The following is a 72,089-nucleotide window of genomic DNA, read 5'->3' on the forward strand; positions in this document are numbered from 1 at the left end:
GTTAGTCTGAGCCTTGGTTCTCAAAGTGTGGTCCAAGGACTAGCAGTACAGGCATCACCAGAGAACTTGTTAGAAACGTGAATTCTTGGGACCTACCATAGAATTTCTGAACCAGAAACTGTGGGAGTGGGACCAAGTCATCTGTATTTCAGTAAGCCCTCTGAACGATTCTGATGCACACCCAACTGTTCCACCACATTACAATCACCTGGAAGTTAGAAACAAGCAAAAGCAGGGCACGGGTCCCACCTCAGAGAATCTAAAGGCATCCACGGAGATTACCATGTGCAGTCAGCTTTGAGAACAGCTGGGCTAGAGCAGAAAGCCAATCCTACTCATGAAGTTGATTTAAGTGTAAAGCATCTCGGTAAATCACTACAGGCTGGTTGTAGAATCTGGACAATGTGCAGCCTGGGGCTTTGCGGCGGTGAGTCTGAGAGGACTAATCATATAGAACAAAGTCCTGGCTCTTCACCCTCACGCTGGGGCCCAGGTTTCTTGCTCTCTGCCACCCCACACACATCCCAGATTGCCACCACACATTGTCCTGGTTATCCTGTCACTCTCCCTATCCTCACGATGTGTGGGGGCGGAAATGTCTCCCTGCTATAGTGTCATCAGTCAAAAGTTTCACCCGTCCTTAAAGGCCAATATCAAACTCCGGTCTTCCCAAAATCCCTTGCAAAACTCCCTAGCCATTAAACTTATCTGTCCTTAGAATTTCATGGCATGCTACATGCAATTCATGAAGGTTACTTCTTGACTCTTTCCCTCTACTTGATCATAAACTCTTGGATACCAAGAACCACCTAATACCCAACTCTGCATTTCTCGTTTTGGTGTAAATGCTTCAAACCTAGCAGGCATTTAGTAAGTAAATATTTCTTGACTCTGGGGTCAGAACACCTGAATTTGAGATCCGCCTTTGCAATTGGTGGCTTTGTGACCTAGGTTATTAGATTTCTCTAAGCTTCCAATCAGCTTCTCTGCAAAATTAGAATGTGAACTGGATGGTCTTCATGGCCTCTTCCAAATCTCAGATTCTTCTCTTCTATCCAGCTTATTCATATCCATGGAAAAATAAGTCTAAACATGAATTCTATTGATACTGGGTGTAGTGGATTAGAGATGGTCACAAATTATTTGATCATTGTCCCCTAGAGATGTGGGGTTTATTTCCCCTCCGCATGATTCTGGGTTACACTGGGACTTGCTTTGACCAATAATAACTGCAGAAGAAGTGACGATGTACCAGCTGTGGGTGCAGTAAATTGGTGTGTGAGAGGCTCTGTGGAGAGGCCTTGAGTCTACATGGAGAGAGGGACCCATGGACTCCAGCCTCACAGTCATCCCAGCCAATATGTCAGGTGTGCAAGTCAAGCAGTTTTGGGCCCTCCAGATCCGCCTCACCACTAGTTGAATACCAGTAAGTGACCTCAACATGCATCACTCTGGGGCAGGAGAATCACCCAGCCCAGCCCTGCCCTAATTCCTGATCTACAAAATCATGATACATAATAAAATAGTTGCTGTTTGGCTGGGCACAGTGGCTCACACCTGTAATCCCAGCACTTTGGAAGGCCGAGGCGGGTGGATCACGAGGTCAAGAGATCAAGACCATCCTGGCCAACACGGTGAAACCCCGTCTCTACTAAAAATACAAAAATTAGCTGGGCATGGTGGTGCACGCCTGCAGTCCCAGCTACTCGGAAGGCTGAGGCAGGAGAATTGCTTGAACTAGGGAGGCAGAGGTTGCAGTGAGCCGAGATTATGCCACTGCACTTCAGCCTGGCAACAGATCAAGACTCTGTCACATACACACACACACACACACACACACACACACACACACACTGCTGTTTAAGCCACTAAGTTTGAGGTAGTTTGCTATGTAGCAATAGATAACCAGCACATTATGTTAGTGGCATTATGCTTGTCTGTGAAATTCTATGCAGTTTAGCATGCAAATATTGATAGATGTTGGAGAAAATATATGCAAATACACTCATACATAATATGGGCTTGTGGAGGTGCATGCCATGCTGTGCTATTCCCACTAACTTTGATTTCTCAAGTCAACTAAATGGCCTGTGGATACATTTCCACAGCAAAATGTACAACAGCTAAAAACAAGAACCTCCTTGTGAATTGTACCGAGGTCTGTGATGTGGCAACGAGTTCTGTGTTGGGACTTGCGGGGCAGATGGAGGAGAGGCCAGTGAATTGTGCTGAAGGCTTGAGAAGGTGGGGTCCTTACACAATGAGGGCTTTGTCTGCTCAGGAACACAGTGTGGCCATTTTCTAAGGTAGAATTTTTAGTTTGGAAGAGATTTGCATTTTGAAAAAGACGGATTTTATTTCCTGCTCTCTCCAACTAATTTAAACCTCCCTCATCCCAAGGGAGATTTTTAGTGCAGTATAATAAGGACACGTTCAGAATCACAGCCTCTTTTTCTGAATGTGTTTCTTATGTAAATGCTGCATCAGAGAAATTTCCCTCAGCTTTACACTTTAATTCTGCTTTTAAAACCTGCAAAATAGAAACAGAGAAAAAGACACCTTGAAAATACTTTGAGTTTCGTCTATTTTCCATTTTTACCTCAGGCTCCCACATTTTATTTTTCATCCTATTCTTCAAGTCAAGTATATTTTAAAATCATCCTCTGCTGAACTGGAAAGGCAAAGAAAAATTATGATTCCTATACATTAAGCTGTCCACATATGCCAAGAAATCCAAGCACTTTATAATGATCTAATAATCTCGGGATGCCGCAGTGAAGTCAGATGACCTGCAGGAGGGGAGTCAAGAGACATTTTAAGAGGTCCCATCTGAAGCCACTGTGTCCCCTCCCCCACGCCGCAGTACTTCTAGAGGGGATGGGAGAGGCCTGGTTCCATAGTTCTCTTACCTCCTGTCCTTAGGATGAACTGGCTATGTATTTAGTGTTTACGGCCTACCCATAGTACCCCAAACAGCTTCTAGCCTACAGCACCTCACTACAGTGATTTGCTGACATGCCCATTTGGCCCCTTGGGAACATAAGCAGTGAAGGGGAGAAGAGCTATATCTCGTCTGCATGGCTGCAGATAGCCAAATCGTAATTAAAGACTGAAAAATATGCTTGCTCGGACATGGTAGCTCACACCTGTAATTCCAGCAATTTGGGAGGCTGAGGTTGGAGGAGTGCTTGAGACTGGGAGTTCAAGACCAGCCTGAGCAGTATAGCGAGACTCCATCTCTAAAAAGAAAAAAATTAAGTGGGCCTGGTGGCACATGCCCGTAGTCCCAGCTAAAAAGGAAGGGGAGGCAGGAGGATTGTTTGAGCCCAGGAAGTCAAAACTACAGTGAGCTGTCACTGTGCCATTGCATTCCAGCCTGGGAAGCAGAGCAAGACACCATCTCTAAAACAAATTTTGAGAAGAAAAAAAAATTTTTTTAATATGCTTACTGAGTAACTGATTGAAAGAATGGGTTTGAATATCAATTTAGGCACTTACTAGCTGTGTTTCCTCGGGCAAGTTATTGAATCTTTAAGCAGGCACTGGTTTCCCCCTCTGTGAGACAGGGAGAAGTTGCAACCAGCTCGTGGACAGTTCCGAGGAATAAAAGGGATACCGTATGTGAAGTGTGTGGGAGTATGCGCCAGGCACCCAGTAGGTTCTCAACTAAGGGCCCATCACACCTCCACCCCAGACTCATCTGCTGAAGCTTACAGAAGGACTGGGCCTTGCTTATGGGGTCGGGGAGCACCTGCAGGGCTTATGGCACCTACAAGGCTGCTCCACTCTCTTGGCCCTTGCTTGATTCAATATCCTTAAGAACTTCTTCTAACTGGAGGCTTAAAGGCAACTCTTTGGGGGTGGGAGATCCTTTAAACTGCTATCGGTCACTGAAACCTCGGTGTGAACCAGTTCCAGATCCTCTTCACAGAGCATTTTACAATGCAGAAGTGGAGCTGGAGAGGGCGCCTGAGGCTGGGCTGGGGATGAGGTATGGGAGAGAGGGTGGAGGGAAAACTGGGAATGCTGGGCCTCCAAGGGAAGGAATCAGGAGCGGCACTGTGTAAGGATGGGCTCCCTGGAAGGCAGGAAAACACTGCAAAGTCAGATCCAGGGTCAAAAGTGAGTCCTTCTTACTGCTGGCAGTGTCACTGTGAGCAAGTGACGTCGGGGGTGACTGGGGATTCAGTGAGGCGACACAAAGCGTTGGGTAGACGGTTGGCGGAGTAGAGGAGGGGGGAGGTCCAGTACCCCGCTGGCTCCTCTTCTCAGCATTTGGTCAAGCAAGGTTTCATCTGTGGCCCATCTAGGCTGTGTTTATTACTTCCTTTCCTCACCTCAATTTCTCAGTCTGTGCTGTTTGCCTGGGGCCAGCTGTGGCCGCAGTGACAGCCACCTACATTAATTACGAGAGAATGCATCTTTTGTATCTTCAAATCCCAAACCAGAGACAGAAGCGAGAGGACAGCAATAATATTTCACTCTAGCTGGGACAGTCGGCCTCAACCACAGCTCCAGGAAGGAAATAGCGAAAGCCATTCCACCCTTCAGCTGAAAGCGGGGAGAAAATATGAGCGCGTGGAAGGCAGTTCGGCGGGCGGGTAGGGGCCCTCGGGGCTGCGCGGCGGGGACGCGGATTGCGCCGCCGGCAGGAGGCGCTGCGGGGCCATCTCCGCACGCGCTTGGGGCGCAAGTGGGAGCCCTTCCTCCACCCCGGGCGTGGTTAAAACGCGGAGGGGCGCGGCGGCCGCTGTCCCTCGCCCCTTCCCGGTCCCCTGGCGAGGTGCTCCTGCCCTTTCGTTCTCCCCTGTGCCCCCCTTCCTTCTCTTCCCCCGCATCTCCGCAGGCGGCTCTGCCCGCTGCTCCTGCGCCCCCTCTGCAGGTGCCCCGACCCGCCGCAGAGCGGAGGGCGACCCGTGGCGCGGCCTGCGCCGCCTTCTCCCCTCACCCTCCTCACCGCTCATCTTGCCCCCTTTCCGCCCACCTCCTCTTCCTTCTCTCCTCGCCCACGACAGCCTGCCTCTTTCTGATCCCAGCACCCCTCTGGCCTTTTGCTTCTCGGGGAGAAGGGGCAGGAAAGGCGGTCAGCGCGTGCCCTGGCTGGCCTGCTGCGTCCTGGCGGGGAGACCCCGAGCCCGCGCCCTTGGGGCATTCCACAGCCCGAGCACCGCCCTGCGCCGCGCGGGGCTCCCCAGGCCGGACCCCACCCACAGGTGGACTCGGCGGTCCCCAGACACCACCTCTGAGAGCAGCAGGCTGGGGCAAACCCGGAATGTGACAAAGCAGACGCTTTTCCCTCTCCTGCTCGGCTCTAGTGCGCACACGCTGCCGCAGGGCTCCGGTGTTCCTCCGGCCCAGGGGGCTGCGGGGGTGGCATGGAGGAGCGAGACCCGGGCTCGGACACGAACGCTGCAAGGCCGGCCAGACGCAGGGCGAGTCTTATCTGAGTTCACCTCGCGCTCTGCAAGCCTTTGACATTTTCAACTCTGCGGGAATGGGCTTCGCAATAGGTCACATTGCTCTAGGAGAGGAAAGGAATCGTGATCTGAATTGTTGTACCAGAAAGTGTTTACTTAGAATCTTATTAAGGTTTATTTTTAGAGCCTAGGTCTGCTGGTTTTATCACAAGAGACCAATTCCAGAGGGGTCTCTCGGCTCTGCTGACCTTTAAGAAAAGAATTCAGAGATATTAGAGCAGGGAGAGGCAGGATGTCCTGGGAGGCTGGGTTTCTTTCGTGGCTGCCGTCCTCACCTGCCTTGACAGGAAGGCAGCTCAGGGCTGGGTCCACCAGGCAGCCTGCATGTACTCTGCAATGCCAGGTCACTGGGAATCCTTTCCTGGGAGGGAAAGAATTGCCCCTCGCTTCTTCCCCAATCCAGCAGACCGAGGGAAAAGGGCAGCTTGACCAGCGAGATACTCTCATCATAGCAAACAATTTTTGAGTGCTTACAAGCCAAATACTGTTAAGTGCTTTACACAGAGGAACTCACTTCTCACCACAGCCCTGTGAGTACATACGGTTACTATTCCCATTTTGCAATTTGAAAAACCGAGGCACAGAGAACTTAAGCAATTTGTCCAGGGTCATAGAACCTTCTGGTTGTTTTCCCCATCATAAGAAAGTCCCCACCTTGAGGCACCCTGCCTCAGCCCTTCTGGCCAAAGAGCAGCATTGAGGGCCAGTCACACACTGGGGAGACCTGAGCAGGGGCAGGGGTTGCTGAAGATGGGAGCCTGTGGCCTCAGGAGGACTGCTGCTGCAGAGGGAGTGGCACTGCGTCAGGCCTCTTAGAGCTGGTGCCAAGAGCTGCTTCTCCATGCCAGGCTGCAGAAAACGTCTCCCAGACCTGCCTCTTTTAATGTGCCATTTCTCTCCTAAGAGCCCACCAGCAGCTTAGAATCTTTTCCTTTAAACCCTGAACATTCACAAGTTTCATGGCCCCTGTAGTCCCCAGGTCTCCCAGCTTTGCAGGACAATGTGGAAGCTATGAGTGAAATCCCCAGAAACCTAGAGGAGAGGCTCTCCGCATGCCAGAGAGTGATGCTGCTTTCCCCTGGGAACCGGTCTAAGGCAGAACGACTAGACAGGGAGGGCCCCCAACCATGAGCTGTGCCCGCCTAGGGTGGAGGCAGAAGGAGGTGGTGGTGTGGGTTGCAGAAATTCATGGATACAGGCTTGCCATGGCTCCAGGGACTTCTGGGCACTGCATTTTCATTGGTTCAAAAACTGCCTCCAAATGGAATAGTTGCCAGCTCCCTTCCAATGTGGCCAGGGAGAAGTCAGCAAGGCTTGGGGTGGTGCAAGAGAGGTGAACAGAAACCAATGGTAGGCAAGGGAAAGCAGACAGGAGCTGCACCCTGCAGGAACAAAGGCAGGCCGACAGAGCGCCAAACTGCCAGTCTCCGCAAGGCAGGGCCCGTGTTACATTGGAACATGCCAGGGATCCTAGGGCAGCAAAAGAGGAAAATGCCAAGGCAGCTGTAAGCCACAGCTGGGTGGAGAACCATTAGGAGGCTGTATCCACATGCACGCACATGGCTACACAGCTGCATACCGCAGCCTACCCCCTTTCATATGAGCTCTGACATGTCGTGTGCTCATATGAGTATACACCCGTATCTAGACGTGAGTCCTCCCATGCACACACGCTAGTGGACAAAAGCAAAGACACAACATGACAATACAGTGAGGTTCGCCGTGGGGAGATACACATTTGTCCATTTACACCCACACACAGTCCCACGCCCAGAGACGCCCAGTGACAGAGTCCAGCACGTGTGGACTGCGTGCTCCAGGGGAGGTCCCCATGGCCCACTGCTGGCCATGCCCAGAGACCTGGCCCGGAACCAGGTGTTTTGCAGTGGATCGCCCACAGCTTAGCTGCTCAAATCAAAGCTGGTTCTGGGAATCCCAGGAGTTGCTTTGGAGGTGCTGGAATTCCTATAGGGATTTCAGACACTCACGCCGTGGGAGGGATTTGTTCAAGAAGCGGCTGGGTGGCTGGGCAGATCCACAGTGCTCCCTGTCTCCAGCATCTCCACCTCTGGGTGCCAAGTATCACAGTGCCCACATAGAAAAAGCACCAAACCTGAAGGCTGAATAGCCAGGATTAGAAGCCCAAGTTATGGAGCCAGACTGCCTAGTTGGTTTAACTGTGTACCCTGCCACTTACTAGCTGTGTGACCCTGAGCAAATTACTTAACTAAGCCTCAGGTTCCTCAACTGTAAAATGAAAACAGTAAGATACCTAACTTATAGGACTAAGTAAGAATTAAATGAGGAAATTGCCCTCAGAGGAAATGGGTGGACAGTGAGGGGGCCTGAGGCCCAGGGCTGGAGGCAGAGGAAGTGATGATGGCGGGGAGGGGGAAGCGGGGGACAGGAAAATGATCTGGAGGTGACTGCAGGCCTGTGTCTCTGTGCTGTCAACTTTGATATTCTGGAGGGACGATAAATAAGACATAATTCCTGTAACCATATTTCCTCACAGAGCACAGTGTACTCGGCCAGAAAGCCACAGCAGGCAGGAACATTTTCTCATTATTATATAATAATATCAAAGATAATGTCCTCCTCCTCAAAGAAGCCCAGAGCACTTAGTGATTGCATATTCAGTGCCCAACTCACAGGGGCCGCAGGCTGGGTGGCCGAGGCTGCCAGCTGTCTGTGCCAGGCTGCTTTGCGGTGGAGAAGGCAGAACCTGAGCCAAGGGTGTGACTGATGGGAGCCGCCACACTGAGTGAAGGGCTGCATCCTTCGTCCACGCAGAGAGGTTGCCCACCCAGGCGGCCACCAACACAGAAGCCTTGGAGGGGCTTCACAGAAGGAGGGAAGTTGTTTCTGCTCACTGCACTGCAACAGAAGACATTGGTGGGGGTTTCACAGACTCGTCTGTTCCAAACTGCTGCTTGCTCTCCTGCCTCTTTTGTAGGCTCTATGTGGGAGGCAGTGCCCAGAGCTGGGGCAGAGCGAGCAGAGGGAGAACCCACAGGAAAGAGTAGGAAGTAATTCCTCTTCTGTCCTACACAAGCCCTCACCGAATTATGGACTCTGTTTCCAGGGTGACTTCTGCTCTGGGATTGGACTTCATGTTCAGGGAGGGAGGTGTTTTCCTTCATGTGAAGACGGAGAGACCCACTTAAGGACTGCATGGGCCCTAAGACATTTCAGAGAGTTGATGACTTGTTGGGGCCATTGAGGCAAAAAAAAAAAAAAAAAAAAAAAAAAAAAATTGTTACCCGGGTTGTAGTATGAGTCTAGTGCAAAGATGACATGAAACTTTTCTCCACTGTTAAGCCATGTTTGACATTTTCCTTATAGGACAAAGAAAGAAGCACGTGGCTCCTGACTGAAGGGAGTCCTTCATGCCCTGGTTCTGCAGTGCCTGCCTTCCTGGGCTTTCAGATGCAAATGTCTGCTCTAAGGCTGACTCCTAAGCATGACTGCCTCCTGAACACGGTGGGAGCTGGCATCAGGGAACTCCATAGTCAGAACACTTTTTGCCTGTATTCCTGCAAGGTCTAGGTCTGTCACAGATGTCATTAGACATACAGTAAGATCACTGTATTCCTAGTGCCAATGGAGAGACAGGCACATAGTAGGTGCTCGCAGCTTTTTAATGCCTTCCTGCTGCTTATAGCATAGTAAGAGCACGGACAGCCATAGTCACGAGCATTTGCTGAGGCCAGTGACGGGCTGGCACCCTTCTGTATGCATTGTACATCTTATTCATTCAATGTTCTCGGCATCTCTGTGAGACGAACCCTAACCACATGTGACAGATAAGGAAATCGGGGTGCAGAAAGGTTAAATACTTTGCTTAAGGCCACACAGCTACTAAGGGTGGGGTCGGCATTTGAACCTGGGTAAAGTCCAAGCATCTGGTTGTGAGGCGCAAAGTCTTTTCGCAGCAGCCTCTGCTTCCTCCCCAGCCTCCGTTCTTGACATGCCCTATCGTGTGGTCCACTAACAGCTCTGCACCTCTCCCCATCTCCCTCCACTGTCTTTTCCACCTCACCATCCTCCCTCAGCTTCACTTCATCCTTCTCCTGCCTGATACTTCCTTCTCTTCCCAGATTCATTTGACCTGTCACCTCCTCTTGGAAGGCTCCCCCGATCTGCATGCTCTAAATCCCCAAGGCTGAGTTAGGTGCCCCTCTTTTATGCTTCTGTGGCAACATATGTAGAACCCAATCACTGCATACATTGCATGTGCTATTATAGGGCATTTATGTTCTCCTGCACATGACTATGGTTTCCTAAGGACTATGATGATGTCTTATCAATCACACCATCACCAGCATGTGGTAGTTAGGTAGGCACGTGGTCATTGTTTGTTGAGTTGTGAACTTTTTCTGTGAGGAACCGGAGAATATTTTAGACTTTGCAGACAGCATGCAAAGTTTTCCTCTCCTTCTCCTCCTCCTACTCTTCCCAATCCTTTAAAAATGAGCAACAACAAAAAACAGTCTTAGCTTGAGAGTCATAAAAAACCAGCTCTGCACCAAATTCTGCTTGCAGTTCGTAGTTTGCTGTCATTGGGTAAAATGTTTCTAAACAAAAAAATTCCTAGTCTAACTAATTCAGTGATTCTCAGAATGAGGGGTATGCAGATGCATGTGTGTTTTTGGTCGTCACAATGGCTGTGGTGGAGACTAGCAACACTTAGTCCCCAGGGACCAGGGATGTTGTGCCCCAAGGGAGCACAGGTAGCAGGGTGTAGTGTGGTCCCCCAAAACTGCCACAGGAACTCACGGAGCAGCATGGGCTGGCTGCTTGCTGCTTTTCTTTTGCTACTTTCTGGTAGCAATAAAACTGCTTTGGGAATTCACTGAAAGAAGAGACATTAGAGAACCAATTCCTTCATCGATCCAATTGTTTAGGCAGCAAGGATAAAAAGAAATGAGAATGCATCCCTGGACTTTCAAGGTAAGACCCCCTTAGGTTCTTGCCTGAGTCCCTGGCATGGTGCCCAACACACAGACACCTCCACGTCCCTGGATCTGCCCACCAGTGCTGCTGAGGATTGGCAGAAAAGTATAGTGCCTCAAGACCTGCTATAGCTTATTGTCTTCTGAGTTCTTGGTAGGGCTGCCAGAGTGGGAGGAACTGGAAGATCACCTGAGGGCTTGGAACTCAAGCTAAGACTGTTTTCTGTTGTTGCTTTTTTTTTTTAACAACAACAAAAAAAACATTTTTAAAGGGTTGGGAAGAGTAGGAGGAGGAGAAGGGGAAGAGATTGCATGAGGTCTGCAAAGTCTAAAATATTCTCTGGTCCTTACAGAAAAATTTCTCAACTCAACAATTTTGATCCCTTAAAATGGATCAAAATCATTCTTGGGTAGGCCAGAGCCCTCTGAAAGTCCTGTCCCGTGCTGAATGTTGAAAGGCACAAAGCTCTGTGTCGGCAGGCTTCATACATGACCAAACAGCAGGAATGGTGCAATGGAAAGGCTTGGTTAGCACTGCCTTAGTTCATTTGGCTCACTATAACACAATAATATAGACTGGGTAGTTTACAAACAATAGAAATTTATTGCTGACAGTTCTGGAGGCTGGGAAGTCCAAGATCAAGACACCAGCAGGTTCAGTGTGTGGTGAGGGTCCTCAGAGATGGTGCCTGGTTACTGCGTCCTCACATAGTGGAAGGGGCACAACAGCTTCACTTCTTTGATAAGGACACGATCCCATTTAGAAGGGTGGGAGCCTCCATGACATCATCACTCCCCTCCTCTGGATACTATTACGTTGGGTGTTCAGTCCCAACATATTAATTTGGAGGGAGACACCAACATTCAGATCTTAGCAGCATTCTACGTGATAAGAGCAGCCCTGCAGAAGAGACCACTTGACTCTCTTTCTCCTTCAGTTCAACCCCGTTATACATCGGGAGTTTATTCACACGTCAGTACTTCAAGAACTTTGGTGAAACTTTATATACTCTCATCATAAAAACTAATCAAATGTTCTTCTAAACCCTTACTCAAGGGCTTGTAGCCACTTTATATGTAGTAAAACAGAAAAATATGCCCATAGGTAGAAAAGGGTTCAATCATACTTTGGAATAGCTTTAACTTTAGTTCCTAAGCCAAAGCGACCTTTGTTAAAACTGGACATAGAAGACTGAATGTGAGGCTACTCCTAGCCTTTATTAGCTGTGAGGTTGGAGTGCATTGGCGTGATCTTGGTTCACTGCAACCTTTGCCTCCCAGGCTCATGCAATCCTCCCACCTCAACCTCCTGAGTAGTTGGGACCACAGGTAAATGCCCGTATGCCTGGCTGATTTTTTGTATTTTTGGTAGGGACACAGTTTCATCATGTTGCCCAGCCTGGTTCCGAACTCCTGAACTCAAGCAACCCACACACCTCAGCCTCCCAAAGTGCTGGGATTACAGGTGTGAGCTACCGCACCTGGCCTTGTGGATGAGTTCTTTGCGCTTTTGACGTCTCTATTCCCCCATTTGTAAAACTAAGGTGATTGATCTCTTTTCAGCTTTTTTTCTGGGGATGATTTTGGTAATCCAAAAGAGATGAGGCAAGTTAGTCTCTTATAAGCTATAAAGCACCATAAAATTATAAAATCCCTTAGGAAGTCTTGTTTTTACATAAGTCAGAATCTGTTTTGTCACAAAGCTTCCGTCTGCTTTAGAATTATTTCTCTTTAGAATAGATTAGTTACTTGCACAAGAAAACAGGTCATATCGACCTTTCATTTTGGGGCCAGTCACTAAGGTACCAAGATTAGTTCTGATTTCATAGCATTGTTTGGAAGTTCCATGGTAAGATTTCACAAAGCATTGGGTTGATTTATTCTGTTGTTGATTTATTCATGTAGACCATATCGATATCAAGGGATCTACATTTGCCCAGTTGCAGCTGACACTCTTAAATTGCTATCTTTCCCATGTCATGGCAACCCCATGAGGTAGGTATTATTATTTCTGTTTTCCAAATTAAAAAACAAAAAACAAAAAAACCCAAAAACTGAGACTTTGAGAGTTCAAGTAACTTGTCCAAGAAAATGTAATGAGAAAGTAACCATTAAAAAATCTTTTTTTCTATAAAGTTAAATCTAGTTATAGTGTTCTATAAATCTTTCCTAAAAGACTTAAAACGTATTTCTTTCTTGTTAAGTCACCAATATATACACTAATCCTTCTTCACTAAAAACCAAATTATGCAAATGCAAGAAAAATGACAAAAAAGGGTAAGTTCCAAAAATTTCGGAAGCATTGCTTTTAGTCAGTTCTTCCCAGGTGCTGAAAGCAAATCCTATAAGTCAGTTTTTGAAGAAAAATGGGGAAGAAGGTAAAATATGACCAAAAAATATCAGGAAGGATGAAAAAGACTTGGCTACAAGGACTTCTGGCTTGTCAATTTTTACTTTCCCCAGAATTCTTTCTTGTTGGTTGATATCATGTGTCTCAAAGTGATGGGAGCTATTTTTACCTCTTATTTCCCACTCTGTTCCCTTATGCAATGAGCCAGTGCCTTCAGAGATGAAGCAAATACTTCCTCTTCCTCCCCTCGCCACTCCACTCTTTTTGGCCTCAGTGACCCCAACATTCCTCTTGCTTCTGAAGGCCAGAAAGGCCAAAATTCTAAAGTTAATATTATTTACTTTCACAAAGTGGCAGCGTGCTCCAGGTTCTGCCAATGAGTTGCTTTATTGTCTTGCATCCTTGAGTTACAGATTCTTAGCTCTATTCTTGACAAGGCAGAAGGACAAACTCTATCTCTGAAACTGCAGGATGTGTGGGAAGTAGAATGCTCTTTCAATATTAGCTTTATTTTTGTCCCCTTTCCCAACGTCACCTCTGCTGGTCCAGAAAGCAATGAAAAATATCTATTTCTCTAAAGGCTTTAAGAGCGGCTTTCACTTTTGAGACAGCTCAGTCTAGTGAGTCTGATTAATTCACTCCCAAGATGTGTGTAATTGAGCAGGCCAAGTGTGCCAAGCAGCAGTAGGCTTGCCTGGGCACTGGGAGGGAAAGGTGCCCAAAGGGCAGGAGCTACTGCCACTTTCAGACAAAGCTCCCACTAACTAGAAAGGGCCCTTCCCTAAAACTTTCATTATAGAAATACTACCTATTTTAAAGTTCTGCCTCACACCTTTGACCTTGAACACCTCTGCTGGAAAAGACCCCTCTTACAGAGCCGCTGTGCACCATGACCCACGCAGCAGCATGTGTCACCAACCAGTATACACCCCACTTCTTTTTATGGATATCTTGGTTACCTTCCTGGACTGCCAACTCCTCAAAGGCTGGAACTAAAACTCATGCAGCCTTATACCCTAAACAGCACTTAGCCTAGGGGTTTGCAGACAGAAGGTGCTTGATAAATGATTTAGTTTATAAAATAATGACTTCATTAGATTTCTGCAACTTTCCTGGGTTTAACGGTTTTAAAAGCACATGTGGGGAAATCATAAAACACTGAGTCAAAACACTATTATTAAATAACTTTTTGATCAGACAGAAAGTCGTAAGGGAAACTAGAAAATATTTTGAACTGAATGTAAATGAACTTATAACGTATTAAAATGTATGGGATGTGCCTAAAGCAGTTCTTAGAGGGATATTTATAGAAATAGATTCTTATTTTAGGAAAAAAAGAAAGGTGCTTAATCAATCATTTTAGCTTCCATCTTATAAGACTAGAACAAGCAGAGCAAATTTCACTCAAGGCAAAAGGAAAGAAATAACAGAATAAGTGTATATATCAATGAAATTTTAAAAAGACAAACAATGGAGAAAATCAATAAAACCAAAAAAATTGTTCTTTGAAAAGATTAATAAAATTGGTAAACATCTAGTTAGAAAAGAAGATATGAATTACCAGTATCAGAAATGAAAGAAGGGGTATTACTACAGACCCTACAGATGGTTTAAAAAAGAAAGAGTATTACAAAAAATTCTACACTCACAAATCCTACAAGTTAGATAAAACGCACCAAGTTCTTGAAAATTTCAATCTACTAGAATCTAGCCATCATGAAATAGAGAATATAAATAGTATTATAATTATTAAAGACATTGAATTCATAGTTAAAAATCCTTTGAAAAAGAAATCTCTAGGTTCAGATGGTCTCACTGATGAATTCTGGAAAAGGTTTCAACAAGAAATAACAACTATCCTCCCAGAAAAAAGGAAGGAATGTTTATCAACCATTTTATGAAACCAGGATTATCCTGATACTAGAGAAAGACAGTACAAAAAAAGCAAACTTTAAAACAATATCCCTCAAGGGAACTAGGAAGATGCTATTTAATGAGTATAAAGTTTTAGTTACACAGGATGAATAAATTCTAGAGCTCTGGTGTACAACATCGTGCCTGTAGTTAACAATACTGTATTATATGCTTAAAATTTGTCAAGAGGGTAGACCACATATTAAATGTTGTTAACACACACACCCACACAGCAAACTGAATCAAGCAATAGAAAATATATATAATAATAATATATAAAATATTAATACACCATGAATAAATGTTCTTCAATGAATGACTAGGTGACAAAACTCCTTTTTATTGTGCTGATGATTATGCAAATTTATACATGTATTACTTTTCATAAAATTGTTCACATACAAACCAATCAGTTTTACTCTATCTTAATTTTTACTATAAAGTTGAAAAAAGTATACGCTTTTGTGTGTGTTATCTCTGTGATGACAGTAACCAGCACTTGTAGTACACTTTCAATACAATGTGCTTTCAAATACATTTCACATATTTCACTCAAACACAACCATACGAGGTATGTATCATTAGTCCCATTTTTACAGATGGGAAAACTGCCTTAGAGAAGTGAGATGGCTTCATATGTACTAATGAGCAGAGCCCTGCGACAGGACCAGGCTTTCAGTGGAAGGCCCCTCCCTGCCAGCAGAGGTTCCCACTGGCTCTCCCTGACTCTGCTCTTAAATCCCCAGATGGTGACAGGGTGAAATTCTCTGTTCCCTGAATAGAAAGCGAGCCCAGGAGCAATTTCACCCGAGGACAGCAGCTCCAGGCCTCACTGGAGAAGGTTTCCAGTGGGAGCAGGAACTCATAGCTCTGCAGCTCCAGCTCCAGTTAACCTTCATAAAATAGAGAGTTCAGCTCACCCACGCAAAAGAAGGCTTCACCACTTGCTCAATACCGGCTCTCCAGATGCTTCTTTTCCTTTTGTGATTATCTCTCTTACTATGAGTCTGAGCTATTCCACCACGTTTGAAGTAAGTGGTGGGAGGTGGGAGTAGAGGAGCAAGGGGACTCTCAGGCAAGAATGAAAGCTGCCAGAGTGTTCCATTCTATTCTCTCCAATTCCCTGCAACTTCATTAAAACATTTGTCTGATATCAGCACCATAGGAAAGGTTAAGAAAACACATTTATCTCAGAGACCCCTACTCCTCTCAGTCGTACCCATTAAAAAAAATCATGTGTGTTAAGGAAGGAAGAGAGACCAAGAAACTGGGAAACATACGCACTGCGGTTCTGGTTAATTGAGGTGGTCAGGAGGAGTGAGGGGTGAGGGGTGATATGTAGGAACACTTGAGTGAGGAACGTGCTGATGAAAGTTTGCTTATATTTGACTAACTCCCCCTTCTTTAATTCAGTGGGCGCTCATCAAACATCTAAAGGGTTATCTGTCCAAGAAACTGCATATATGCTATCTTTGTCAGAGAAGCAGATTTCGATGGCCAAGAGCCATTTTCAGTTGTCTTCATTGTAGAAGGAACAACAGATCAAGATGCTGTAACGAACTTTTGCCAAAACTCTGGAGCCCATCGGACACTTTGGACAAGCAAAGGGCAAATTTATTTCCTAGTGGTCACCAGCATAGTCCTTACCCTATTGAAAGCACATGATGCTGGAGTGAAAATGTGTTTCTAGAGGCTTAATTCAGGCTGAAACATCTGGAGGCTAAGTCATTTGCTACCAATCTAATCTTGTGGGAATCTGTCTCACACTGGGAGTACAGGGATGAGTGAATTCTAGAAGGCCACAGAAGATGTAAAGCTGAGTCTGAGACAGTATTGGAATAGGGCAGCGGGCTAAGGGAGATTTTGCAGGGTCTTTGCAATGTGTGTTTGGTGAGCAGAAGGTATGGGTAAGCCACATTTCACACACTGGCACTGGCAAATCATAGCCCAGGGCAAGAGATGACTTCATCTTATGCTATATTTTCCGGGAGCAGGAGGCAACAGGGCATGCTTTTTAGGGAAGGCAATTGTATGTCTCCTGTGCTTGAAGCAACAAATTCTAATGGTTAGAAGGAGTGCAACTCTGAGAGAACATTTTTTAGGGGAGAGCAAGAAAGAATCCAGTTGCTTCTCAGGCAACCTGGGGTGATCTTGAGACCCCAGGATTCCTTAAGAATTGATAAAAAGAGATTTGAAAATAATACTTTAAAATATTCCTATATCCAAAGGGTTTCTGCTTTTGCAAGCAGATAGTCTATTTTCGTGTCCTCCAAAGCCAGTACAAGTACCTAGGATATTCCTGAATCAATTTTATGATTTTGGGGTGCTAAACTTGTCACATACAGTCTCACTTAGTTTTCCAAATCTGTAAGGCAGGTTTTACGACCCCCATTTTACAGATGAGGACATTACAATTCAGAGAGATTCAGGAACTTGTCAAAACCTCTCAACCCTGACGTGGCAGGGCAGGGACTAAATCCCAGATCTGCGCATTGCCCTTCCGCTGTCCCATGTTGCCTCTCCTACCTCGGGCGAGGTTCTCACACTGAAAGCCACCTCTAGGATTGCAAAGTTGATAAACTTTGACAAATGCAAAATGAGAATTTCCTTTGGTTTCTTGATTTAATAAAACATTAATAGGTGCTTCACTGCTGACCTGGCATATTTGTTTAAATGCTTTTCAAATCCTTCTTTTTCTGGCTTGCTTCCCTCTCTCCATCTCTTCCTTCCTTCCTTTCTTCTTCCCTTTTTTCCACAAATGCTTTCTGAAGAGGTATTACCCGGATGGGGCGATGTCAGGCACTGTGGAAGTGACAAAGATAAATGAGACTCAGATTCTTCCCTCAGAAGGTGTGCAAGGTAGTATTTGACTGCAAACAGGCGTGTTACAAGTAGACTGTAATAAAGGCCGACCACTCCAAGAGCGCCTCCACCACCCTTACTAGGATCTACCCTTTATTCGTTGTTTGCTTTTGCTCTCTCACCCACCAACAGCAAGCTCCCTGTGAGTAGGGAACACATCCCTCCTATTTGCTATTGAATTCCTAAGGCCTGGAATAGAACCTGGCACATAGTTGGTGCTCAATACATATTTGTTAGCTGAATAAATAAATAAGAAATTGGTCCTTAGTGTGTTCTCCTGGGAACTTTCAAGGTAAAAGTATCATTTGAACTGGGCCTTGATGAAGAGGTCGAGTTTTTATAGGCAGGTATGGGAGCTGTGCGTATTCCAGACAGAATGTGAACAGCATGGAGGCAGATGAGAAAAGCTGGCCCGTGTGTGAAGTTCTCTAAGCTTGGCTGAAGTATGGGGAATGGGTGCGGGAGGGAAGTTACGCTGGGGCTATATCGTGGAGACCCCAAATGGCAATTGCTTACTCTGCTGGCAAAAGAAAACCAAGTTTCTGTAGCAGGGGAGAGGCGGGCCAGAGCTGTGGCTGAGTGCAGCGATCTGGTAGTGATACTTTGTATGTGTCAGGGTGGGAGGAGAAAGGAGAGGAGGTGGGTGGGCATGCTGGGGGTGGTGGCAAGAGCCCATGTGAAATGGGCAGAAGTTGTAGGACTATGAAGAGGAGGGCTCTTCGCAGATATTCAGGTCTCAGGAAGTTAGGGAATGTGGCAACTGTTGGATAGCGAGACATTAAAGATGATATTGATGTTCCCAACTCAATGCCTGGAGGAGAGAAAGGGAAGTCAGAGGAGTCAGGCTGAGAGGAGGAGAGGAAAAGGGAGGTGATGGGCTTAATTTGTGCATCTTGAGTGAGTGTCCAGTGGGATGCCTAGTGAAAATGTCCAGCCAGTTGTCAGAATGTCAGAGGTATGGGTGTGGCCCGAAGAGGCCTTCTAATCACTGAGCCAAAAACAGTTAATGGAACAGAGCTAGGAGCCTTTTAAGGCAGCCTGCAGGATTATGGGCTGCAGAGCATTAGCCTTTGAAGAGAACCTGGAGCTCACTCCCCAGCCTCTGCACAGAAGGGGAATTTGAGGCCTAAAGAAGTTAGGTGGCTTGTCCAGTTCACATAGCCAATTTGACCTCCTAAATTATTATAGGAGGTCAGTTAACTTTTAGGTGATTGAAATATTAAAATAGAAAAACGCTCCTCACTTGCACCTCTCAAAGGGCAAGGCTGACTAAAGTACTGTGCCAATGAAATTTTCGAAATCCTCTCTGTCGGTAAACTTGACAGCCACTCAGATGACAGCAGGGGCCTAAGGAATCAGGTGAAGAGTGGGTGAGGGCTTGGATTTTATTCGTGCTTTGGTTTTGATACGTTTTTGTCTCCTGGGGTCTTCTGTAGGTAGCACTCCATGAAGGCCACAGCTACGGAAGATTAATTTGTTTTCAGTTTTCAATTCATAACCTCTCACTGAGAAAATGTTTCTAAACTCCTGGGAGATGGAGGGCAGAAAGAAAACCAAGCCTTTTACTGGACCCTAAATTATTTTCTTCTTCACCTAAAGGACATGTGTCCAATTACAAACTACAGGACTTTTAAGAAAAGCAAACAAAACCCCAACTACACAGCAAAGGTCATCTGGCCTGTGGAGTGAATGATTAACTTTTGTGAAAGTGATTTTTGAGGGTTTTTTAGAGTGTTCGAAGGTACAACTGGAAAATGTTAGCCTAGGGCAATTCTAAGCCTTTCTCCGTCACACTACCAGCTCCACCCATTCCACCTTCAGGGAAGGACCTTGACCCATGTCCATGTTGGGGAATGTCCTCTATGTCAAGGGCAGGGAACAGCACCCACAGAGGGCGCCTCCGGGTCCCTGTCTGCTAAACTCCCTCTCTCGGCTCCTGCCAGGTTCATTGGGCTGCACGGCCCAGCAGAAGGACTGAGTTTTCCTCTTGGACTCCCTGGTCATCTGTCTTCATGCCTCTCCTGTCACCTGCACTGTAAGGAATTCATTATGACAAATGCACAAGGAATATGGCTCTGTCCACTCCAGCCCATGACCTTGGGCAAGTTCTGTTCTCTCTGTGAGCTTCCAAGTGCTTATTGGCAAAATGGGTTTATGATGCCCACCTGCTTCAAAGGCGTGCTGAGGGGATTAAATAAGATAAAACCCCTAAAATATGTGTCGGGCACACAGGCAGTATCTGCAAATCTTGGCGTCCTGTCCTTTCCTTTCCTGGAGCTTTCTGACCCACCCACCGTCTTTATGACCTTCCCACCACGCCGCCTGTCCGGGGGTGATCCAGCGCTTCCCTTCCCTTTCCTCTCCTTTCTTTCCTGGTAGGCGTTAGTCTAAGGAAAGGGAGTCCACAAGAGCACGGCGTCTTTCTTCCGTCCTCCCCAGCCCCGCTAGCCTTGCAGGGGAGGAGGCCGAGCGCCCCGCGGCAGCACAGATATGCCCAGATGAGCCAGTGTCTATACGGGGTGGCTGTCCACCGTGCCCCGACCCCGGTCCTAGGCAGTGCAGACTCCCCGCTGAAAAGAGCACCTGGAGCCGGGTGCAGCCCGCAGATCCGAGGCCCCTCGCTGGGCGCTGGGTGGGCCGAGGGTCACACCCAGGCTGCAGAGCGCGGGGTGGGGGGCCGTCGGCGCGTCCTCCGCCTCCCAGGGCCCGCGCGGGCGGAGGGGCGGGACTGCGGCGCTCGGGGCCCGCAGTGTCCCGGCCTGCTCGGCCTCCGGCCGGCGGAATTTCCCCAGCCAGTCCCGGCTCGGCGCCTCGGGGAGCCGCGGGCGCCCCCTGCCGCTTCCGAGCGGGCGCGCAAGGCGGCCGCCCCGCAGAGCCTCGCCCCCGGGCGTCTCCCCCAGCCTCCCCCGCACCAGAGGCAGCGCCTGCTCCCCGCTCTCTTGCTCCTCCCCGCTCCTTCCAGAGCCTGCGTCCTGGTACAGACAGCACAAGTCACACGTGGCGGGCCCCCGGACTGAGGGTCAAGGACACGGAGGCTTCTGGACGCCCCTCACATGTCACTGGGCAAAGGAGAACATCCCGGGAAGAGGCAGGAGGAAGGAGGAGAGAGGGCCCGGGGCCCCGATGGAGGGTCTGTGACCGCAGGAGAGGACGGAGCCCAGGCTCTGCTCCCTTTGTACCCCCGGCCACCAACGGACCCAGACTGCCTGTTCCTGCACCGGTGCAGCCTTCCTTGCTCACCCGGTCCCTCAGGCCTAAACCATACTTTGGGGTACTCAGTAGTAAGCACCCCAGGGTGTCGAGTGCTCAAACTAATGAGGGAGGTTCCATGTTTCTTTAGAAGCGAGAGTTCTGCTTAGGCGGTGAAGGTGGTGTTTTCATTTGCAGTAACATTCTCTCTCACAGGGAGCACGGCTCACTCCAGCCTTTGTATTCGAGCATTGGTGGGTCGGTCCTGACAGGAGATTCATAGGCTACAAAGCCTGAGAACAGGAGATATACGCTCCCCAAAGAAAGTCACACCGCCAAAAATAAAGCAGGTTGAATGAGAGGAAATGAATGGTCTAGACTCAGAGACAAAGAGAACCAAGATCGCTGCTGTTTGTCTCCGCGCTTGACAGGAAGGGAGGGTGAAAGCCTGAACTCTCTTCTGATGTGCTTTGTTTAAATGCAGTGTGTGTGTGTGTGTGTGTGTGTGTGTGTGTGTTGCTCACACAGTCTACACGTTGCACGTTGGAGTCCAGTTCAGCTACACTTGTCCAGCAAACACCTGCTACAAAGTATGCACCAGTGCCCCCAGTTGTCAGCAGCTGCATGGTGGCCTGCCAGGCCGGCCCCTCTGCAGCATGAGTGTGCATTCTCAAGCTCTACTGCATCAAGCTGTGCTCTGCACAGGGAGGAGAGCCAGGCCCTTCTGGGAAAACAGGCTTCTGGAGCCAGAGGCAATTTTTCTTTCTCTAAAACTAAAGATGTGGGATTCTTCAAACTCTCAAAATGTTATTTTGTAGAGGAAAGAGCCTGGCCTGAGAATTAGAAGACGTGGGTTCAAATCTAAGCCTTGCCACAAAGCAGATACATGTTATGGAGCAAATTCATTTATTCATCCATTCCTTCATGCCATTATCTATTTAACAACTGTTCATTGAGCTCCTAGCTACTCCAAGTACAGGAGATAAAATGCAACAGTGAAGAAGACAAGCTCTCTCTCCCTGCATCGAGTTTATGTTCTAATAGGGAAACAGGCAAACCACTATGGGGAGAGTGAAGTGTGGTGCAGGGCAGCCGCCTGGGGGGCTAGCTGTGTTAGGCTGTCGGGGAGGGTTGGGACATGTCAGCATATGGGGCATGGGATTTCTGAGCAAAGGGGCAAACAGGTGGAGAGGCCTTGGGCAGGATGGAGCTTGGGTGTTTGGAAGCAAGGAAGCCACTGTGGTGTGGTTGGAACAGGGTGAAGGAGCGTGGTAGTTGGCACAGAGACAGAGAATGGCCCAAGTCGGATCACATAGGTGGGCCTTGGTAGGGAGTTTCACATTTTTTTTTCTAAGAGTGATGAGAAACTATTGGGAGAATGACAGCAGGGAAAATAAGCATGATTGGGTTTGTAGGTTGAAGGGGCCACCCTTGCTGTCATGTGGGGAGGATTGGGGTGGGGTGTGGTGGCAAGAGTAGGTCTGCAGCAGTCTGGAAGGGAGAGGCATGACCTGGCCTGGGGTGGGCTGGCCTGCAGGATATGAGGATGCCTACCTGGACTACATTGAGAAAGGAGAGCCAAGGGATGTGCCGATGGGTTGGACGTGGTGGGTGGTGGGCTCAAGGCTAACTCTTGGGCCTCTGGATGGGGCATGTGGCCGAAGTGACACTGTCTACTGAGGCAGTGGGAACTTTGAGAGGGAAGGTCAAGAGTTTAGCCTGGACATAATGCATTTGCTTTGAGCAGATCATTTTTCCTCCTCTCTTTGGACCTCTGCGTTCGCATCTGTAAAATGAATGGGTTGGCCCAGTTGATAACCAGCACCTCTTCTGTGGTGATTACGGCTAGTTTTTTTCTAATTTTTCTGTGTTCTTTCAAATCTACCAATATATTCTGAATTCAGAGAATAGAAATGAGGGGACTCTTTTAATTCTTTTTGGGAACGAGGAGAAGAGAAAAAAAAAAGCCCGCATGTCCCATGAGGGGTCCCCCGGAGGCTGATGTCCTGACAACCATGAGGGAGAGAGCATGGGCGGAGGGCGAGGCAAGCCAGCCAGGGCAGAGGACACAGTGGGGAAGGACGTCCTACATGTGTCACTGGCCACAGTCCGAGTTAAACTTCATTTCTGATATTTCCTAGGTTTGCATTTTAGAAGATTCAAGGGCTTCTGAAAGGAAAACTATTTCAGACTTTCAATTACAAACTACCGCAGTTTGTGGTTTAGTGGAAAAAGGACTGGCCTGGGAGTCATCACTAACTGTAAAGGCCAAGACAGCCACTCAGTCAGTCTGTATGGGCCTCACCAAATCCACTCTAAATTAAAAAAAAAAATTTTAACACATATATTGTATCTTTAAGATATCTTTAAGATAGAGAATTCTGTGATTCTATTGCTTAAAGAAAGAAACTAATAACGAAAAGTCTAAGAAACTGGAGATCTAAAATGATAGTTTTTGAAGGAGTCTTGGAAACATTTTTATTCAACACATATTAATTGTGTACTTACTAACGTGCCAAGCTCTGTCCTAGGCTCTAAAGATACCACCCTGAAAATGCAGATAAAGCCCCTTCTTGTAGAGCTTTCACCGTGGTGGGAGACAGATGGTCTTTTTTGCGACTGTAGCATAAATGAGGCGGGAAGTGATTGCAGGATTGCAAGCAGATGAGTAACATGATCTGAAGAACTAAAGGAAGACTCAAATTCCAAATGCTATGTGGAGGCAAAAGCTGGACAGCTGAAGTCCAGGTGGTGCTAAATAATAAACTAGAATAAACTAGAGGATGGAGTAGAGCTTATCAAGACCGAGGTGGAGGGGGATGGGGCCAGGGATACTGTTCGACATGGGGAACTTAGGGAAGGTATCCAGAGGGAGGGAGCAGCGAGCACCTAAGTCTTGAGGTGGGGCCACATTTGGGGTATTCTGAGAGGAGTGAGAAAGCCACTGTGACTAGGGATGTGTGTGAGAAACAGGGAAAGGAGAGGATGGGCTAGGAGAGGTCGGGGCCCCAGGTCATCCAGGGCTTTGGGACTGTACTATTATGAATGAGGCAGGAAGTAATTGCAGGATTGCAGGCAGATGCGTAACATGAGCTGAAAAACTGAAGGAAAACCCAAATTCCAAATAATATATGGGGGCAAAATAATTCCCGGGATATCAGACACCATGTCAAGATACGTGACGCTCTAAATCGATTGGGGAAATTTGTTTCAGCGAATGCTTAAAACAAAAGTGTTGGCTCTTGGTGTGCAGCTGGCTGGAAGTTTCATCTGTTTATTTATTGAAGGGTTGTTGGTTGCCTGTTGTGTGCTACACATTGGGAATTCAGTGAGATGAAAGACATTATCTCTACCTGTTCTACAGACAAGGACATGGAGGTCTTGTCAAATTGAGTGAGTTATTGGCTAGCAAGTGGCAGAGTTAGAATCCCAACCCAGGGTGGTCTGACTCTAGATGGGGCGACCAACATTTGCAATCCTGCAGGCTATCCAGATGAGGAAAAGCATTTTGAGAAATGAAGACACTTGCCCAAGACCGCCACACTTTAAAGGGCAGAGCTGGATTTTAAAGGGATGCCTATAGACTGTCTGTCCACGGTGCCATAAGTTGAAACCCCTGGAAGGCAGCTTGGTGATAAAGATGCGTAGCCAAATGTTCAGTAGGAAGTGCCCTGAACATCAACACCCGTGAAGGCAGGGGAAGGAAGCAGGGTGGAGTTGAGGAGACAGCTGAGCTGTGACGCAAGCCCAACACAGGCCTCGGCCAACCCTTAGGAAGCTCTACAGCTGAGAACAGGCCTTCGGAGTTGTCCTGAGTTGGGGTGAGGGGCCTGGGCCCTTATACACCACGTTGATCAATCTTTGGGTCTGGCTGCTCCTAGAAGGGGAGTGATTTGGGGTGAGGCAGTTTTCTTCAGTGAGGTCATCCTCCAAGAAGAATGACACTGGGATCACACTGGGAAATAAACCCATCACTCCATTCAGAGGGACCTGAGCAGCACATCCCAGAGTCCACACACATTCTCTTCGCATCCTCACAGTGACTCTCAGTGACGTCCCTGGCCTTTTTCAGGTTACAAAAATACCATAGACCCACTTATTATATTTGACCTTTTAAAAATTTTTTCTTGGATGGGCGTGGTGGCTCACGCCTGTAATCCCAGCACTTTGGGAGGCCGAGGTGGGTGGATCACGAGGTCAAGAGATCGAGACCATCTTGGCCAACACGGTGAAACCCTGTCTCTACTAAAAATACAAAAATTAGCTGTGTGTGGCGGTACACACCTGTAGTCCCAGCTATTTGGGAGGCTGAGGCAAGAGAATTGCTTGAACCCAGGAGCGGAGATTGCAGTGAGCTGAGATTGCACCACTGCACTCCAGCCTGGTGCCTGGCGACAGAGCAAGACTCTGTCTTAAAAAAAAAAAAAAAAAAAAAAAAAAAAAAAAAAATTTCTTTAAGGAGGCAGCAGTGGGTGAAAACAAATTTTCTTTAGGCTATGCTTACCATCATATTTTATATTTTATGTAAAAAAGGCATTAAGAAATGGCTTTTAGTCTCCCTTTCATTTTATTCCTACCCCACATTTGGCCAGTCTATCTCTTTCCTTTCTGTCTTCACTCTTCGGAGGTGTTGGATAGTGGAGAAGGTTGTACTCAGGTATTCCAATAAAAGAGCTTCCTTTGTACAATTAGGGGGAAAAGATAGAAATGCTGCCTTTAAAGCTACTGATGGCCTGGAGAGCATCAGCTTGAGGAATTTTCTTAACTGCATGACTTTGCCAGAGCAAAGTGAGGGGTGCTCACCCTTGGGAGTCAAGTAGCCCTTTGTTTTGTTGGAACTGCTTATGAAGCATCAGGCTGCAGCTTTTCATAGGAACCACCTGCAGTGCACAGGAGGGCAGGACTGGCGCTCTGTACGTGAGCATCTGTGGAGTGGGATAGTACAGGTATTGATCGACTTACGACCTATGCAACTTACGACCATTCGACTTTACGACCACAATCGCTAGCCACGACTGCTCCGCGTCTGGCAGCGCAAACGTTGCCCAGCTGGGCGTACGACAGTGCGGACCAGCTTCCAGCAGCACTACCATCTCCGCGTGCACCATTTCAACTGTACATATAGCCTACTCAACTTACAACCAAATCGTGTTATGACCGGTCTGCCGGTCCCAATCGTGGTCATAAGTTGAGCACTAGCTGTACTGGAAACCACAGCAGTGGCTAAAATTGCTAGGCTGAGTGCATAGAGTCTGAAAAGAAGAGGGCCCAGGACCAAGCCCTTGGGGGTATGGTAAGATTTAGGGAGAGCAGAGAAGGAGTCATAAGAGACTCAGAGGAGCTGAAGGAGAAGCAGGGAGTGGTGTCACAGGGACTGAGGAAACAGGGATGCAGGGAGGAGGGGTTGACTGCTAATGCTATGAGAAGTTGTATAAAATGAGAAGCAAGAAGTAGCACTTGATATTGCATATAGGGTAGGAAGAGTTTATGTTTGAATGGAGTTTCTAGCTGGCTTGAGGTTTTGTTTGAATGAAATGTCCTGTGTACCCAGCACTGTAGCAGATTAGGCACTCTGGATGATCTCCCAACTGAAAGAGCTAAAATGTTGTTAAAGATATGAACTCTAACACCTTTATAAATGTATTTCTGAGGTAGAAGGAAAGTAAGAAATGCACAGACTACACAAATGAAATAAAACTAAGAACCCTAGGTGAGCAAAGAGCAAAACCAGGTTTTTCTCTGATGGGTTTGCTGATCCTAGAAATCTGGACCTTTTCATGGGCAGCCATACTAGACTAGGGAACAGATGAGAATATCTATATTCTGCAAAGTGTAGGGAATTGACTAAGATTCCCTTGCCTAAATTTGGCTCAAATGGCCAAGCTCTCTGAATAAGGGTGAATGAGAAATAAACCTGCCATAAAGAAGGCATCTTGCTTACTTTGACCTTAGCACTGGAAGGAGGGGAAAAAAAATCCCCTAAGGATTTTTAACCATAAGATAGCCTCAAATGTTTTGTATCTGGATTCATCTACCTCTTGGCCTAAAAAACCACAAACATCAAGTTTAATTTAAATGGCCTCGAGGTGATATTCTCTTGGGTAACTGGCAGAATTAAAAGCAAATCCTTTTAGATACCTCAATTTCAAGCAAACATCAAACAAATTTCTACTGGTAAAGTTTTAAGAGAAATGAACAGAATTTTCAGATATGAAATGTAAAACAATTATGTTTACTATGTTTAAACAAAAGAGAAGCTTACAAACATGAGCAGAAACAAGAGACCTTAAAGAACAAATAGGCAAGTTTAAGAAATAACCAGACTTCCTAAAAATAAGAACTGAAACATTAGAAATTTAACATTCAGTGGACAGATTAAGTAATAGATTGATGCAGCTGAAGAGAGAATTAGTCAATTGGAAGATATATCCAAAGAAATTATTGAGGATGCAAATCTGAGAGATAAAAAAGATGCCAATTCTAAAAAGAGAAGGTAAAAGAGAGGGTAGAATGGTAGAATGTGTTATACATGTAAATTGATCTTCCTTCTACAATGGGATACTGAGAGAATGGGGAAGAAACAATAATTAAAGTTAAGGGCTGATAATTCCCCAGAATTACTGGAAATAGTTCCCCAGATTCAGGAGGCCTAATAAATCCAAGAAAAAGAGAAAGAGAGACAGAGACAGAGAGTAAAAGAGTATTATAAGAGCCCAGATAGAATAAGGCAGGTAGTCTGCAAAGAAACAACACAGCCTAATGACTGACTTGTAAAAAGCAACAATAGAAGCCAGAAACAGTGAAAAAAATTTTCAATATGCTGAAAAAATTGTTTTTCAACATAAAATTGAAACTATCTTTCAAGAATAAAAGTAAGAACAGTTTCAGACAAATAAAAACTGTTTACTCTTGCATACTCTTATTATAGAAAATGCTATGGCATCTACTCCAGGCAGAAGGAAGATTATTCCTAATAGAAAATCCAAGATGCAAGAAAGAGTAGTGAGTACACATAGTGGCTAGTATATGCATAAAATGTGTATGTGTGTAGGGGAGCAGCAAATAGGCTAGAACCAAAGCCCAGGATGACAACAGCAGACAATGTGGTAGGGAGAGTGATAGCAGCCAAAGCCTCGGAGCCCTTGTCAGATAGGAGAATGAAGCTATTGATTAACTTTAGACTTTAATCTACAGAATTTAGTCTATATATGTAAATAGTCTTGGTAACCATTAAAAGGACAGAGATAGGGTATGGACTTTCCAAACCAATCAGAAGAAAAACAAATTTAAAAAGATGAAACAAATCTCTTAATTTTAAAAAGGCAAAAAGGTAGGGGCAGAAGATTTATAAAATAGGTCAAATAGAAAGTAAATAATAAGAGAATAGAAATGAATCCATATGTATTGTCAATTAGAATAAATATAAATAGACTAAACATAGAGTCAAAAGACCTCAACCATCAGATGGAATTTTTTAAAAATCAGCCACTTATAAAAAATGCAGTTATCAACAACATAAAGATACAGACAGATTGAAAGTTTAAGTATGAAAAAATATATACCAGGCAACTACTAGCCAAAATAAAGTGATATTATTGTATTAATGGCTCACAAAAATCAGGCCAAATGTTTACAAGAGTTTAAAAAGGTCACTTTGTAGTGAAAAAGCCTCAATTAACTAGGAAAATATAATAATTTTAAACCAGTACATCCCTAGTAATATAGCCTCAGTGTACATTAAACACAAGTTTGACAAACTATAAACAGAAATTGAAAAGCCCATTATCCTAATGAGAGATTTAAAAACAACTCTCTCAGTAAATGTTAGGAAATGCAGCCCTCAAAAAAATCCATAAAATATAGAAAATTTGAGCACTGTATGATCTAACTGACATTTATTAGACATTACATCTAAACTCATATATCTTCTTTGTATGTACATGGAACAATGAAGGAGTGCTAGGCTAAAAAGCTGGCCTCAATATCAAGGAATTGGGGTCATTCAGATCACTTTCTGTTATTACAGTGCAATTTAGTGACAAATCAATAACAAACATGTAACTAGAAAACCCAACAGGTTTGGATATAATTTTTTTAAAAAATTACTGTAGAAGCTAGAAAATAAATAGTACTTAAATACAATAAAAAGTACATTATACCAAAACCTGTGAAATTGCACTAAAAAGGCATTTAAAATTTTCTATACTTAGAAACGAAGAAAGTGTAGGAATTTCTCTTTTTAAATTTTACTTATTTGTTTATTAATATAGATATGGGATCACACTATGTTGCCCAAGCTGATCTCAAACTCCTGATCTCAAGTGATCCTCCCACCTGAGCCTCCCATAGAGTTGGGATTCCACGCGTGAGCCACTACACCTGGCCAAGGCTGAGAATTTCTAAGCTAAGCTTCTAATTTAGGAAGTCATTTAAAAGAATATCAGAATAAACCTAAAGAAATTAGAGGGAAAAAAATGAAGATATGAATATAAATTAATGAAATAGAAAATAAACATAAAATATGCAAAAATTTAAAACCCAATTATTCTTTGATAAATTTCTATAGTTATCAAAACAATGAGAATAAACGCATCAAAATGTAGATAATAAAATATTGTGAACAAATTTATGTTACTAAATTTGAAAATTTAAATGAAAAAATTCCTACCAAAATGCCAATTAACAACACTTACTCAAGAAGGAATGGAAAAACCTAGATTTCCTTTATCCTTAAAAGAAAACGATTGACCGGGCGTGGTGGCTCCCAGCACTTTGGGAGGCTGAGGCAGGTGGATCACTTGAGGCCAGGAGTTTGAGACCAGCCTGGCCAACATGGCGAAACTCCATCTCTACTAAAAACACAAAAAATAGCCAGGCATGGTGGCTGCATGCCACTGCACTCCAGCCTGGGAGACAGAGCGAGACTCCATCTCAAAAAAAAAAAAAAAAAAGATTAATAGTTAATAGTTAAAATATCTCCTGACAAAGAAAACTGAAGGTCCAGCTAGTTCTTCATATGAGTTATACCAAACTTTCAAGCAAACAGATTATGCCAATATGATTGGAATCGAATAGGAAAAATAAGGAAAAGTTGCTTCTCACAAAAAGCATAACGACAAAATTCTAGAGAACAATGTAGAAGCACTCCCATGACGCGAAAAAGGGGAAGGATTCCTTAAGGTGCAAAATGTGCTCCATTGTAATGGAGAAAGTCGCTGAAAATCTACCGACCGTAAAATGGAGAATTTAGATTGGTGTAATCACTTTGGAAATATTTTGACATTATTTAGCAAATTTAAACATTAATGTATTATGTGAACCTAAATTTTATTCTTATGTATATACCCTTAAAAGACTTGCGTGTATATGAAGATCTATAAGAATGAGCATTAAAACATCATTCAAATTACGAAAGCTAGAAACAACTCAAATGTTCAATTACAGTAACAAGAATATATAAAGTGTAGCAGCAGATTCCCACAGTGGAATGTTATTCATCAGTGAAAAGGAATAAACGACTGCTACATGAAGACGCATGGAAGTCTCAAAAGCATAAAAACAATCTCAAAAGACTGTTTCTCTGCGGCCATGAGAACCAATCACAGAAGACTTTGTGATTTCACGTTTGGAAAGCCTTTAGGTAGATGAAACAGTCAAAACTAAAAACACAGTTTGGGATGCATGCAGATGATATGTTGTTGATTCTAAGCCATGTCTCCTTTTTTGACATTTCAATCATTTCAAAATTGAGATTCATTTTGTAACCAAAGTTTTGTCAACAAACCATTCATTTTGTAAGTAGCTTTCGTAGACTTGAAATCATGACGCATCTTACAATGTTGGGAGCTTAAGTTCAATGAAATATGGTAGGAAGTGGAACTATAAAGAAAAGCATGAGAAGATCAACATAAAATTTGGGACACCTATGATTACCTACGCCTGGGAGGGAGGAGGTTGCAAGAAGGAAGGGGAAGCAAGCAGAATTCTATTTACTGACAATGTGCTATTTTTCACCTAGGTGCAGTATATTGGTGTTTGTTTTCTTCCTCCTCTTCTTCCTCCTCCTCCTCCTCTTCCTTCTCCTCCTCTTCCTCTCCTTCTCTTTCTCCTTCTTCTTCTTCTTCTTTTTTTTTGAGGCAGGGTCTCACTCTGTTGCCCAGGCTGGAGTGTAGTGGCACAATCTTGGCTCACTGCAACTTCCACCTCCCAGGTTCAAGCTATTCTCCCACCTCAGCCTCCTGAGTAGCTGGGACTACAGGCATGCATCACCACGGCCTGGCTAATTTTTTGTATTTTTGGTAGAGACGGCCTTCGTGTTGGACAGGCTGATCTCACACTGTTGGCCTCACATGATCCTCCCACCACACACCTGTAATCCCAGCACTTTGGCTGAGATTACAGCCTCCCAAAGTGCTGGGATTACAAGCGTGAGCCACAGTGCCTGGCTTGTTTTATTATTATTCTTTAAAAAGGTTAGATTTTCACATGTATAAATATCTTTCACAATTAAAAAAAAAAGAGTGAATGAGGCGAGTAGGTGGAGACACACATGTAGTAGCTCAGGAAGCTGGACGGTAAAGGGGAGAAGAGAGTGAGGTGGGCCAGGCGCGGTGGCTCAAGCCTGTAATCCCAGCACTTTGGGAGGCCCAGGCGGGTGGATCACGAGGTCAAGAGATCAAGACCATCCTGGTCAACATGGTGAAACCCCGTCTCTACTAAAAATACAAAACATTAGCTGGGCATGGTGGCGCGTGCCTGTAATCCCAGCTACTCAGGAGGCTGAGGCAGGAGAATTGCCTGAACCCAGGAGGCGGAGGTTGCGGTGAGCAGAGATCGCGCCATTGCACTCCAGCCTGGGTAACATGAGTGAAACTCCGTCTCAAAAAAAAAAAAAAAAAAAAAAAAAAAGAGTGAGGTGGCCATTGTGGGAGAATGTGGAGGAAACTCCAGGAAATAAACAGAAAGACTGAAGAGCTGGGAGGTGTCTGAGCTGACACATATGGAGAAACTGGCCTTTCAGGGAGACACCTCCTCTATTTTAGCAAGAGGGGCAAAGGGGAGAATGGGCTTACAGAATTGACAGTGGAATTTTCTCTTTTCCCCTTGATGGTTTCTAGTTTCTTTACAAAGAATTTATATATGGTCTGGTACAGTTATCAGGAATGAGATGGGCAAATGGCATGAGGGGTGGGCATCTAAAATGAAAACGATTGTTCAGCAGTTATCCCACGCTGGGTACTCAACCAAGAGCCTTTGACATCCATCATTCCATGTATTGTTCTCATTAACACTACGCGGTATACATTCTCTCATGATGCCTGTAATAGTTTCCTAGGGCCACAGGAAAATAATAAAATACCACAGATGAGGTGACTTAGGTAACAGGAATTCACTTTCTCCCTGTTCTGCAGGCTGGCGGTCCATGAGCAAGGCGTGGACTGGGTTGGTTTCCCCTGAGGCCTTTCTCCTTGGCCTGCGGATGGCTGCCCTTTGTGCGTGCTCAGCCCTGCCATCTCTCCGTGTGCTTCACCTCCTCTCCTGTAAGGACACCCATCAGACTGAATCAGCTAAAGTCCTCATTTTCACTTAATCACTTCTTTAAATACGGTCACATTCTGAGGTGCTGGGGGGTTGGGGCTTGAACTTATGAATTGCGGGAGACACAATTCAGGCCATCACAATTCCCATTTCTCAGAGAAGGAACTGGAGACACAGAAAGGTCAAACAGCTTGCCAAGGTCATGCAGCTCCTCAGCATCAGAACTGGGATGTGGACGCAAGCAGGTCATCTGCAGTGGCTGAACACCAACCATTCCTCTACACGTCTAGTCCTGGGCCTGGAAGAGTGAAGAAGGATGGAAAGGTCTTTTGGAGAATGTTTTTAAAAAACAGAACAGAATAAAGGAGCAATATTCTCAGACTTTTCTGAGGTGTCCCAGCAAACAGAATGGAGGTGAATGCTCCAGAAGCCAGGATGGACGATCCTCTTACAGCCTCCCTGTTAAAATCTGGGCTTTAAGGAGTAACATGAAAATCTAGGCTAAAACGGCAGGAAAGGTCAACAACTTAAGCATGAGCTGAAATCCACTCCTCCTTGCTCTCGAGGGGCCAGGTGTAAGTTAGGGACTGAGAAGGGTGACACCTGCTGGGCTCCGATGATCAGAATGGGTGGGACCTGGCTCCTTTCATATGTGGTCCCTTGCTACCCTCTGCTGGCCAGGACTGGGAATACGCAGGAAGCTGCTGGTAGCCCCACTTCCTCCGAAATTCAACAGATCTGGGAAAGACGGGAAGAATCTACTGGAATCACACAGCGTGGCGCATGTCAGTTCCTCTCCACACATATATACGCATATTGAACCAATGTTACAGTCAGTTTTCACCTTTTACAATTCTATTACTGTATAGCCGTTTTAAACGTTGCTTATGACTTTCGTTTTTGTTTTTTTCTGTTTTGTTTTTGTTTTGAGATGGAGTCTCTCTGTCACCCAGGCTGGAGTGCAGTGACACAATCTCGGCTCACTGCAACCCCCGCCTCCCAGGTTCAAACGATTCTCCTACCTCAGCCTCCCCAGTAGCTTGGATTACAGGCCCATGCCACCATGCCCGGCTAATTTTTGCATTTTCAGTAGAGACAGGGTTTCACCATGTCGGCCAGGCTGGTCTGGAACTCTTGACTTCAGATGATCCGCCCACCTTGGCCTCCCAAAGTGCTGGTATTACAGGCGCGAGCCACCCCGCCCGGCCAAGATTCCATTTAAAAATGTTACTCTCCATTGACCTTATGTGAGAAAAAAGAAAAAAAATATGTGTTACATTTGCCACCTTTTCAAAAATGATGTTTCCTAAGATAGAAGAATATGAGAATTTGAATACAAGTGTTGATGGTTTATCAAAATGCTAGTTTGTTCATCATTTCATATATTCTTTTTTAAAATATTTTTTTAGAGACAGGGACTCCCTCTGGGTGATTCCTCTGTCACCCAGGCTTGGAGTGCAGTGGTGTGATCAAAGCTCGCTGCAGCCTCAAGCTCCTGGTCTCAGGGGATCCTCTCACCTTAGCCTCTTGAACACCACACCTGGCTAATTTTTCAATTTTTTGCAGAGATGGGGTGTCAGTGTCTGGCTATGTTGCCCAGGCTGGTCTTCAGCGCCTGGTCTCAAGTGACCCTCCTGTCTCAGCCTCCCAAAGTGCTGGGATTACAGGCATGAGCCACTGCACCAGGCCTTCATGTTTTCAAAAATTGTAAACTCACTGTAGGTTTGGAAATCCTTTTTTTCAGTATTTAAAAATCATTATCTGTTATGTGATAGCCTTGGGACCCCACTATTTGGTTACAGTACGTTTGAAAAATAATTCTTTTTATTTTCAAATGTTAATTTTCATCAAAACAAAATCAGTAGTTCCCGCTTTAGAAATGGATCTTTGGCATAGACATGTGGGCAAAAATCTTCAAAAGTAATAAAGGAGCCCCTTGAGTTGAGAAGTATTAAGTAAACACCAGAAAAAAAAAAAAAAGAAAAAAACATTGATCTCACCGAGAACTTCTACTCCTAGAATTCCTGATTAGTTGTGCCACACAGAGTATGTTACTTTGTGGGCCTCCATCAAATTCCAGATGGGTGGCTGGAGAGCACCCAGTGTCCCGGCTCTTGTGTGAGTCCCCAGACCTGCTTCATGCAGTTACCAGAACAATCGTTTAAAATGCAGTCAGATCGTGATACCCCTCTGCATCTGGAGAGGTCAAATGTCACACCTTTGATCTTAGAATAAAATACTGATTCTTTCCTGGCTTTACAAGGCCAGCTGCTCTGACTCATGCCAGCCCTCCCAGGCTTGCCTTTAGTCACTTTTCCTTCCCCTTCAGCTATTTGCATTTTCATCTTTTGGGGACCTTTCTGTGGACTCTACTTCAACATTCTGTTTATGTCCTTCGGAGCACTTGCTTCCGATCGTAATAACTGTGCGTGTTTATCTGTCATTCATTTCTTGTCTCCACCATTAGGCGGCATCCCCAGGGGGAGGTCCTCATCCACCTTGCTCTTTCCTGTGTTCCCAGTGCCTAATGAGCATTATTTGTCGATGAGTGAGTGAATGAGGAGAGCAAAGGAACACGCTGAGTGGTGACAGACACCAAGGTCACTCCACGCAGACCACATACTAGGTTATTTACATACATATAAGGAAGTCCCATCCATGACCCATGGCATGGGAAGCAAAGAGAGGGCTGTGGTTGGGATCAGGCCAAGAGCTGTACTTTTATCTTTGACTTATGCTTGTCATCAAAACCAGTCCCTCCCTGCTTAGAGAATACCAGCGAAGCAAACAGAACCTCAGGACCCACATGGAAGGAAGCTGGAGGGCAGCAAGGAAGCAGAGGCTTGCTAACCCATCAGGTGCAATTTTGCATCACTGCTATGGGTACCGATCCAGGATGCAAACATCAGCTGCTCAACCAACCAGTAACACTTTGTGTTGATCCAGTGCCTTCCCCTTGAAAAGGCACCAGCACAGCGTCATAGGCACCCAGCCTTGCTCAGAGGTAGGTACATTAACATTCCCATTTTACACATGGCAGGAGAATGCGCCCATGATCGGTGGGCTGGTTACACAATTGGCCAGCAGACTCGTGTGTGGCCTTCCAGGGGTTCTGCCTCCATCTTCACTGTGAGACGATCAGAGTCTGGACAAAGGAAACTAAGTTCAAAACTGTCACCAATTCCGAATCCAAGCCTGAGGAAGCCTGATGAGAGGCGTCCCCGGGAGAGGTAGCTGGGGCAGAAACACTTGCTGGGCTCCAGGGAGGCCTGGGCCAGACATCCTGAGGCATAGTTCCTCCACCTGCAAAGTGTTACTGGTTTGATGTAATTTCTGCTGCTGTTTGTGGCCTTTTTCCTAGGCAGGATCCTGGCACCTGACTAAGGAACCATAAAGAGAACAAGCCAGAATAAAATTAGTCCATCAGGGTGGGCTAATCTGGGGGTTCTTCAGGAAAGTGGACACCTTTTGGGCCACAGCGTCCAGCTCGATGGGGTTGGTGCACTGAAAGAGGTTGCTGTTTCGGACGAAATAATGTTTCAGGAAGTGCTGGCTCGCACACTTGTGCAATTTCCTCACCAGGCGTAGGAACGCTTTGCTGAAGACCTGCCAGTCTTTAAAGTGGGGATATTTCTCGCAGGTCCAAAAGAGCACGGTCTGTGGAAGGAAGAAGTGCTGTCAGACGTGGTTTCAGGCAATTGAGGAGGATATCTTGGGAACAATTAATGAGCATATGTGCCCTTGGAAAGAGGGAGAAAAGAGTTGCCCAGGGCAGACTGAATCTGCCATGAATTCACAATCCCCAGCTTCAGATGGGCTACCGTTTACCAGCGACCCCGCACCTCTTCCGAATCTATTCCCTCACCCTCCTCCAACATCTCCCATGGTCTCCACTCCAGGCGATGCCTTTGCCTTCTGCTCCACAGGGAAAAGGGAACCCCTCATCCTCCCAAACTAGACAGATCTTGCCCACTGAAGCACCCTCCTCTCTTCCTCCCTGCTCTGCCTCTCCTGCCTGTGGGGCTGACCCCTCCACGGGGCTCAGGATCCCACCACATGACCGATTACTGTCTTCCTCAACTGCTTTCGCCAGCTGAAAGCCCTCCTGCCACCCCGACCCCTCAGCCACCCCACCCTCACTCTTCCCTCTGCAAATCCAGGCTGTTCCGAAGAGTCGGCTCTATTATTTGTCATCATTTCCACTCCTCCCATTTCTCGCCTCAATCCGCTCCAACACGGACTCTTCTCTCATTAATCCTCAAAGGCTCTTCTCATCAAGGCCCAATGAGCTCCACGTTTCTAAATCCAACAGGCCTTTTTCAGCCTGCACCTCACCTGACCTTTCAGCAGAGAACCCCCACGCCCTCCCTCCTCAGCCATCCTTCCCTTGATTCCAAGCAATCTCCTCTCTGGGCTTTGTCCTGGCCCGGCAGCGCCTCCTTGGCAGGCTTATGCTCCTTGGCCTGCTGCGAGAGGTGGCATTTCTGGAGGCTCAGCTCCAGGCCCTCTTCTCCTCTCTGCATTCTCACGCCTTAGCTCTGTGTTCCCTCCACAGCAGCGGCTCTAATTCTCACTACATATGAGTGACTTGCAAATCTGTGTCTCCAGCCCAGACTTCTCCTCTGACTTCCTTACCGTGCATCTCATGGGTATCTGAAAGTTATCTCAGTCCCAACGTGTTCAAACTGAACCCCTGCCCTTCCTGCACAAACCTGATCTGCCTCCAGAGTCGCTTAGCTAGCTAGTTGTGCAACACACAAACGTAGGAGTCATCCTTCTTTCTTACCACCCCCAGTCAAGTCCTGCAATCCTCTTGCTTAAGGATTTCTGGAGTCTACCCACTCATTTCACCTCTAGCATTATTCTACCATCCCCCTCCCGTGCCTCCACATCTCACTGGACCTCTGCAGCAGCCATCTCATCAGCCTGTCCCTGTTCTTGCCACCATCCCAACGATCGCCATCCACACTGCTACCACTGGGATCATTCTGAAGCATAGACATCGACTTCCCTTCTCATCTAAAATACTTCAAGTTCTTCCCATTGTTTGTTAGCTAAAAACAACGTGGTGTGGTTTAGAAGGTTTGGTCCCTGCCTTCCTTTCCGGACTCATCTTGACCCAGGTACTCTCTTGCTGTCTCCATGTACCCACATCAACCGTTTCATGATTCCTTCTACCACAGGGCCTTTGCACACTCTGCTTCTGCTGCAAAGGACACACCTCTTTCCCTTCTTTGTCCATCATATCAAATTTCCCTAGTACACTCATTGCACACTCTCTTAGCCATGTACTTCTCATAAGAAGCAGTGACAACAGTCGTAGTTTTTATATTTATTTGATTAATTTTATCATTTCCCCTACTGGATTATAAACTTTATGACAGCCCTGAACGATGCCTTTTTTTTTTTTTTTTTTGAGCAGAGTCTCGCTCTGTCACCAGGCACCAAACTGGAGTGCAGTGGCACGATCTCGGCTCACTGCAACCTCCGCCTCCCAGGTTGAAGTAATTCTCCTTTCTCAACCTCCCGGATAGCTGGGACTACAAGCACATGCCACCATGCCCAGCTAATTTTTTTTTTGTATTTTTGGTGGAGATGGGGTTTCACCATGTTGGCCAGCTTGACCTCGTGATCCGCCCGCCTCAGCCTCCCAAAGTGCTGGGATTACAGGTGTGAGTCACTGCGCCCAGCCGATGCCTATTTTTATTCACTATTAAGCCACCCAGTACCAGCAGAGGCTAGCCCATGAGAGGCAGTCAGTAAACATTTATTGAATAAGTGAATTAATGAATTATCCATTCATGTTATGGTTTAGATATTGAGTATTTTTATACAGTCTATTTTTAGAGCGGTTGTACGTTCATAGCAACTAGATTATATTATTTTGAATAAATGAGTTAATTTCATGCTAATGAAGATAACCTAGATATCAGAAAAAGAATTTAATTCTTCTTGTTAATGAAGTTACCTCCCTAAGCAAACTGAGGCCGTTAAGCTCATTATAAGCAAGCCAATGGACTCTGAGTGGGTTTCAGGAATAAATAAGCCAATGAAAGATAAGCTTTGGCTTCACACGAAACAGTCTTGGAGCAGAGCCTTTTTGGGGAGAAGGTGAGGGCCTCATAAGAGAGTGTCAGACTTAAGGTGAGGCGAGTCTGAGTGCCACAGCTTCCTAACGCTGTTTTGCAATTCAACCTCTTCTACTTTTCCCAGAATGAAGATTTGGCAAGGATCCAGCACACTCAAGTCATCATCCCATTCATTTCCAGGGCAGGAACGCCTAAATGGGAGATAATTCTGCCTGCGGACTAAGGATAGAAGACCAGAGAAAAAGGCAGTTAGCACTGTTTCTGTTTATCTTACTCCAGAAATAGTCCCCTTAAAAAACATGCCCATCCTTGAGAACGCACAATTGTATTGTGCCATGCAGGTGGTCAGGGAGGACTGAAACAGAATCCTTAAGTTGTCTTAAAATCCACTAGGTGACTTAGGAGCCATCAGAATAGAAGTCAGCCTTACGGGTTGTATAGATTTGCAAGCAGCCATGGGCTGGAAGACCCGTGGAGGCCCCGTTCAATCCTGCCTGAAATATTCATGTCACTGAATGCATTTCTATCCATCTTAATTGAGAGGGAATGAGGTCGATTGTTAAGAATATGAGGTTTTGACATGAAATAGACTTGAGTTTGCTTCTCAGCTCTGCCTCTTCCTAGTGTGGCCTGTATAAAGGAAAGCAAGAGAAGCTAAATCCACGGAACGAATCAATGTATCTTCTGCAAGCACATGCCCCCCGCATCCAGGAGAACAGCCTGTGTGTTTTTAGGGGAGTGTGCTTGAGGGCACGTTGAGAATGTTGGAACACCAGCGAGAAGCCCCAGTGCGTGTGAATGAGATGTTAACAGATTCTTCCAAGGTCAAAAAAGATAGGTTATCAGGAAACATAAGAATGTGAAGCCAAGACTTCACCTTTTTACACACAAAAAAGAAAAGCTAAGATGTGAAGCCGCTCATTCAACTGCTCAACAAATATTTACTGAGCTACTATCTACAAAGCACTGGGGAGGTACTGGGGGTGTCGTTCATCCTTCTGTCAATGAACAAGACCATCAGGTAAGGTCAGCATGCTAGCTGGACAAGACCAATGTGGTATCTGTCCTTCAATAAGTTACTTTACAGCACACACAGTAACATGAGGCTGGAAGACGGTTTTGTCCATCAAATGAGAGGAGGAGCAGGCAAGCGTACGTGAGGAAGGCACCTCAGACAGGTGACTGCCCCAGGGACTACCTGAGTAGAAAGGCATCCATCCTTTCTGGGGCCAGGGAGGAGGGCTGAAGGTCCTGGACCCACGCTAGGCTGGGCTGGGGTGTCCTGCAAGAGTCTCCTACTTCTCCACCCCGGCAGGCTGCACACAGTTGCTACATAAGAGTCCACCTGACTCTGTATGGTACACAATTTGAGAAAGAGGGAGTCGGGAGAGTGGTCAAAGCCCACCTCTCCAGGGACTGCCCAGTCCAGGTCAGGCTCCGCTGCTCTGAGCCTTCACAGAGCCATGCTCCCCGCTTTCCTGCGCTTCCTCACTGTGTGATTCTACACACACCACGGGCTTGCCTCACCCATGTCTATCTCCCATGCTAGATCAGAAGTGCCATGAGTGAGGAACCACATCTGTGTCTGTTCACCTTTGTGCCTGCAGGGGTTGGGCCCACAGCAGGTAATGGGGCAGGCCTCTGGCCTAGAGTAATCTCAATAAAAGCTTGCTGAATGAATGAGGGAAGGCGTGAATGAATATGTACTCTTGGCTTTAGGGGAAGGGGAGGCAGGTGCTGGCAGAGCAAGGGAAAATCCTTGCCTGGTGAGTTGGATCCTGGAAAGAGGTGTGTGGCACTACCTGTGTGGTGGCTGCTGTGTTGCGTTTCCTGGCTCCCCTCCGTGTTGTGGGTCCGTGTGCATGAGGAGCTGTGCTTAGGCTGGAGTCGGTTCTAAGACCGGAGCAAACACGAAGCCATCAAAGTGTGAGGCACGAACCACATTTTGTAATTCATCCCTGAACCTCAGCAGGCTTTCCGGCACCTAGCGGGCACTCAGGTTGGTTTGGTGGGTAAAATAAAAGCAAGAGGAGAAGAAAAGTGGGAGAGAGGAGGGAATTGGGAAAGGGAAGGGAGGGAGGAAATTTTACCCTGGGCAGGGGTGTTGTGACTTTTACATATTTCCATAATAAGTAATCATTTGTTGGATGGCACATGTAGATACCAGAGCCTTATCCTGAATTTTTCGCACATGCCACGCCTTCTGAGTGGCTCTGGCCAGGCTCCACAGAGGCCACAGGGAGAATGACCTATCCTGTTATTCTCCAAAGCTGCCCCCGGGCCTTCTCCCACCTGCCCCACACTCACCTGCAGATGGTGAGATGTGATAACCGGCCTGATCCCCGGGCACCAGACGTCCTCCTTCAGCTGCCTCATGACTTGAAAACACTTCCTACGGCAGCCCCCATCGTCATCCAGCTGTTCCAGCAATACCTGCTCAGCACGGAAGAAGCTCAGCTGCCAGTGATAGCTTGAACAGGCCAACAAGTTAAACCCAAACGACTGGAATAAAGAGAAAAATATTGGGAAATGAGAAGAACAACGCTCACCGGTGTAGAAAGCCATCTCTGAAGCAGTCCACTGATCTGGGGAACCTGTCACCAGGCAGACAGCACATCCTACGTGGGGATGCGAAGGGGGAGTCAGGGAGACCACAAGCCACCTTGGATGTGGACAGTCAGAAGGTGGTACCCACTTCCTCTACTGAAGCAGTTCTCCAACTTGGGCACGCATCAGAATCACATCACTCAGAGGGCTTCTTAAAACACAGATTGCTGGGCCCTGTTCACAGGGTCTCATTCAGCAGGTCCAGAGCCGGGCCCGGGAAGCTGCATTTCTAACAAGGTCCTAGGTGACGCTGGTGCAGGGCCCACACTGAGAGCTGCTGATCTAGTGACACCTCAACTTTCTTTCGGAAACTTGTTGGCAGTCAGTAATGCTGTGGCTGGGTAAGCTGTCGGCATCACTGCTCTAGCAAGCGGGGGTCCCGCCCACCGATACCTTGATGCACTCCACTCTCTCTTGGGAAGGCCAGCGCTGCAGACATCGAGGCCACCGGGCTTTCTCGGACCAGGCAGTGGGGATCTCCACTGCGGGGACCAGCTCCACTTCCACCGGATATGCAGATGTTTCCACGGCAACCCAAACTGCAGAGCGGTTTCCTAGCATGCTGACCTTACCTGCTGGGAAATGACCAGCTGCGTAAGGAGAAGAGAAAGGCTTGCACAGCACCGGCGTTCAAACAAGGAATGTGTGAGCAGTTGCTCTGACCAGCTCCTTGCAACTGGTGTGGCAGCTTTCACAGTGTCTGTAGCATGTCAGAGATCGAGCTTTGACTTCAAAACCAGATGGCTGGTCAGCTAGCCAGCATTGGAGCTAAGAAGTCTCACTGCCGGTGGGTTGTTCTTTCTCCCCCAGTCCCAAGGCTTTTATGGTACCTTTCCTTTTAAATTAATAGATTCTTTTCAGAAGGCTCAACTAGAAAGAAAAAGTGTAGTGCAGATGCCCCTTGACTTACAACGGGGTCACATCTTAATGAAGCTGAAAATATTGCAAGCTGAAAATGCATCATCATAGCTTAGCCTAGCCTACCTTAAATGTGCTCAGAACACTTACATTAACTTACAGTTGGGTAAAATTATCTAACACAAAGCCTATTTTATAATAAAGTGTTGACTATCTCACGGAATTCATTGAATGGTTGTATGGGTACTTGAAGTACAGTTTCTACTAAATATGTATCACTTTCACACCCTTGTAAAGTAAAAAAATTATACATTGAGCCATGGTGAGTTGGGGACCATCTGTATTTGCTACCGTAAAATGAAAGCTAACTATTTTTCTGTATCCTTCTCCATTCCACCCAAACATCTAAATGTTGGTTTTCAGAGTAATGCAAACATAGGGAAGGTCAATGCCATTCTTTCCCACTTCACCTCGATGTTCTGACACTGCTTAGGGACAGCATCAGCCTCCTTATGTATTCATATGCCTTTGGTGAAATCTGGCTTCACATGTCTTTTATCTGAGCCTCAGTCTCTTAGATGGTATTTGTTTTTACCATCCACTCAGCTAGCCGAGTCTCAGAGGTACCTATCATCGGAAACCCCTGTAACCACAAAATACGTCGAAGCACGTTACAGCCACTGTTTCAAGGGTCAGGTGACTGGAAGGAAGCGTCCATTGCCTCGTTTTCTAACCAGGCAAAGAGAAGAAGAACAAACTAATGCATCTGGGAGTTTTCCAGCTCACATATTAGAATTTCCTCATTTCTAATTTGCTCCCCCTTCTTTCAAAAGATACAGTTTTTGTTTATTTGCCTTCATTACAAATAAAGATAAGCAGTGTTGAATAGGCCAGGATCTATTCGTCCTTCTCTGCTCATCCCAATTCTTGAAACAGATAGGAATCTATTATTTTGCATTTCCGTGCACAGGTAAGAAAATGGAAGCACATTAATTGTGTTAGGCTGTTCAGAAGGGAAACATTCCTCTCCTTGGCCAGGGTGGGATAAAGGGCTTGTTGTCTGCATCTTATCAGAGCTGCCCAGACAGGAACATGACAAGCACTTTAGCATTGTTTACTGAAAGCACCTCATCAACCTGGCCCGGTCTGAATTCTGCTCTGCACTTTCACTATGAATAATGTCACACAGCCTTAAGAGGTGAGCGGGTGCTGGAGCCAGCCCATCGGCCCACACCCTGCTCTGTAGCTGGCTCTGCTTACGAGGTGTGTGACCTTCAGAAGTGACTTAATCTTGCTAAGTCTCAATTTTCTCATCTCTAAAACAAGTAGGAAAAGAATTCTTATTCTATTGTGTGGTTACAAGGATTAAACTAAATAATCCATGAAATTTACTCTACTTAATAAAAAATCTATTAAACATGAACTATTACCACTATGGAAATTTTCATAGCTGTTCATCTAGACAAACAAATGTATGTACAAATACATCCTCTTATTTTCACACAGATGGAATTTCATGTTGTGTAGCAGTTTGGTTTTTCACTTAATTATCTAGCACATGCATTTTTCATAGCTCTGCATATATGCGTGGGCATATGCCTGTTCTTTTTAAAGGCTGCATAGTAGTCCAGGAGGCAGAGAGAGCACAATTCAATTTAGCCAAATAAACAATTTTCCTTTGTTAGCCATTTATATTACTTCTAGCTATTTACTATGATAAAACTTATGGCAGAGAATATCCTGGTGCATATTTCTTTGTGTATTTCTATAAATACATTTCTAAAACTAGAATTGTTGAATTGTCAAGTAAGCACATTATAAAAATAAAAAACAGACAAATTGCCCTTTAAAAAGGAGACACCAATTTACACTTCTAATAACCACATGAAAATACCCACTTCACCATGCCAGCTCGACACACAGCGAGATCACACTTTTCATTTCTTTTAACTAGTTAGGTGTTTTAATGCGCACATTAGTATATTCCATATATGTTGAAATATACATTAGATGGAACACCTTTTCTTATTTTTTTCAAGCCATTTGTATTATTTCCCTATGATTCCTTTTTTTTTTTTTTGGTAATTATTTCTGTTGGTCAGCTTACGTTTCTTCTTGTTTATAAATTAAGAAAATATAAATTTTCTTAAAATTTATATTTCATAAATTTTAATATTTTCTTTAAATATAAATAATAGAAAATTATATTTTATAAATTTATAAAATATAAACTATTTGTATTTAAAGAAAATATAAAAAGTTAAGAAAATTAGCCATTTCCAGTTTGAAATTCACTTTTTCACTTTGTGTGAACAAAAAGGGGGTGTGTGTGTGTGTGTGTGTGTGTGTACATATGCTGCATTGTACAGTAGCTTAAGACTTTGGAGTTGTCAAACTTAATCAGTTCTTTATGGCTCCTGGATTTTGTGTTTTGGTACAAGTTGGTGGTTTCCAAATGTGGAATCTCAGCACACTGGTACTGCAGACAGATGGAGGAGGTGCTGCGGTAGAAATGTGCTGATCACGAAGACCTGGGGTTTGTGAATAATTTGCCTTTTTAAAAAAAGTATGCTTAAGTTTTTAGGCCTGGTTAAGGCTTAATAATCCACAGCATTTTATAACTATGTCAGCACAGTAACTTTCTTAAAGTCACACGACTATTTTGTTAGTATGAATTCCAATCGTCTGTACATTAACAGCAGGGAAAAAAACGCTGATTCATATTTTGAGGATTAAATAAATGTGAAGAGCACATGATTACTTTCTCAAATTTAGGGTGTGAGCTGCAAACAACACCCAAGCAGAGGTTTTATAGAGTGAAAAGGGAATGTCAGCAATTTTCCCTTGTACTTGTTCCCGATCAGCTCACCTGAGAGGTGACAGGTTCTGATTGCGTTTTCCACCAGCTTCCGGAACACCAGGAGGACCTTGGCAGGTACAATGTCTCCATCAATATTCACATCTGTCTCATGCCACTGCCACAGGCTCTTCATAAATTGTTCCACCTCCAGCCACTGCTGCAGACCCTCGGGATCTCGCAAGGGGCAGGGCAGCCTGGTGCCGTGCAGGGTATAGTACCTCCAGCGCTGCTCCCTGGCTTCCCTGTAGCCGGCCAGGCCTTTTACTGGGACTGTGACGAGGAACTGACTGGGGGCCAAAACCTGGGATCAGGAAAGGATTGAAAATAAGCATGAGTTAATAGATTCAGAAAGTAACAGACATCCTGGGAACCAACCTGTCTCACCAGACAGCTCTGTTAACCACTCCCCCCTCAGCAGTGTGACCAGATACACAGGGACCTAGACCTGGGTGTTGCAAGTGGATTACATCTTTGTTCTGCCACTGAACCACTGTAAATACTTCAAGTAGGTAAATTAACTCGCTGAGTTTATGATTTCATGAATCTGCAAGTAAAGACAATGAACTAGACCAGGAACTTCACAGGGATCTGAAGTTTGAGAAAGAAGAATGAATATGCATTGATTTCCATGAAGATGCAGCACTGTAATTCTAATGCATTTGACCATTTCAACTTCATAATTACACAGTAAGGTAAGTTTGTTGCCATTTTCTTTTTCTTTTTTTAAGATGGGGTTTCACCATGATGGTCAGGCTGGTCTTGAACTCCTGACCTCAGATCATCCACCCACCTCGGCCTCCCAAAAGTGCCATTTTCCAGATGAGGAATCCAAGGTGCAGAGGGGCTTAAAGATCTCTCCAAGGACACACAGCCAGGAAATAGAAGAGTCAGAATTCGAGTTTAGGTCATTTGACAGCTTGTTCAGTTATTATTTCTCTACCCTAAGCTGGCACTCACCCAAGAATGAATGACATGGAATGGTGAATATTTGGACACAAATAAAAGGTAAGAAGTCATAATAGGAGGGGAGGTGAAAAGATTTTGTAAAATGGCTCCCTTTTTTTTTTTGGCCTGTACTGATAACCCATGGTCAGTGTTCATGACTAACCCTTCCAAAATCAAAGGTAAAATGAAAGCTTGTTTGTTTAGACAATGTGAGCTGTTGAGATGATTCTAAGTTTAAAGAAAAAAAGCAAACTATCAGAATCCACCTAATCCCCTTCTCCAGGAACCAGTGAAGCAATGACTGGGGGAAAGCAGTCAGACCAGCGGCCGAGGGATGGAGCAAGTGGGTAAACAGAGCCGTCAAAGGAGCCTGAACTCTGACCATGTCCCACTTCATGTACACCTTTGGCTGGGAGTCAGCTGCCTCCTCTTCATGGAAAATTCTGACCGTGGAATTTGGTTAACCCTTGCCCAGGACCAGTCACTGACCCACTGAGGGGTGAACACCCTCCAGCTGTTTCTGCCTAACTCTGAGAAAACAATAGTTTGATGTTTTAGATGATGCATCCACATGACTTCTGGTACCCATAAAAAGGTGGCTGGATTTAAAAAGAGGAAAAAACATCTAAAGTATAGAAATTTAATATCTGTACATTATTTCAATCCACTTTTACGTGAATTCAAAAGCGCAACGATCATGTTGTTAGTCATATAAGTGGTGCTTAGTAAATATTTGTTAAGCAGCCTGGGCAATATGACAAAACCCACCTCTACAAAAAAAAAAATACAAAAATTAACCTGGCATGGTGGCATTTGCACCTGTAGTCCCAGAGGGGCTTGAAGGTAAGCCTGGGAGTTTGAGACTGCAGTGAGCCATGATTGTACCATTGCACTCCAGCCTGGGTGACAGAATAAGACCCCGTCTTTATAAAAAAACAAGAAAACCCAAACCAAACCAAAACAAAACAAAAAAAAAAAACCATGTTGAATTTGATCTAAGATAAAAGCAATTTTATATCCTATGCTGTAACTATTTTCAAAGCATAATATGTAAGACATGACATATGTAAACACAAGATATATTTTAAGCTATGAATTCTAAGTAGGACCACTGAAAGAAATTTCCTAGGGTATAGTGCTAAGAAAAGCAATGTAATATGTCTATTTCTAGTCACTGGTTTACATGTGTTCAAGTTAGATTGGCCTGGGTAGTAGAGTTGGGCAAATGATTCCAGGATTCAACCTAGTTTTACAATTTTCACCCTGGAATTAATTTCCAACAATCTAACTCTGTTTCAAAATCCACAAATCCCAAAATCTCTCTAGTGGTTCTTGTGTCCACCAACTTTGAGACATAATAGGCCAGCAACGGTCTTTTGTTCAGGTACTAATTCTTTTGCTCATTTATTTATTCATTCATTCCATATAAGTTAAGTGTTTACCATGGGCCACACACCTTGCTGGGTGCTAGGAACAGAACGATCAGTAAACATGGTCTTTACAATCAAAGGATTTGCAGTCAGTTGTGAGAAACGGGCCATGAATACATACAAATTTAATACAAAGTGAAAGAGGTATGTGGCATCAGAAAAATCGAGATAAAGAATGATGGGGATTCAGAGCCTGACTTCTCTCACCTCTAAAATGGAGATAACCAGACTGTCTTTTTCACCAGGTGGTTTACAGGTTTCAGCGAGGTCGCTTCTGTGCATACAGTTCTGCCCTCACTAATGCGTTGCCTGAATGCTGATGTTACCTACTTACACTGGGTAGGACTCCTCAGCAGGGAGAGGGGTTGCAAGCCTGCTCCTGAAGCTTCTTCGTGCCACCTCTTCCACTTTCTTCCTTCCCCATCTGCAACCCTTAGACAATTACTTTCAACTGTCTTTTTGCAGATGCCCGTGGTTCCCTCCACCCCACCCCCAATCTATTAAGTAGATGGTTAGTAAATGAATGTGTGTTTACCTGAGCTTTGATTGTGACTGTGGAATGTGCTTTGGAATCAAAAGCCTCTATTGTGAGTTCTGGCGTTAGTGCCTGACATGGCTTGATCAAGTCATTTGACTTCTCTAAGCCTAGTTTTTCTCATCTAGGAATGTGGGGGCTCAAAGGAAATAACATCTATATTCTTCTCATTTTCTGTAGAGACGCCGTTTCATTACGTTGCACAGGCTGGTCTCAAACTCTTGGCCTCAAGCAGTCCTCCCACCTTGGCCTCCCAAAGTGCTGGGATTAAAGGCATAGACCACATCGCTGGATGAAATGGCATGTATAAAATAAGATTGTAAATAGCAAAAACTAAGAGTACCTGTGAAAAAAAGAATTGTTATGAGTATTCTTAGTGAGGCAAGCATCTGTCACATACTGACATCCCCCTGCCCGAGTGTCCTGGCTCTGCTGGTGGCACTTAGAGACAGAGAGACTTACTTACCTTAATATTTTCATTGTATGTTTCAGAGTAAGGCACGACTTGAAATCTAATGTCTTGGGAGCTGATATTTGTGGTCAAATGATGAACGACTTTCTGCACCTCCTCCACAGCCTGGGAAATCTGCTGGCGCCTCAAGTCCACCTGGGTGTAGGAGGGATCAGCAGAGGTGGTTATTTCCTATGTGGGCCCCAAGGCACTGGCATAAGAAACTGAGGAGACAAGGGAACAGCAAGGGGTGACCCGGGGAATTTAGTTCAAAAATCCTGCCTTCCCAAGATGCAGGGGAGATGGACTTCGGTCAGACTCTACTGAGAAGACACATGTTGGGGCCTCAATGTTCTTTTTTATAACAGATGCATTCATTTGGTATTTATCTAGGACCTACTATGTAGCAGGTGCCAGGCCAGGTGCTGGGGATACAACAGTGATTAAGACAACGGTGAACAGTGTAGATACTTGCCCTCTGGTTGAAAATACAGGAATATGGCCAGGCGCAGTGGCTCACGCCTGTAATCCCAGCACTTTGGGAGGCCGAGGCAGGCGGATCACAAGGTCAAGAGATCGAGACCATCCTGGCCAACATGGTGAAACCCCGTCTCTACTAAAAATACAAAAATTAGCTGGGCATGGTGGTGTGTGCCTGTAGTCCCAGCTACTTGGGAGGCTGAGGCAGGAGAATTGCTTGAACCTGGGAGGTAGAGGTTGCAGTGAGCCGAGATCGCGCCACTGCACTCCAGCCTCATGACAGAGCAAGACTCTGTCTCCAAAAAAAAAAAAAATAAATACGGGAATAAGGTTGGGTGTGGTGGCTCACGCCTGTAATCCCAGCACTCTGGGAGGCCAAGGTAGGTGGATCACCTGAGGTCGGGAGTTCAGGACCACCCTGACCAATATGGTGAAACCCAGTCTATATATTAAAAAAAAAAAGAAAGATAAAAAAGAAAATACAGGAATATATGTAAATATAATATAATATATTATATATAATTATAAAATGTCAATATCATAATATACAGTATTATACCTGATATTACATTATACATAGACACACATATGTATGTATGTATATATGTGTATTTCTGTATATATATACATTTTCATAGATATGTGTGTTTAGGTGTCTATGTGTGTGTGTATAATATAATATCAGGTATGATAAGTCTCATGAAGAAAAATAAAATATGATAAGGGACCAGAGAATAAAGTGGCAGCTATTTTAGTTAGGGTGGACAATGGACAAAGAAGACTTCTCTAAGGAGGTGACATTTGAGCAAGGATGAGGACAGCTTAGGAGAGCAGATTCCATGCTCCTCCTCTGAAGCAGACAATTCCCTAAGGCTAGCAGCGAGGCCGCTGAGGATAGACCGGCAAACAGAAGGTGACAGGGGGTGGGTCTGGAGAGCAAGGCAGGGGCCGGGGCATCACACAGGGCTTTGTAAACCATGGTGAGACTCTCCCATGGCACCGTCATGCCTGCTGCCCTGGGTGTGAATATTAAACTTCTTAACATGCATCAGCGCTCAGCAGCTTGCCTCCTACCGACGTCATCAGTAAGTGATGGTCCTGCTTGTCTCTGTACTCACCCCTGCGTTTTGCTTCTAGACCCTTAAGAAAAGGCATGCATTTATGTTTCTGCTGATAGAGAGTTACCACAGTGACTTACCAAGAGCTGGGAAATTCTCATAGAAAATTGAACACTAATCAGATACTTAAGGTTTAGGGAAATAGATGTTTGTGGGAAACACAAAGGAACTTTTAGTAAGCTCCAGGAGAAACACAGAAAAATCCAAATAAGAGACAGAAGGGTCTGCAAGGTTTTTCTGAAATGGAGGGGGCTCTTTATCATTTGCTCAGGAGGCACTTACAAGCCGCTGTCATGACAAGACTCTCCTTCAGAGGCTCCTTCAGCCAGTAACCAATTTTAAGCAATATCAGATACGTCTCAATCTAACGCCCATCCATGAATCTCTGAATTATGGTATAATGGCTGTTTCTACATATTTTAGAATCATTTTTAGACATCCATAAACTGATCACGACAGCCAGGAAAAAAAGCCCACGTCAAAGAGATTCCTGTTTTCCTAAATTACGTCATCAACTGGGCCAGTCACCTGAGATCTCACTCATACTTCCCATCAACCAGGAAGCCAACTTCACATGTACATAGAATAAGAATGTGACTGTGCACCTATTTGTACACATGTTGTGTAGCAGAGAGTCAGTTCATCAGTAAGTATCTGTTTAACACGTGCTCTGTGGTGGGCGCCGTTCAATGCTGAACACAGCAATGCATAAAATAGACGCGGCCATGCACTGGCAATAGTGAGGAAGACAAATACAGGTACAGAATACCAGTGTGGGGATGCTATTATGGAAAAAATAACAAATGACAAATAAAGCTTTTAGAGGCCCAAAATGAAGTTTCCTCTCCAGCGCAGGACTTCCCCACTGTGTCGTGATTCAATCTTATTCGAGTAATTTTAGCAGAACATCTAGTTTATGCTGGGCTCTGTGCACACATGTTGCCACAAGGTTTCTAGATAACTTGACAAAGCAAGACAAATAAACTGGAAATTGACATCACTGCACTCTGGTGCAAGGTAGAGGTCTGCACAAATGCTGTGGATACACAGAAAAAGGACACTTCACCCAGTTTAGAGGCTGGGAGGCCTCCCTGGAGACACAGTGTGTTGGAGTTTTATCTTGAAAGCTTAGTAGGAGTCCGCTAGGAAGAAAGGAGCATGAAGCTTGCTCCAGAAAGAGAAAACAATTGCACAGGCATACCAGCACAAAGAGAGAATCTGTGTTCCTCATGCCTGTGCGATTGTTCCGTGATATTTTTAGAATATAATCACCTTAGAGGAGGTGGTGAAGTGGGAGGATAAACAGTGAGAGGTCTCAAAAGTAGAGGAAGAATTTCAAGAACAAAGTCAACAGTAAGTGGCTGAGTGAGTCAAGGCCCCCAAATGTCCATGGAGTCTGCTGTGTTGAGGGAATGCTGGGCACTAGCATTAATGGTTGGGGAGAAGTGGGCCTAAGTGGTGGATTAAGGCTGAATGGAAGACAACCAAGTGAAGCAACTCCTCCAAGATCTTTTACTTGGGGGGAAAACCAAAACAACAGGAATGTGAACAGGTTTTCCTTGTTTGTTTTGGTTTGCAAAATGATACACAGGCTTCAGCATTTTTAAATGCTGAGAGAAAAGAGTCAGTGGTGAGAGAGGAGAGAGCAAAACCATTTTGTAAGGATTTCCCACCCGAAAGGAGTCATGACATCCAGAAGCCTGAGTGAGGAATTCATCTTGGTGTGGCAGAAGGAAAGGGGAAAAGGGCGCAGACACAGGTAAAAGGGTAGGGAAGAGGTTTCAGGCGATAGACTGGTGCAACAGCTGCTGTAAGGAATGAGAGACTGTTTGTTTAGGTGCATGTGTAAACATAGCCAGACAGTATCAAGACTTGGCTGAGGCTGCGTCCATGAGGCTGTGGGATACCAGTAAGCTCAATTGTGAGATCTTCACCACCTCTTAGCCCTCCAAAGGTAAGCGCTGAGGTGCTAAGATTGGAGTTTGCTGGGCAAGAGCCAGAGAAAGATTAAAAAGCAAGGGAGGGTTTTAGTGGCGGGCTACATTTTCCAGCCTGAATAAAGGACAGATAAAGCTAATGGTAGAAGAGGGAACATGAGGCAAGTTCAGGGACCTGAAGTCTGATCAGGTACAGTGGGGAACAGTAATACAAGAGTTAACTAGATAGAACATTGCAGGCAGAGTTATTGAGAAAGAGTATTCTCTAAGTTAAGTTCTCAGAATATGCTGAAGACCAAGACGAGCCTCCCGAATCTACCAGCCCCACTGATGTAATTCCATGGAACCTGAATGTTAGGGACATAGCAGTGAATATATGTGTGTGTGTATATGCATATACATATACATGTAAATATATTTTTCCCGAGTTAATAAACTAATGAAAGATTCATCACCATCAAATCATCTTTAACTAATAGAAGTATAAGAGTGTATGCATGTACATGTGTGTGCATGTGTGTACATAACACACTTGAAGAATAGCCGATTGGAAAAAGTACTTCATTATAAATCTCTTCAACAAATGAATTGTGTCCTCATTTTTTTTTTTTTTGAGATGGAATTTCACTCTTGTTGCCCAAGCTGAAGTACAGTGGCACGATCTCGGCTCACTGCAACCTCCGCCTCCCAAGTTCAAGTGATTCTCCTGCCTCAGCCGTCCAAGTAACTGGGATTACAGGTGCCCTCTATCATGCCTGGCTAATTTTTTGTATTTTAAGTAGAGACAGGGTTTTATTATGTCGGCCAGGCTGGTCTCGAACTCCTGACCTCAAGTGATCTGCCTGCCTCGACCTCCCAAAGTGCTGGTATTACAGGCGTGAGCCACCACGCCCAGCCAAATTGTGCCCTCATTTGATGGTGAAATTCTTACCGGGCAGGACACGATCACACACTCCTGGAAAACAACTATAATCTCTCACTTGCCACACAGGTTGTTAGCTCACCCTTATGACCTGTTTTGATTGCCAAAGGTGAAAGTCGAATAAGAGAATGCTTTCTGAGACCTAGAATCACAAATTCCAGTTTTAATTTTCTTCCTCCATCACTTTTGTTGCAATTTAGACTCAGGATCTTAGAAATGGACGAGACCTCAGAAATTGCCTTGTCTGGTGTGACTTTACAGAGGACCAGCATGACAGGCGGCTTTCCTAACATCACACCAGCAGTTAGATGCAGAACTAGACAGGTCCTCCGACTCTTCTTTCCATCACAGTTTGCCACACCCTCAAGCACTGATGTACCAGAAGTATCACCTACCCTTTATCCTCTTCCTGAACCTAAAAGTGCCTTCAACTTAAAGACTCATTACGTCTCCGTGTATTTGGGCATCAGCAACTGTTCTGGCTTCTCACAAGCACAAAGGGTCATGCCGCAGGGGCCAGACAGTGAAGCCCCTGCTGTGGGACCTGAGTGGAAGCCTCTTTCTCACTAGGCGATGGGCAGCCCCGTCCCTCGCCACATCTCTGGCTACACTTCCTGCAATAAGTTCTTACCCACACAGCATCACTGCGCTATTTGGTAGGCCCAGAAGTGACTTGTGCTGGGGGTTTCCAGGCTTAGTCCCAGACACCTCTTGTCACCCTCATGGTGTGACAACACAGAATCCCCAGACTGTTTCTCTCCACTTCTCCTGGCCACACCCTAGGCAGATACAGCAAGAAGTTCATTTCAGGGTGTGGAAAAGCAGGCACTGGGGCTTGGCAGCCTTGAGACAGCCTTGTGGCCAAACCTAGTTCATGGCAAAACATGGAAACAAATTCTGTTTGGGCCTCGCTCCTTCCAGGTGTGTCCCCATGCTGTTGCAGGTCCATGTCCCATCCTGGGCCCCTTTCCCCTCCTCCTCCTTAACCACAGCGTCAGACTCATTGTTGCCCCACAAGTCACTTGCTGCTATTATTAGCACAAGTTCGTGAATATTGCTGCTATTAATAGCTCGTTTGTGAATAAGTTACTGTTTCAAATATAAATTATGGAAACTCAAGGTTATTCCTTACAATAATATCACTCTGACTCACTCGCATTCCGGTACGCTTCCTTGCGAGAAAGACGGAGTGTTGGTGCTAAGTGGCATGCCAGGAATGGCACACAGGTCATGCCCATGAGCAGGTGGCCCATGTGTATGTCATTTCCGATGAGTGTTACTGGGAAGAAAAGACTGAGAACTTCCTTCCAGAAAACAAGAGGTCAGACCTTCAATTCTGGAATTGCATGGAATCCAATAATCAGTTAAAAGAATTTCAACCAAACAAAAACAGGTATCATCTCCGTCTTTCGGGGGCTAATAATTTAGAGAAATGGAAAGTTCAATCCAGTGATAGATACACACGAGAAAATACGCTTCCCACCATCATATCCCTTCCTTTTTAGACGAATTCTTCCATGAATCAAATGCTTGGGCCACACAGAATATTTGCAGCCCCCAAACGTAGCAGAAGCAGCAGCACTGTAATACTGAGATTATTGAGTCTTTCCTGTGTGCAGACCCTTTTGTAAGGGTAAGCTCATTTGTGCCTATCCATAATTCTTTAAGGTGGATGCTATGATTATCCCCATTTTATAGATGAGGAAACCAAAGTTCAGAACGTTTAAGTAATTTTCCCAGGTTCCCAGAGTTAGTAAGTTACAGAACACAGGTAGCATCCTTCCAAAACCCGTATTTGTAACCACTGCACCGTTCTGCCTCTCCAAAAGAAAAAGGTGACCGGGAATGAAACACACCTTGACCGTGTGAATGGGGTTCCCTTAGTCCTGAAGGCCTTTCCTATACTTCTCCACTTATTAAAACCCTACACTTCGTTCAAGGCTTTGTCTCCACTCTTCTTTCTGTAAGACACCTTTCCCATCAGACCTAATGCATCTCTGCTCTCCTCCAGCAATCTGTTGAAATCTCTACTGCTTCCCTTACGGTCCGCCATGCATTATATCAAGCATTTGCCTGACTGCACGTGAAATTCCCTCCTTCTTCCTTTGGAGTTATGTGCAAAATCTGCATGTAGGACAGGGCTAAGACCAAAACTAAAATTTCCCTCTCATTCAGCAGGCCACATCTCAGGCCTTGGTCTTCCTCAAACACAGTATTTTGTACAAAGTATTAGCACAGTATTTTGCACAAAGCAGGTGCTTAGTATGTGTTTGCAGAGATATAACGGAGTTTAGCAGAGGACATACGGCCTTTGGATTTAAAAAGATGAGGCTAAAACTTCAGCCCCCTCATAATTTAGCCGTGTAACTTTGGATGGACAAGTTATTTAATCTCCACAAGCCTCTGTTTCCTCCTCTGTAAAAACAGAGGCAATTTGTACGTCACATGGCTGTTGATTAGATCAGATGAGATCCTGTAAGCACCTTGACCTGTCGGCTTCCACACCACTCTTGCCTCACCTTTAATGAACTCTGAAGAGATTTCTGATCATATATATGCAAGATACTCTGTGAATGTCAAAGAGAAGGACATGCAAGACACTGCTCTTCCCTCCAGAAACTTATAAAGAATGAAATGATTTGACATGTAAGTTGCCAATCGAGATGATAATAGGACAGTGTGAGGAGTTGATGCACAACTCATGGCCAAATAAATGGTGCCAGTGATACTAATTCTAATGGGAGTGAATATGTGGGCAGAAACACTTCGTGTTGGGAGTCAAGGACTCCGTCTCGAGAAGGTGAACTCTGAATTTGAAGGATGAATATGAGCCGGAAAGGTGGCAAGCAGGAGCTGGGGCCCTTGGCCTGCTCAGGGCCCAGTTCTCACTGGGCAGAAGTGGGAGAGTCAATCACCTACAGGAATGGAGTAGGAGACGCATGTGAGAGAGGCCGCGGGGACCAGGAGCAAGTGTCAGATACCGGAGTGTTCAGCCTCCTGAGAGGTGGCCAGCACATGCTCTGCTAACAAACACTCAGCCCCGCCACACGGTTTCCAGGGAAGAAATTGGGACCTGTGGTTGCCAAATATTCTGATTGTTTTTCCCCTCAAAAGACAGCAATCTGCATGTCTATGCAAAACCTCGCTATTTTGAAATGTTTGTGAAAAACATTAGAAATAATCTACAGGGCAAACAACACATGGGCACGAGCTGGATTCAACATGTTGAGCACTGTTTAGGATTTCTGCTACGGGAAATGCAGGGGGAGCAGAGGGCAGAAAGAGCAGTCCAAGTTACTTGAACGCTATGCTAAAGATTTTGGAGTTTTTTCCTACAAAAAATACAGGACCCATGGAAAAAAAATACCAGCCAGTATCTCTACCATTTAGAATCCTCAAAGGGAGGAATAATGGGAAATCACTTTGTTTACTATAGTTTTGTCATCCCAGGTTTTCCTTATTTATTTCTCTTAATGATTCTGTCTAGGAAACACACTTTGCTTATCCCTATGATAATGATCTTTGCTTTGTGTGCTTGTAAAGGCATGAAAACTGCAGACTAGTTCCTACTTCTTAGTCAATTTAACTATTTTGGTTTTAACATTAACATCCTGCCTTGGTAGCTTCATCCGTAAATGAAAAGGCTTAAACTGGATAATATTTTAAGACACCTTCAAGTTCTAACATTTTTTGACAGCCTACGACCATCTAGAAGAAATTAAATTCTTAACTGATGTGTACCAAAAATATAATATTTAAAAACCTAGTAGTTTCACAGTTTTTAAGAAGCGTTGTTTTAATTTCATTTGCTCTTTTTCCAAGACCCCATGAAGCTCCTATTACTATTCCCATTTTACAAAGAAGAAGGCCAAGGCTCAGTCAGATTAAGTGACTCGTGACCACGCGAGTGTCAGTTGCAGAGCTGGAGTTCCCCCCATCCCCCAGATTCCAACTATTCCAACTCTCTGTTCTATATTCTATACTGAGCATGTCTCTGGGAACTGAACCCTCAAAGAGAAGACTGAAATATGTGAAGTCCCCAAACATTGTTATGGGTGACAGTCTGTTTTCTGAGGAGCCTTTTATGTACATTTAGAAACAGCTTGAGATCCTTTCTGGATCAAGGCTTGGTTGGGAGCAGTGTGAATGTGGAAGGGGTGCATGGGAGAGACTGGGTCTGTCCTTACCTTATTCAGCAGGCAATCTTCTAAGTCTCCCACAGTAAGGGATTTCATGGCTTCTTGGTCAATCCTGAGTAGAACAGCAACTTCCTGGGTTTTTTTCTCAATGGAGTATAACACTCATGAGTAGATAGCACACCCAGTAATGTGAGTCTCTCGGTATTGAATTTTTCCGGAAATGTGTAATGGACCAGAGATTTTCCTTCCAAACCTTTCACTCAAGTTTTATTTCCAAATTGTGAAAATCCAGCTGTCATCTTCTGGGAAATTTTTAAAAAAGAATTTAAAAAGAAGAGTTGATAAAATTGAATTTGAGTCCAACCTAATTATACCTTATTTCACTATATTGACTGGTTCTTTGACCAGAGAGCAATTTTCCAAATTGTATTTCCCACCCAAGTACTTAAAAGTTCCATCCAAGTTAGGAATACCCCGTGCTTGGCTTCTCCCCACCTTTTATGCTCCTGTCCCGACAGTAGATGCACCGTGGAACTCAGTATCTTATATCTCCTCATCCTTATCTTGTTGACAGTAAATACCCCTTGCTCTCCAATCCAGAAAATCCCACAGATTGCTTTACTTTCTTTACAATAAACAAATAAAAAACTGCTGAACAACCAGCCTGGGACCCATCATTATGCCCACAAACAAGTGATCAGGTTTTGTCAACCACAGCAGAGCACAACGGTTAGCATTTGGAAAAGCATGCACACACATACACACAGGCACACACGTACACACAGGCACAGACGTACACAGAGGGCACACACGTACACACAGGCACACACGTACACAGAGGGCACACACGTACACACAGGCACACACGTACACAGAGGGCACACAGGTACACAGGCACACGCATACACACAGGCGCGCACACACACACAGGAATGGCGGGTCAGGAATCCTTCTGCTCACCTGCTGACCTTTAAATGTAATTTCCCTCTTCCAACTTGAAAGCTGGCAGTAAAAATAAAGTCAGTGTAAACAGGTCCCTTGAGAGTCGAGGGAACACTCAACGTCTGGTTTTGCCAGCAAAACTTACGTTGGAAAACAGCTCAGGCAGTAAATTCCCAGTTGGGCTGGCTGGGGCTAGTTTTACTACAGAAGAAAAAAAAAATTCACAATGGTCTGATCTCCTTGAAGCTGGTAAACATCACGGGAGTCTGCTATCAGGTAATCTAAAGAAATGACAGCCCTCCTGGGAGCACTGCTTACTTTTGAGCGATGTTGCAAAGGCAGGTGCTTCCAATCCCACCTGGAAGTGCTGCCTGCAAGGCGACTCCACTGTCTGGGGCCTCAGCATTTGCATATCTTCCCATACTCTGCCCCAAGCAAAAGCCAAATCACAGTTCCCTGGCTGCTCTGTGCCCCACCCACGTTATGAGTCCCAGCTCTCAGTTCAGCTTCTACAGAAACTCCTGCCAGTGCAGAGCCTGAAACAAATATTGTAAACTACATCCTCTCCAATGACGCTCTGATCGCACCCCCTCAAAACAGCCTTGATTTTCCATTTGCTTCTATATGTAATTCTAAATCTCCTTCTTTTTATATCAAGTACTCCCAAGTTTTTCAAAATCTTATTCCCTGGGCTTCTCTTATCATAGTAGTCCCAAACTATTTGTCTTTTACAGACTGAGCAAGAGCCTGTTTCTCTGAACGTGCAATTTAGTATGCTCTCTCTGCTTCATTTTCAACACCACCAAAGTCCCACTGTTTCTCCCATGTGCTCATTTTTGTCACAACTTCTGTTTTCACTGTAATCATTAACTTGTGAGTCACTTTCCCATGGTGGGGTATTTCTAATGTTCAAGGGTTACCCCAGACCCCTGTCATCATGTTTGCACCTGTGGCTGCCCTATCTTGATTGCTCTAGTGCTTCAGCTGATCAAAATGTTATAACTGGGATCTTCTCTTGCCCGAGACAATTGCAGATGTGAGCAACCAACGGGGCAACTGAGCGGCTAGGAAATGAAGAAATAATCCTGTGCTCAGGGAAGCTACACAGTCTGATTTTACCAGGATGCCGTGCCCAGGGAATAGCTGTGTTGTGGGAGCACAGCCTAGGTCCCTACTCCGTGATACAGTTCCTTATGGGCAAATGCTCTGAAATACAGGGCAGTCCCACAAATACTGACTCTCTGACAGCTCCTGTCTGACAGATTGATGAAGACAAGCTTTCTTTTTAGATATAGATATCTGGGTAATTGAGTATAGGATCCACAAAAAGGGATTGAATTACAGTAAGCCTAGGGCACTTGTAGGCCAGGCCACTGAGGAAATTCAAAGTTAGCTCAGGTTCTCTTCCTTCCTTGGAAAATAAATGTCCTCATTTCTCATGACTCACACCAAATGCAAGTATGGAAATGTAAACCTGCTTTGGCTCAGTTTCTGTTGTGAAGAGTAAGAACTAATGTTTAAAAGTCAGGTTAACAAGGTATTCCAAAACCCTATGCTGTCAGTGTAAGAAGTCTCAGGGAGATAATGCTAGCCCTGGTTTACCAGCAGAAGTGTTTGTTACTGATTTACTTAGTGTCTGAGATTTTAATTTCTTTTCTTTTTTTTTTTTTTTTGAGACAGAGTTTCGCTCTTATTACCCAGGCTGGAGTGCAATGGCGCGATCTCAGCTCACTGCAACCTCCGTCTCCTGGGTTCAAGCAATTCTCCTGCCTCAGCCTCCCAAGTAGCTGGGACTACAGGCGTGCGCCACCATGCCCAGCTAATTTTTGTATTTTTAGTAGAGACGGGGTTTCACCATGTTGACCAGGATGGTCTCGATCTCTTGACCTCGTGATCTACCCGCCTCGGCCTCCCAAAGTGCTGGGATTACAGGCTTGAGCCACCGCGCCTGGCCGATTTTAATTTCAAGAAGGAGGAAGGTTAGCTTGATCCAAATCAACCTGAAATATGCAAATTTATTAAAGTTTGCCAGGGTTAAATACTCTGACTTTTTAAAAGATTTCTGGTAATCCCAGATGACTCAGATTAAATCTGACAATGCAGAAGACCAGACAGAGATAATCACCTGTGAAGTCCACAGTAGTGAACACAGGGGGCTTGTCTATTCCATATGTCCAGAGAAGCCTCAGTGCCTGACACACAACTGGCCCTCATTAAGTGTTACTGAATGCTTATTTGATTGTGTTAAACATTATGCAAAATAACATTATTTATTAGAATGTCACTAATGTGACATTTATTAGAATGTCATTAATGTGACATTCAATAAATAAAATATATTTTAGATGTGTAAAATCACCTGACAAATTATAAATTTAATTATATACATGCACCTGTGACTGCTAGCTTCTTTTACAGAAAGGCATGATATAAAAAAAAATGTAGCATAGTACTTGGCACATGATAAGAGCCCAAAAAATATTTGTCTTTATACTCCCTTTCACTCCCTGAAGAAAAAGATCCTTTTTTGTAGGGATGTTTAGATTTTGTTCTGTTTCGTTTTTTAATTTTTATTTCAATAGTTTTTGGCATACAAGTGGTTTCTGATTGCGTGGATGAACTGCATGGTGGTAAAGTCTGAGATTTCGGTGCACTCATCACACAAGTAATGTACACTGCACCCAGTATGTAGTTTTTTATTCCTTAGTTCTCTCCCACCCTCCTGCTTCTGAGTATCCAAAATCCATTATACCACTTTGTATGTCTTGGGATACCCATAGCTTAGCTCCCGCTTATAAATAAGGAGATAAGGTATTTGGTTTTTCTGTTCTTGAGTAACTTCACTTAACACTGGCCTCCAGCTCCATCCAAATTGCTGTCAAAGACATAATTTGATTATTTTTGATGGCTGAGCAATATTCCATGGTGGACATGTAACACATTTTCTTTATCCACTCATTGGTCCATGGACACTTAGGTTGGTTCCATATGAAAGATCCTTCTTTTACTGTATGTCAGTAATTCTCCTGGTCTGACCTGGTGGGTAGGATTGTTCACTGGGTTGGTCTTCACAGTTCCACCAAAAAATGGGTCTTCTTTCCTTTCATACTTGACATGGTAATCGAGATAGTTTGAACTTGATCTTTGGTCTGGGTTCAAAGGTAGGAAGTCAGAAATGCAAATTATAGGTCAGGTGGGTGATAAAATAAATCAGAATAGCGTAGAACAATGGAAAGGGGTGGGGGTCTGTGGTGGATGCAAAAGTACATATCCAACCTGAGATATTCTAACTTGTTGGGGTTGTTTGTTTATCTTTTTTCTTTCTTTTTCTTTTGAGAGGGAGTCTGGCTCTGTTGCCCAGGCTGGAGTGCAGTAGTACAATCTCTGCTCACTGCAACCTCCACCTCCTGGGTTTAAGCAATTCTCCTGCCTCAGCCTCCTGAGTAGCTGGAATTACAGGCATGCGCCACCATGCCTGGCTCATTTTTACATTTTTAGTAGAGACAGGGTTTCACCATGCTGATCAGGCTGGTCTTGAACTCCTGACCTTGTGATCTGCCCGCCTCGGCCTCCCAAAGTGCTGGGATTACAGGTGTTAGCCATCATGTATGGTCTGTTTATCTTTTTTTAAGCAACACTGTACTATGCACAAGATTCGCCCCTGCACTCTGCACTCCTGCAATACTAAACTAGTTACAGTTCCCTGAAAGACCCCTCCCTCACCATCTTCTCTGGACCTTGCACTGACAATGCTCACTGCTTGGATTCTCCCCTTACTTTCCACCCCTTCACTGGGCTTCTATTTGTTCTCCAAGATTTTTCTTTTTTTTTTTTTTTTTTTGAGACAGAGTTTCGCTCTTGTTACCCAGGGTGGAGTGCAATGGTGCGATCTCGGCTCACCGCAACCTCCGCCTCCTGGGTTCAGGCAATTCTCCTGCCTCAGCTTCCTGAGTAGCTGGAATTACAGGCACGTGCCACCATGCCCAGCTAATTTTTTGTATTTTTAGTAGAGACGGGGTTTCACCATGTTGACCAGGATGGTCTCGATCTCTTGACCTCGTGATCCACCCGCCTCAGCCTCCCAAAGTGCTGGGATTATAGGCTTGAGCCACCGCGCCCGGCTTCTCCAAGATTTTTCTTAGCTGCTACCTGTTCCAGGGCCTTCTCTGATTCTCAGTGCTGAGTAGGGGACTCTGTACAATGCTCTTAAGCCACCCAGGGCTAAACTCCTACTTTAGCTCTTATCATTCTGCATGTTGCTGTTTTGCTGATATCTAGCCTCTGTGGTACCAAAAGCTCCTTGAAAGAAAAGATTTACCTTGTTGGAAACAGCATCTGACATATAGCAGCTGCTCAATAAATGAATGAATGCATGCATGAATTAATGACTAAATGATGGTGGCCCCTTTTCTTATTCTACAATCTAATCCTATTCTATCTCCCACCTGCAGGCATATATAAAGAAAAGTAAAGATAAATAATGAGTAAGCTCCCGTTACTTCATTTGGGAACACAACAAAAGGAGAAAAGAAAATTTTCCTTGGAAAGGCTGATTTCAACTCAGAAAGTACAAAACAACAGGATAAGATGTTTTGTACCTGAAAGAAGCCAAAAGGTGTCAGGAATGCTGAAAAACTGGCCAATAATTAGAACATGCCATATAGATCTTAGAAGCCAAAATGTCTTGTCTTTGTAAAAGTCATGGCTCCATCTGGCCATTTCAATTAAAAGTACATTATTTCTTCGCTGCAATAATTATGACAATACACACAGAAAAAACGAATTCCCCAACATTAGACTGAAGAAAGAAAATAAAAATTTATTTAACACCAACAGTTCTACCACTATAGAGCCTGTGGTCAACAGGAAAGAATGAGAAATAACCAGCAACGCCAACTCCAGCTCGCTATGCAGCAAAGATGACCTGTTCTAGTCACAAAATCGTCCATCATACAAGATCCTGGTTTGGGCTGGGGGAAGGGAGGCTGTCTTTGACTGTTTCCATCTCTCCTCGTGTCCACCCATCTGTACTGTTATGCGCTAGAATGTCATTCTGGATCTTCTTCATTCAAATGGTGCAACATGGAGGGCAACCCAGAAACTTATTTTTAACAGAGACCAGTTGTCAATATAATGAAGCTTCTGCTATGGTTTGGATGACACTTTATTTTCAAATCAAATAGTAAAAGATGTTTCCATTTTCACATTTTCCTTCCTGGTTTAAAAAAAAAAAAATTGTATTTTTATCTGAAACTTTTCCTTAAGTCTGTATGCAACTCCTTTCCCTCTGCCCTGAGCCATGTGAGGCTGGTATATTTTTCAGTTGACACCACCAGATAAATACTCACAGTGAGAAAGGCATTTAAGAAAGCGACAAGGCCGGGCACGGTGGCTCACGCCTGTAATCCCAGAGCATTGGGAGGGTGAGGTGGGCGGATCACCTGAGGTCAGGAGTTCAAGACCAGCCTGGCCAACATGGTGAAACCCCGTCTCTACTAAAAATACAAAAATTAGCTGGGTGTGGTGGTGGGCACCTGTAATCCCAGCTACTCAAGAGGCTGAGGCAGGAGAAATGCTTGAACCTGGGAGGTGGAGGTTGCAGTGAGCCGAGATGGTGCCACTGCATTCCAGCCTGAGCGACAGAGTGAGATTCCCTCTCAAGAAAAAAAGAAAAGCACACATTTGGTTTTATTAATTCGTTATGCCATGAATCTAAGTTGTAGCTTTATTGAGCTGTTCAACTCAGTTTCTGTGCTGTCTGAGTTAGGAGGTGACAGGGAATAGCTGGTTGGAGGAAGTAATTGGTGCCAGTTCTTGGGCACATATGGAACTGTTTCTTCCCTCTGGTCTCTACTGCTCACGACACATGACCAATATGTCTGTGTTTTAATTTAAAAAGACCCAGAGTGAAGATATAGACCCAGAGATCGATGGAACAAAAGAGAAAGTCCAATAATAGACTCATACAAATATAGCCATTTGATCTTTGACAACGTGTAAACACAATTTAGTGGAGGAAACTTATCCTTTCCATCTGGTGGTGTTGGAACAACTGGGCCTCCATTGGAAAATAAATAAACCTTAATATAGAGTTCACACCTCAGAATTACATGAAGTTAATAAAGATTAACTCAAAATGGGTAATAAACCAAAATGAACAACATAAGACTATAAAAGATTTTTAGAGGGAAAACTTTTATATAGAGAGGAACACAAAGAAATCAATGGTTGTTATCTTTAGCTGGTGGAATAATTATGGCTGTGTGTGTGTGTGTGTCTGTGTGTGTGTGTGTGAATTTATTTTAATACATGTTCTACAATGAGCATATGCTATTTATAACCAGAAAAATGTATAAACGCTACAACTGCTGTTCAAAATCAAATAAAATGAACTCGTTTCTTGATGCTTCTTTTTTACTTGCTTTTCAGTTTTGTTAACATTCATCTGCATAATTGGAAAACAGACTCACTCTCAATGCCTGAATGTTTGAAAGCAGAAAAGTATTATTAGTATGACTGTAAAGTATGTATTTCTGTGTTGGTGTTCTCAATTAAGGTGTCTCATGTAAGGAAGAAAATATATAAATAAAAAAGACACAAAAATATATGTAGGTCAGCAGCAGTAATAGAACGCTCATAAATCATTTCACATTACACATCTATCTTTTCAAAGTAGCTACCCAATTTCAAAGGCAAGCATTTAACAGAAATATTTGAAAGTACATTGGAAGATGTTAACAGAATCTTCAGGCTAGACAACCAAACTCATTGCACTCCTGCTTGGTACAAGTCCTGTGCTGGGTACCAAAAATCCAATGATCCTATTGATTCCATAGATTCCTGCTTTAGGTAAAATTAGTGTCAGACAAAAGCATAAAGATTGGGTGTCCTCAGCCTTGTAATGATGGGTCGAGTCCCAACTGGCCCCAGTCATTGCTTGAGGGAGGCATGGGCGGGAAGGCTGAGTGCACACTGAAGAGGTGACTGCCCAGAGAGGTGGGTGGGAGGTGTCCTAAGCCAGAAATAACAGCTAGGCCCAGGCACAGACTTGCTCAGGGACAGGGGTCAAAGTTGTTCACCTAGAAGATGCCAGATTAGTTTAGAGAGATTACACAATGCTCTGAATTCAAGGCTAAGGAGGGCGATAGAGAGCCTTTGAAGGATTTTGAAAGAAGAGTGATATGATAGCAATTGTTCTTTAAAGTGTCTGCTTTGCAGCTAGTTGTCTATGGAATTATCCATCTCTACTAACCTGTCAATCTTAAAGGCAGAGATTGTGTCTGGTTCATTGTTGCCATGGGACCCTGGGCTGCTACAATCCACTTCAACATCACTGTGCTGATAGTGAAAGCAACACCTCTGGGTGAACCTAGCCCTGCAGGGTCAAGGCTCCATGAGCTTGCCACTCCCGTGAGAAAAATTCTCCAGGAAGCTGCGGGCCTACACAAGCATCCATGGATGGGTAGGCAGAGCACATTTGATTTCAGCCCCACTTGCCCCTCACTCAGACTCCTTGTGTAGTATGCAACCTGCATCACATTAGGTCGAAACCCTAAGGAACTACAGGGAGGGGACTAGTTCAGCGGTGAGCAGATTAGGCACTGAACTAGGGTAACGGCAGTGGGAAACAAGGGAAGAAAAGTAAGACAAGTGTCCAAGGGACATGTACATTCTTCTTGAATTTTAACAGGAATCATTGCTGTAAAGGATGCTGAGTATTGTCTGTAATAAACACAGGCCTCTCTAACAAATTGCTCCATTCAGTTCCTCAATGATGTCTCTACTAGAAAAATTCCCTTCTCAAAGTCTTGTCCATAGGCATTGGCTTCATAGACTGGCTCCAGTTTCTTCCACTCCCAGTTGATGATGTTTAAGCCTGAGAGCTAATAACACTTATAAGTAACTGCCCTCATGCGTCTTAGAAAGAAGCTATGAAAAGTGTTAATTTTGTTTGGTGGTGGAAAGGAAGTGAAGGCAGCCAGTGCTTATATCTCTTACAGCCTTCTGAGACATCCAAGAAGACTACTTCAGCAAAGTGAAGTTCATTTTAGCCCTGGACCACTTAACGTCTGCTGTCCCAGAAACACTGATTTCCCCGTGGCATATCTGGTTGCTCCATCTCTGTCTCTTCTGTTGGCTCTTCCTTCTCCACTGAACATCTCTTTCCTGGTTTGGTCCTTAGTTTAACTTCATTCACCTACACATCCCACCTCGTGGTCCCATCCACTCTCACAACTTCAAAAGCCTGGGTGGTGTGACTCCTTTGGATGACCCTAGAGCACACGTTTTTTCCAAACATCAGACCTTATAGCATCTTCACCACCCAGCATTTCTATTTAAATATCTTGAAGATTTCTCAAAATCAACATAGATAAAGCCTCACTGATTGGTTTTTATTCTTATCATAAAAAACCTCTCATAGTAACAAGTAAAACCACTCAAAGTGGCCAGGTTCATGCCTATAATCCAGAACTTTGGGAGACAGAGATGAACAGATCAGCTGAGGTCAGGAGTTCGAGATCAGCTTGGCTAACATGGGGAAACCCCATCTCTACTAAAATACAAAAATTAGCCAGGCATGGTGGCAGGCACCTGTAATCCCAGCTACTTGGGAGGCTGAGGCAGGAGAATCACTTGAACCTGGGAGGTGGAGGTTGCAGTGAGCCAACATTGCACCACTGCACTGTAGCCTGGGCAACAGAGTGAGACTCTGCCTCAAACAAACAAACAAACAAACAAAAACACACACACACACACACTCACACTCAAAGATACAAAAAGATAAGTTGAAAATTCAAAATTCAGCTCTACCACATTCCATTTAGGTTTTGTTTTGGTTGTTTCATTTTACAAAAATAGGATAATATTTTCCATATCATTTGGGTGTAAAAAAAAAGACAAAAATAGGATCATATTATGTATATACTCTCTCTGTTCTCATGTCCTTTGGAAAATTCCCACCCCTTCAGCCTGCCATGTCTATAGCTATAGAGAGAATTCATTCTGTACATAGGTATATAATAGTCTACAGTATGAATGTGCCATAACTTAACTCTACTTCTGATCAGCATGCTCTTTGCCTCTGGGTTTCTGCCTGAAAACAAACAATGCTGACTTTATTCTATTCTTTTCTTTCTTTTTTTTTTTTTTTTTTTTAAAGACAGGGTTTCACCATGTTGGTCAGGCTGGTCTTGAACTCCCGACCTCAGGTGATCCACCCACCTTGACCTCCAAAGTGCTTGGATTATAGGCATGAACCACCATGCCCGGCCTACTGTATTCTTTTCAATCATCCAGAATAGCTTAAATAATGTAAGAAATGTCTTTTCTTTACAGGTTAGATACAACTCAGCTGCTAAAGCACTTTGGCCTGGCTTTTTTAAAAAATCAAAACTCTCAACTATTTTTGAACCGCTCGATGGCTAATGATAGGTTTCAGTTTTCTATCTCTTCTAGGATCAATGTTGTTAGTTTATATTTGACTCAGAAATCATCCATTTCCTCTAAACTTTCAAATGTACTGCCATAGACTTTTACACAATGCTCCTTTATGATTTTCATCTCTTTTATACGAAACTCTTGATCTTTCCCCTAAGTTTGCTTTTCTTCCAGTTTTATGAAGATCAAGAAACCACAGTCATCCCCAAATTAAAGTTACCTTTGAGTCCTTCTCAGACCTCCCACATTCAATCTTCCATTCAATCCTGTCCACCTCTAAAACAGCTCTTATCCGTTCCTCCTGACCACCACTGCCATTGTGTCTCTAAGCAACGTCATCATCATATCTTTTCTGGACTATTGCAATGCCTTCTATGTGTCCCTCCACTTCTTCATTTCTGTCTCTGCAGCATTTTCACACTGGAACCAGCCAGAGTGGTCTTAAAATTTCTATTGAATCATGCTGTTTTCCTGCTGAAAGCCTCTTAAATGGAATTACATCGTTAAGTTCTGAAGTCCTTTTCTATGCTCCCGTGGCCCTGCATGACTTGATTCCTGCCGGCTTTTCAACTCTCATCTGCCATTAGTATCTTCCCCACACCCCTAAAGTTTTAGCCCTAATGACCTTTTTTTAAAAAAAATTATTTCTCCAAAAGCATCAAGCTAGAAAAGATAGTGCTGTAAAAATTGGCTCTCCATCTTGAAGCACGGTTAGTTAAAATCTACCTCACGCTATAGTTTTAATGTAAAATATATTTGAAATTTTTAAATCTTGAAATAAATTTTAAGAGAATTTATGTATAATCTAGGGATTAGGATGAACTTTTTAATAAAGAAATATAGAAGCTATGCATGAAAAGATAGATATATTTGAAAATATAAGCATTATAACTAATGTCAACAAGAGATGCTATATAGGTGAAAAGATAAATAATATTTTGTGATAAAATACTTGTAAGGTAAATAAAGAAAAAGGGTCGCTATATGTGCCAATAAAGAGTTCTCACAAATGAGAAAAAAAGATAAATATCCCATAGAAAATATAGGCAAAAGATCATAAAAGGAGAATCTCTCTCTCTCTTTCTCTCTCACACTCACACACACATACACACCACACACACTCACACACCACACACACACACACACACAGACACACCTCAAAATGACCAATACAATAGGAACAAATGAGATCTCAGGAATGTAAAACTTCAGGTAATTTAAAAATACTCTCTTGTGTAGAAAACATTTTCTATAAGTATGTCTCATTTATATAAACAGAAATGCTTTCTCATTATCTTTCCTTTAAAAGCTAGTTTTCACTTAAGGCTTTAGCACATGTGACCCTGTCTGCTGAGTGCCTTCGATTCGTGCCTGACCCTGAGTCCTCAACCTACGTGAGTCCCTCAGAATTCCTTTGAGAGCGATCAGAATTTATTCTCTCTGCCGCACTCAATCCCGTTACCCTGTCCTTTGCATTCAGAGCACTTGTCACCGTCTGAAATAATCTGTGTGGCCATTAGGCCAAGATCTGTCTCTACTCCTGGAGTGGAGGTCACAGCGGCCAGGGGCCAGGGCTGGTGGGCTCACAAGTGAACTTCCATGCCTGGCTCACTGCTGAGCACAAAGAGGCCACACAAAACACTGGTAGCTATTTGGATCATTTCTCTGCATTTAGTAACTTTTCACATGGTCTCATGTGGTCCTGTGTGTGCTCTGATGTCTGGGTCTGCCTCTTACACCACTCAATACTCTCTTGAGTGCTCCACAGATCTCTGGCTAATTGGACGCGTTAATGGGTTTCTCCAGCTTCCATTAGCTTTTCTCCTACCATGCTCTCATTGCTGCCGTCCCCTTCTCCTGCTGCATTAGGAGCAAGCTACACTGAGTCCTAACCTCCCCACCTGGTTTCAGTTCTTTTGCCTACCCGTGAGGTCTTGTGACTATACTTTGGTGATCATTAGCTTCTACGTCAATCACAGCTTCTTTGTCGTGTGCTCCCTGCCTTCTCCCAATGATGAAGTTTGGTGTCCCCTCTTGTTATGAACTGAACCATGTCCCCACAAATTCATATGTTGAAGTCCTCACCTCCAGTACCTCCGAATGGGACTGTGTTTGGTGACAGAGCATTTAAACAGGCAATGAAGGTTCAGTGAGGCCATAACAGTCCTAACCCAATAAAACTGGCATCCTTATAAGAAGAGGAAGACAGACACACACGTGCACAGAGAAAAGGCCACATGAAGACACAGCGAGAAGATGGCCATCTGAAAGCCGAAAAAGGAGGCCTCAGGAAAAACCAAGTCTGAAATTACTTCGATCTTGGACTTCTAGCCTCCAGAGCTGTGAGCAAATGAACTTCTGCTGCTTAAGTCATTCAGGCTATGGTATTTCATTATGGCAGCCCAAGTAGATTAATATACCTCTGTTGAAGAACTCACTTGGGTTTCCTAGAGCTAGACAAAGACATCTTAGGGGCAACACCCTTTGTTACACTCCTTACTACCCACCAATCAATTACCTCAGGCAGGGACAACAACCTATCAACTGGTATTTTCTTTTTTTTTTGAGACGGAGTTTCGCTCTTGTTACCCAGGCTGGCTGGAGTGCAATGGCGCGATCTCGGCTCACCGCAACCTCCGCCTCCCAGGTTCAGGCAATTCTCCTGCCCCAGCCTCCTGAGTCGCTGGGATTACAGGCACGTGCCACCATGCCCAGCTAATTTTTTGTATTTTTAATAGAGACAGGGTTTCACCATGTTGACCAGGATGGTCTCGATCTCTTGACCTCGTGATCCACCCGCCTCGGCCTCCCACAGTGCTGGGATTACAGGCTTGAGCCACCGCGCCCGGCCTCAACTGGTATTTTCTGAAAGGTGAGTTTTTGCTTTTTGGGGACCTGTTTCTGCTACTCTTCCCCCCTCCACCAGAAGCTGGGGACAGATTTCTCTTCCCTCGTTACTAAGGAGTTGCAATCCTAGTATCATAGGAAGCTAACTATTACCACCACCACCTCAATTCCTCCTTTATTATTTTTCTTTAGGAAGCCTGGCAGGTAACCTTCAAATCAGTCTCTTGGTGATCAGTCATGATAACATAGAGTTCCTGATTCAGGCATCCAAATTAGGAATCAAGAGATTTCTTCTAAGCTTTCCCTCAGGACCTTGGGAAGCTAAGAAAGCTCACAAAGTTTGCCTTGGGGATAATACCCGGTCCTTCCTCTGAGAAAGAATAATAAAACCTCTCAAAGTGAATGTTAGAGTCACTATCATCAAAAGGAACACTCAGATCCCACATTTTGGTTTCACTATTCAGAAACCACAATGTTTGTTCTTGAAACATGATTGAGGAAACCAAATACCCAGAGAACATGGCTTTTTACCATGAGTTTATGGGAGTTTATAATCTACAATCAATGTTGAGAAAATAAAATTTGGCCTTTTGGGCAGGAGCTCCATCAATAAAAGTGGTCAAGTTCAGCCTATCCAGCCACAACAGTAACCATAATAGGAAAGAATTCAAATGAATGACGTTTGATACCTAAACATCGATTAGTCTGTATTGTTAAAACATTTCATAAAAATAAGCCATGAAACAAAGAGCCCAATGACTGGTACCAATTGAAATAGCTGTTTTACATTTGGCTTTGGTTTCTAAATGTATCATAAAAGCATTACAATGTTTCTCACTACCAAGTTTCTGCCATAGTACCCAAGCCTCCTTGGGGTCATCAGAACATGGTATAAAAACGGAGATAACTTTGATTTGCAGAACTGCAGGATACTTTTACTGTCTTCATTTTTTTGTACTCTAGTATCAGAAGAGGCAACTTGATATTTCAAGCCCTATTCAGAGAAAGGCTATTAACAAAGTCCTGTTAGATAGTATGTAGGTTAAATTCCTTTATTCTGTAATGCAGTGCCTATCACAGGCACCTCCCAATTCATTCTCCCCTGTCACCATGAGAAACCCTATCAATCATAAGCAGCCAGGATACTACCAACCAGGAGTAAATAGCAGACATTTATCCCTAGTTCATGTGGCTTTACTTCAAATAATGATCTTGTCACTTGGTGAATTCTTGCCATATTACAACATTGAGTAGCCAGTCATTAGCACAGGAGACTTCCAGGCTTTTGACACCAAGGAGTGCTCAGATTTTGGTTTCTTCTGTAACAACCAGTTAAGAGCAAAATTATACACACCCTCAGCTTCCCAGCTGTTTAACTTTGCCTCAATCATTCAATGAGATTAAAATGATCTAAGATAAAAAGTAGCACTGAATAGCACTGTGCAGAAAAGAAGTCATTTAAAGGCTCTATCAGAAAGGAAATGAAAGACATGGCACATAAGTCAACCGCATCTACAACTCTTTGAAGAGTTCCTAAATTTGATGAAAAACATGAGCTACATATCCAAGAAGCTCAATAAACTCCAAGTAGAAAAATCTCAATTAGATTCACACCTAGACACATCATAATCAAAATGCTGAAATACAAAGAGAGAGTCTTGAAAGCCTCAAGAGATAATGAGTCACACAAGGAAGGGATTCACAATAAGGTTAAGAGCTGATTTCTCTTTAGAAGGCATGGAAACAAGAGGCAGTGGAATGACATACACAAAGTGCTGAAACAAAAGTAAAAAAACCTAAAAACCATTACCTAAAAACGTAATATAGTTTTCCTGGTTGACATTCAAATCAAGAATTATTAATATAGTAACAATTTAACATATGTAAAACAATTTAACAACAATACATATAAGAATTTAACATATTTAACAATTATAAAGATATATTATTGGTTGTGAATGTCAACCAAGAATACTATATTAAGCATCTTATCTTTCAAATTGAAGAAATTAAGACATTCACAGATAATAAAAAACAGAGAAGTTATCACTAGCAGGCTGGCCCTACTAGTAATCTTAAAATGAGTCCTTCAAGCTAAAATCAAAGAATACTAGACAGTAGCATAAATCCACTTTTAAAAAAATCAAAAGCATCAATAAAGGTATATAAGAACAGAGTACAAATGTGTATTTTTGTTTATAATTTT

The 72,089-nt window shown here is 44.3% G+C and overlaps 1 protein-coding gene across 1 annotated transcript; it reads right to left on the reverse strand.

The window, feature by feature from the left end:
- Positions 1-34,011: 34,011 nt before the first annotated feature.
- Positions 34,012-56,955, reverse strand: MAB21L3 (mab-21 like 3). The gene is made up of 6 exons (XM_017524199.2): positions 56,705-56,955; positions 48,076-48,216; positions 44,709-45,000; positions 41,375-41,553; positions 40,682-40,876; positions 34,012-35,942 (listed from the first exon to the last, which is right to left on the reverse strand). The coding sequence occupies exons 1-6, from the start codon at positions 56,750-56,752 to the stop codon at positions 35,709-35,711; spliced, it is 1,089 nt and encodes a 362-aa protein (XP_017379688.1). The 5' UTR covers positions 56,753-56,955; the 3' UTR covers positions 34,012-35,708.
- Positions 56,956-72,089: the final 15,134 nt, after the last annotated feature.

This window comes from Cebus imitator, unplaced genomic scaffold, assembly GCF_001604975.1.
Source record: "Cebus imitator isolate Cc_AM_T3 unplaced genomic scaffold, Cebus_imitator-1.0 Scaffold32, whole genome shotgun sequence".
Classification (NCBI taxonomy): domain Eukaryota; kingdom Metazoa; phylum Chordata; class Mammalia; order Primates; family Cebidae; genus Cebus; species Cebus imitator.

What these genes read in the sequence shown, in the direction of transcription:
- MAB21L3 (XM_017524199.2), bottom strand. Translation starts at nt 56,752, where the DNA reads ATGAAATCCCTTACTGTGGGAGACTTAGAAGATTGCCTGCTGAATAAG. An exon ending in CAGAACCTGTCACCTCTCAG is followed by an intron (nt 41,554 to 44,708) that starts GTGAGCTGATCG and finishes ATTTCCCAGCAG; the next exon opens with GTAAGGTCAGCATGCTAGGA. An exon ending in TCACATCTCACCATCTGCAG is followed by an intron (nt 35,943 to 40,681) that starts GTGAGTGTGGGG and finishes TTCCTTCCACAG; the next exon opens with ACCGTGCTCTTTTGGACCTG.